Genomic DNA, 67,456 nt, shown 5'->3' on the forward strand with positions numbered 1-67,456 from the left:
GGCGGGCGGGCAGGGTCAGAATCATGCTCCTGGCTCCCGGGCCACGGTGCGGGGGCAGGTCTCAGGAGGGACCTTACGGACACCAGGAAGGCCCTGCGGGTTGGGGGAGCAGGAGGTGGAGAAGAAGGAAGCAAACCAGACATACTGGGAGACTCGGGGTCTGAGAGATATCCCGGGCCCTTGGGCGCCCACACCCAACCAGAAAAGGAGCTGGGTTGGGTGGGCCCCAGCCAGATGGCTCTGCCCATTTCCCAGAGGGGAAAACTGAGGTCATCCCGAGAGACACAGCAAGAGTCAGCGGGGGTGGAGGGGCCTCACTGTGCACACGGGCGGCCCGGGCTGCCATGGTAGGGGTCGGGCACTGGGGCTGGAGGGGAGAGCAGTAACCTGTGTGCCCTAAGCGCCCCTGCCACCCCACCAGCCTGCGCCCTGACCGGCCTGGCTCTCACTGCACCGTGGCTCTTCTCCCCTCCCTTGTTAAGCTTCCACCAGCGGGCACACCGGGCCCAGCCCGGCCCAGCCTGCACGCCACACGCCTCCTTGCTGACCCCTGATCGCCTCTGCAGCCCTTCGGGTCCTGCACTTTGCTGATCAGGACGTCAGGGGTGACCCACCTGCCCCTGCCAGGCCCTTCACTGCAGGGGCCCCAGTGCCTCCGTCTCCCTGCGCCTCCCCAGCGCTCCCAAAGCCGCTTCATCCCTGCCTGGCCAGGGGCATAATCGGCCTCGGGACTCAGGCACCCCAGCTCCAAGCTCTTGAATCTTCCCTGAGTTTTGGTCGGTGGGCGACTGGACCCTGGGTGGAGCTGTCCCCCTCAAACCTGGGCCTTCTGGTCAGAGGGCTTGGGAGGTCCGGGGCCTGCCTGACCTGTCCCTCTCCACTCCTTCCCCAGTGTTGGCCTTGCAATGCTACACCTGTCCTGAGCCCACCAGCGTGCCCAGCTGAGTCACCACCACGACCTGCAATGCCCACAGAACCATGTGCAAGACCACGCTCTGCTCCCTGGAGATGGGGCAGTGGGGCCGGGTAGGGCGGGGCCGGGGTCCCAGGGTCAGAGCTGCCTCCAGGCCAGGCAGCCCGTGGGCAGAGAGCAGCCACCACCTTTGTCAATTCCAGAAAAGGCTTTGGGTCCACGCAGCCGGGCCTCCCTCCCTCCCTCATTCCTCCCTGTCCTTCCTGCAATGGGAACCATCTTCAGCCTGGCTGGGGAGTTGCTGGGGGAGGAGCGGCCTCATCCGGCGGGGCATCTGGAGCAAATCACCACGAGTGCTGTGCAACGGTGGTGGACGTGAGGAGGGGCTGGGTCACGGAGGGACTGAGACGGGGGTGGTGAGACACACACACACACACGCATACATGGTCCTATAAGCACTCAGCACGGGCCCAGGGAACTTGAGGAAGGATGGACCCAGGGGAGGGCAGGAGATGGGCCCTAGGTACCCTGGGACGCCCCCTCTCTGCCCCACCACCCTGCCCTGCCCCGCTCCAGAAGCTTCTCCTAGGCCCCTGGGTGAGTGGGCCCCTGGGATCTGGGAGGGGCGCCCAGCAGCCAGCGTCTCCAGCCAAGTTGAGATGGGGCTGTGTAGCCTTCCTTCTGCACCGCAGGGTGCCCCCAGCCTGCAACCCTGGGTCCAGAGAGCCTCACTGCCATCACCCCCTTTAAGGGAGGAAGGAAGGCAGCAGCCAGGACTCATGGCCAGGTGCCTCCGAGGGCGCCCAGGCCTGTGGGAGAAGAGACCGGTGGTGGCCTAGAAGGCCCCCTGTTCCTCGGACCCTGGCAACTCCACACATCTGCTTCCTGTGGTCAAGACTTGCCATCTGAGCCAGCTCCCAGCGGGCAGGACCCCCGCAGACCCCCTGCCTTGGGCGGACCCTTGGGCTGGGAGGCCAGGAACTTCAAAGGCTGTCTTGGATGCCACATCTGGGGCTGTGACTCTGAGCGGTGAGCTTGTCAAGGGGGAGACACTGCCCTCAGTCATGCATCACACCTCTCACCTGGCTCTTCTCGTGCCTCTCACAAAAATGAGGACAACGGAGGGTCACTTGGCCTTAAAGCCTGGATTGAGACTCAGTAAACACACACACACACACACACACACACACACACACACACACACACACGCAGCCCTACAGGCAAACACGGGAAGGCTGCGTGCCCTTCCTGGCCACTACCCCGCTGCTGCCCCGGCAGCACCCTCCCTGCCAGCCGCCACCTCCGAGGTCTTCTGGCTCCTTCAAAGCCGGGCACAGGCCCTTTCCAGGCAGCCTCCCCGACAGCACACAGGGTCTCCCGATCTGGAGCCCAGACCAGCCTGCTTCTCGGCACGCCCACCCCACCGCTGCTTCACGTCCACCTCCGCTGTGACCTTCACGGGCAGCTTCACAGCTGCCCTCTGGGTCGATGATCCTCTGCCTGGTCTACACATAAAAGAAGGGGGTCAGGGGGCTTCCCTGGGGACACAGTGGTTGACAGTCCGCCTGCCGGTGCAGGGGACACGGGTTCGTGCCCCGGTCCGGGAAGATCCCACATGCCACGGAGCGGCTGGGCCCGTGAGCCATGGCCGCTGAGCCTGTGCTCCGCAACGGGAGAGGCCACGACAGTGAGAGGCCCGCGTACTGCAAAAAAAAAAAAAAAGAAGGGGGTCAGGGTGGCTCAAAAGCAGACCTGGTTGCACGGGAGATTGGGGGGCGGGGACCCACTCAGTCTACGAGGCTTCAGACCAGCCCCGCCCCGGCTCCTCTCACCAAGTCCTTAGTGCAGACCAAGCCCCAGGGGAGGGCCGCCCTGCTGCTGTCTGTGCCACACCTGCCATGTGTGACTTGGTGGTCTGACTTGCATTAACCACAGTCTCTCCCTTTGCAAACAACGCCCCCGCTCTGTTTCCTTGCAACCATCTCTCAGTCCACGTGGCCAGGTCACTTCTGCCCTCACAACTGCCCAGGATCCCTAGTCCCATCATACAGGCAGAAATCCAGTCCAGAGGGATGAGAGGGTCACCCCAAGGCCACACGTGGAGACGGCAGCAAAGCCCAGACCCAGGCCTCCCGGGTGCCAGCCCTGAGCTCCTCCCAGCATGCCATTCTGCCCTGAGACTGGGGTAACTTCCTACCCTGCAGCCGGCCCCCCTCCACCGTCCACACAGCACACACCATTTCATCCACCGCCTTCCCATCCACTTGTTCTTTCATCCACCCCCCTTTCCCACCAGCCAGCCCCCCACTCATGCAGCGCCCATCCACTCATTCCTCCCTCCACCCATCCGCTCTCTCAAACGTCATCTATCCACCCATCTGTCTTTTCAACCATCCATCCATGCATCCTTCCGTCTATCCATCCACTCACCCACCCACCCATTCATCCATCCACACAAGCACTCACTGAGCCCTCAGAGGACAGAGAAACCAGAGAGGCTGGGATACCAGAAAGGACTCTGGGTGAGAAGCACCTGGACTGGGTCTTATAGCACAGGGGAGATTGGAGGCTACGATGGGAGACCAGAGAGGCCGCTCAGTGAGAAGCAGAGCACAGGCAAAGGCACGGAAATGGGAAAGTGTGCGGTGGAGGTGGGCAGTGGAGAAGATCCAGGAGCCTGGGGGTGTGGGCAGAGCCCTCTTGTCTGGGGTCTAGAGCCAAGAGGCTCAGGCTTGGTCTAAAGGCCATTCGTGGGGAAGGGGTCGGCAGTGATGAGGCGGCTGGTCCGGGCACCACCCTCGTCAGCCCAAAGGGGGCCTGGTTGCCCCTCACCAGGCATTCACCTCCTCTGCACCTGGCCTGACACCCCACCTCCGGGCCTCTGCTCTGGTGGGTCCCTGGGTCAGGTATACACCAGGTAGAGGACATCTGGGAGTGCAGGAGATGGACCTTGGCCTGGTTGGGTTTGAGATGGACATCAGTCCAGGCCAGAGCCTGGCAAACAGGCCTACAGTTCCCATGTGGCAGGAACGGGGCAGGCTGCAGGGAGGGGCCAGGGCAGGCTCCAGCGCTGCGGGGTGCTGCCCCCTCAGGGCCTGTGAGTGCATTGGCGGCCACGCATCCTCCTGCCAGCTGCCTCCCAGTTCTGCCCTGTGCCACCCAGATGGGGGCCCAAGGGCTGGCTATAAATCCCAACCGGAGGCCGGCACAGGCTGCCGCCCTCCCGGCTCCTGAGCACAAGGAACGGCCTTTCCCAGGGCCCTGCTGCCGCCGCTGCTCACCTCAGTCTCGACCGTGAGCTTGGGCGAGGGCGGCTGGCTGGCGAGGGGCCCTGTCTCTGGTTCTCGCTTGGCCCACCTCCTCAGTGGGGAGGGGGCCATCGGGGGGCTTTGAGGGGAAGGCTTCCTTAGGTCCCCCACTGGGCTCGCCTTCCCTCACCCTAAACGAGCCTCCTGGTCCTGAGCCTGGCTTCACCCAGGACAGGGGTCACAGCCCGCTCTCCAGGAAGGCAAACCAAAGCTCGGGTAGAGGCTCGCGGTGCTCAGGTCTGCGCTGGTGGCCTGGGCCGGAAGGGGCTCAGTAGGGCAAGCCACTCGCCCAGGGAGGGACAGAAGATGCTCCAGGTGGATCCGTGGGGAATGGCCCAGGGCCTGCACCATCCCTGGCCTCTCCTCCAGCCCCTCCTCCTGTGTCCAGGATGGGTCTCAAGGCCGGGTGATGAGGGTCTGTCCCCATCCCTCTCCCAGGTGAGGCCTTAAGGTGCTTCACCTGTGAGCAGCCCACGGCCCTTCCTCTGGGCGAGACCATTACTAACTGCAAGCCGGAGGACACAGCGTGCGAGACCTCGCAGCTGATGCTGGAGTCAGGTGAGGCTGGGGGCCCGCAGGCTGGCTCTGTGGGGCTGCACCAGCCTTGGGGCCACACTGCAGACCCCAACAGGGTAACTTCCCAGGGCAGCCGTTAGCTTAGGGGTCTCAGGGGAGCACGGGAAGAGGCAGGAAGGGCAAGGTCAAGTGCACGGAGGCTGGGGCGGCTGAAGAAGGCGCTGGGCGGCGGGGCGCAGGCCCTGATGCCTGCCCTCCCCGGCGGAGTTCCGCTTCAACCACAGCCCCGGGGTGACCAGTTCCTGCTCCAGCTCCTGCGAGGCCGCTGATCCAGACAGCATTGGGGCTGCCCACCCCAGCTACTGCTGCTCCCATGACCTCTGTAATTCTATGGGCGTTGCCAGGCTCAGTGCTGGGGCCCTGGCCCCTCGGGGGCCATAATCCTGGGTCACCTCCTTTCCTGAAGAGCCTGGCACTGCTGGCGGTCAGCGCTGCTGGCACGCCTCCATGGCCCAAGCTCACTGGGCCTCAGGCTACTCGTGGGATCCTAGGGGAAAGAACAGTTTCAGGGCACTCTCTGCCCTCCTCCTCCACCAAACTTGTAGAAAATAAGGTGAGGCTGGAGACGACCTCTTTTCTTCTGGACGCTGAGAGCCCACAGACCGCCTTCAGGCAACTGGGCTTGGAACCACGCGTGTTCTGGCCCCTGAGCCTCATTCTCACCCAGGGCCATTTTGACCCATTTCACAGATGGGAAAACAGAGGCTTAGGGGGAGAAATGCATCCTGGGCCAGCCTTCCTGCATGTTAGACCAGGCAGGACCCATTCCTCAGCCCAAGGAAAATCTGACCCCGCTCCCAGAAGTCCCTGAGACCCTGTAGGCGTCTCCCCCGCCCCCCACCCCCAGGATGGGGAGGAAACTGGGGTTGCAATCCAGTTTTCTCCACGGGCGAGTATGCCTGTCCAGCCCAGGGCTGCCGCAGCAGCAAGGAGAGGCTGGGGAAGCGGGCGTGTGGAGCTCAGCCTGCCTACCCAGGCTGGGTCTTCCCGAGTGTGTAGGAGTGGGGCACACCTGGGCCTGCTGCCACCCATACATCTCCACGGGCCTCAGTCACCTCCTGAGACAACGGGCCTACTACACCCTGGGCCCTAGGGACAGCTGAGATTAGAGGAGGCTGTGTGCACGGAACACGAAGGCCATGCCAGCTCACCCCTGGCCCCCAGGGCCAGCTCGGGGGTCCAGGCCGTGTTGCGCCCGCAGCACTCCCAGTGGCCTGGCCTGTCTGCCCAAGGGTGGGCAGCAGAGCGTCCTCGGAGGCTGACCACCCCCCAGGAGCCCAGGGTCCTTAGGTCCCAGGAGGGCCTGTCTCAGGCTCCTGCCCCTCCCTCACGTGGCTCCCAGCTGTCCCTGGTGGTCACTTGCTCCAGCCCCATTATAGGGAGGCAGAGGCGGGAGCCAGAGTGAGCCCAGGGTGTCTCTGCCCACCGTGCCATCGGGCCTCTGGGCTGGGTACTTTCCACGCTCTGCATTGCGGCCAGACTTCTAGACAGCACCTAATGGACCCTGCACTTGGAGGGACCCTCACCCCAAGGAGTGGGAGGCTGAGTCACTCCCACCTCAGCCTCACCAGAGGAGCAACAGGGAGGGTACCTCTGGGCTCTTTAGGGGTGCAGAGCAGGTGAGCAGGTGGGTGGCAGCAGGCACCTGTGGGGCCTCCGCCCTGCGCCGACATGGCCAGCAGACGGCACGCGCCCCTCGGACCCCTCCCCTGGGCACCCAGGTCACGCGTCTGCCGACACCTCCACCGGGAGCTCAGTGAGGTGGTCTGAGCCCAAAGGGGCCCACCAAGCCTCTGCCCAGCGCGTGGGCCTGGAAATGACCACCGGCCCGCACCCGCCACGGGAGATGGGGAGGCCGCGGTGGAGGGGCCTCAGGAGTGGCCAGAGGGTGCCCGGCAGCTGCTCACACCACCTGCGGGCACGCGGGGCCTTAGAGGCGGGGAGCTGGTGCCAGGCCGTGCCCACGCCCCACCTCCAGTCATGGGGAAGCTGGTGGGCCACAGAGGACTGCAAAGGGAGGGGAGACGCCCACCAAGGGTTACCAAGGGCTGCTCAACCCCCCACCCCTGCCCACTGGCAAGGGAAAGGAGCAAGGGTCCCTCTTCCATTACGTTAAAATCGAGAAAAGGAGAGGTGAGGCTGTGGAACGCCACCACTGCCCCACCAGGAGCTCCGGCGCCCCTCCTGCCCCCGCCCCGAGTGTCCTGCAGGCAGGTGGCAGGCGGGGGGGGTCACCTGGGGGCCAGATACCCCACAGACAACACAGGGTTGCGGGGTGCTGGCGCGGACATCCCTGTAGCCATCGGCCTGTGGGAGGTGGGGAGCATGGCCCAGAGGAGAACCAGTGCCCGGCCCGCGTGCGGGCTGAAACAGTCACTTGAATTTCTCAACGAAAGTGGCCACTCCACGGGATCAGAGTGGGACTCGCCCCAAGAGCCAGGCTGCAGATACACTTCCAAAGCCCCAGCCCTGGCCCCAGTCCCTCTAGTCAACAAGGACCCTCCTCCCCTCTGCTGTTGGCCTGTCCTCCAAATGTGGACCGAGAGCCTCCCCTCCCCCTGCCCAGCTGGGGTGCATCTCCCTGAAGTGGACACAGAAGTCCCCATGCCCCTGGGGCAGCCACATGCAACCCAGATGCCCTTGACCACCCTGAACACCCCTTCTCTCTCTGACACATACACACACACACACACAGTGCCAAGTGGGTCAGACCACGCCCAGGCACCCTCATCCTGTCTCCGCAGCCCCGCGTCCTGCTCCAGGGCCCCAGCCAGCCAATTAGGACCGCTGGCTGGACCTGCCCAGGCTCGGGTCATCTGCATGCACCACTTCCTGTCTGTGGCCCCACCCCTGAACTTGTCCTGTCCGGCAACGCTCAGCCCAGACACCTAGTGCGATCCCCCCACCTCCCCTGCCCCCGACCTCTCAGGACCTGTGCAAACACCTCTTACACAAAGAGAAACAGACATTCTGTGTGGGTGCCCAACTGCCCCCCACGTGGCCACTGGCTCAGGACAGGCATGAGGCATGGCCCATCAGTCCCCAAGGCCCTCAGGCTGCCCGGAAAGGTGGACAGGGCCGAGGCCCCAGCCGACCACCCTGGCAGCAAACCGCTGACCTGCTCCCCGCCTCTCCAGCCCCACTGTCCCATCGCTGAATGCCTCTTGCGAACCCAGCTGCTCCCAACTGCCCTTCTTTCCCAGGTCCCAGTGCTGGGCCCTCCTGGGCAGGTGGTCAGAGCACGGACACCACCCACACCTCCATCACTCACCTGCCTTACATCCCAGGGGTCCCACTCCCTGCCCTCTTGGAGCAGCCTGCGGAACAGCCCCTATGCTCCCCCTGGCCCCCACGCATCAAGGCCCACTGACCTCTGACCCCCCTGGCACCCACACCCTGCCCAGTGACCCCAGGAGCCTGGGGGCCCAGACCCAGACTCTGGGGCATGACCTCCCAAGTCCCTGTGGAAAACTGCAGATGAGAGGGCCAGGGCCGGAGGGGCTTGAGGCAGCTCCTTTCTGGCCTCGGCCCCATGTTCTGTGGAATGTGGACAGCATCCCAGCCTGCCAGCGTGGTCCCCAAGCTCACCCAACAAGCCCGACAGACCCCCACGCCAGAAAACACCCCTGGGGGACCAGGGCTTCGGAAATGAGGACTCCCCAGCAAGCTCACGTTTAAGACCCTTTACTCTTGGGCTTTCTTTAAATAAAACAGAAATACTGCAGGTCCCTACAGTGGCTGAGGCAGGTGACACTGTGGGGACACATGAGGGGTGTGGCTGTGCTCCCGGCTCCAGCTGGCCGCGGGTCGTGGACTGGGTGGCAAGGGGGCAGTCCTGGGCCCCAGCTGCTCTGGCCTGCCCCGTGGGCCGGAGGGGGCAGCTGCAGGGGCACAGGTGAGCAGGCACCCTGCCCTGGGCAGCCCCCCACACGGGAAAGCAGTAATCCCACACCCAGAGCCCTGACCTCTGTCCCCAGCCAGCCAGGGACAAGGCCCACCTGCTTTGCCCTCAGCGCTCCTGGAGGCTCCGGGCCAGTGCCTGCTTCTCTCCAGGCCTCCCTTCCCCAGCTGCAAGGCGGGAGACTGGGCAGGAGTGGGAGCCCTCGGCCGGTGGCGCCATCAGGGAGCCCCAAGAGCAGCTGCCAGGACAGAGCCACTCAAGCAAAACCAAGAAGACCCTCTCCAGCCTCAGCCCACTGAGGGAAGCAGCTCTCTGCACAGGAAGGAAGAAAGTCAACAGTGGGGCGGAATGTCAGGCAGGGACAGCCCCAGCAGGAGGGCAGACAACTGAGGTGCTGTAGGCCCAGAGAGGGTAGGACGCCCCTGCAGCGTCACACAGCACAGTCCTATGGGCACTGAAGGGTGAAGATGGGTGAGGGCACCCAGGCAGAATCCCGCACCCCAATCCGTCCTCAGCAGCAGGCCCCAACTAGGACACCCCCAGCTACGGCAGTTCACCACCTCCATCGGAGCCCCTGCGCCATCTGGCCTGCACTGGCCCCAGCACACGCTCCAGGGCCACAAGCTTCTGCGGCAGGACCTGCCCCATCCCAGGAGCCCGGTGGCCAGGCCTCCCTCCTGAGTGCCCTTGGGTCAGCCTGCCTGAGCCCTGGTCTGCCAGACTCTGCCCTGGGCCTCCCCTTCCCTCACTCGCAGCCAGAGGGATCTGCCTTGAAATGCTGCTCTGATCCTTCCCAGCTCCTTGCCATGCCCGAGTCAGGCCCCCAGGCCCCGGCCCCGGCCAGCCCCAGCCCTGCCTCCAGGACTGCTTGGGCCTCACCCCCACGGCAGCTCCGACTCCAAGCTCCGGTGCTCAGGGCAACTCCAGCCAGTCCCCTGCTCCAGGCACTCTCCCCCAACTAGACACACGGACACGGGGCTGCACCTGCTGGGTGGGCCACCCCCAACCCCGCTGCCTGCATGCCAAGGGCCCTGGGCCTCCCAGTTTTCCCATCGTCATCATCCTGAGCGCATCGGAGCTGGTCTGGGTGCCTGTGTCACCCGCACCCTGTGCTCCGCGTGGGATGGGGCGGAGAGGGGCATCAATAATGGGGGCGGGGAGGGCCCTGGGCGTGCGAAGGGGGCTGGGCCGGTCGCAAGCCCACTCCAGCTCAGAGACAGCCCAGCCCGGCCAGCCCGTTCTGCGCTCTCTGCCTCCTGGCAGGCGGGGAAGGGTGGGCAACTGCCCCGAGGTCAAGGCTGGTGGGCAGGGCGGGTAGGCTGTGGCGCTCACTGGTCCTTTACAACACTGCCGAGCCCACTCTCGGCCCGGAGCAGCTGGCTGCTGGCCTCGTTGTAGGCGATCCAGTGTTGCAGGTCGGCTGGCAGCTCAGGGGGCTCCACCTGCAGGGGAAGACGAGGGTGTGACTCCCACAGGCCACCCGCTGCCATGGGGACCAGCAGGGCCGGGGGGGGGGGGGCGGCGGGGACAGCCAGGCTGCTGTCTTCACACGTCTGGACCTCGGCTCACACCGTTCCCCAGCCCCAGCCCCTCCCAGGCGTCCTTCCTCCCCATCCCAGCTCTCGGGGTACCATGCCCCTCATCAGGCCTGTCTCCCCCACTGGGTGGCAACTGAGCCCTCTGCACATTCCCAGATCTGGGGCAAAAACCTCTGAAGCCAGCTGGTTGGAGGGGGCGACGGGAGACCCAGAGCGGCCAGAGGCAGGGCAAGGGATGGAGGAGCAGAAGCGGCGTCAGAGCGGCTCTGCCGGGAGAGCCCAGGACAGGGCCATGCCTGAGGCCCCCTCTCAGCGCGCCAACAGGAGCCGGACGCCACCTCGCAGCTCAGCACCGCGCTCCTGCGCCCTCCTGCTCAGCCGCACCAGCCGCCTCCCTGCAAACTCGGCCACCATTTTGTGACGGGGCAAGGGGCTGGGCCAGGCTGGAGGGGTCCGAGGACTTGCGGGCCTCTCAGGAATGAGGGGGAATGCCCGCTCACCTCAGGGCGTCAGGGAGTCTGGGCAGAGGTGCTCAGAGTCGGGTCACAGGGTAAGTCTGGGCAGAGCCGGGCCTGGCTCCTGGAAGCATCCTCCTCCCGGCCCAGCTGGAATCACCAGATCCAGACTTGGCTGTAGCCCAGCTCTCCCTGCAAGGCCGTGCTGCCCCACACCAGCCTTTCAGCAAGCAGATCTCTGGGCACTGGGCTCAGCCTGTCCCACACTAAACCCAGGACTGCACCCGGGACCCTCCCGACCCACGGGCTCAGGCCGGGTGACTCCTGGCCACCTGTGGCCGAGTGTCCTCGCCATGCCATGGTGTGGGCGCCCCCTGCCTCTCATGTAGGTCTCACCCATCAGCCCCCGCCTGACCACCCTCCCCTGCAGGACAGTGGCCCTGGCTCCCTCTCCTCCACCTTCTGCTCGCAGCTCTCAGCCCGTCGATTTAAAGCCTCGATGGCCATCCCCTCCCAGCCTCCTGATGCATGAAGGGACATGCAGAGCACCTCTGTGGGCGCGGGGTGGGAGGCATCCAGGCCCTTTGGGGGCGTCCCTGACTCAAAGAGACAGAAAACCAGGGGACTGGGCCTGTGGCCCACTGTGCAGCCTCAAGCAGTTCGCATTGCCCCTCTGAGCCTCAGCTTCCCCACCTTCGATATAAAGGAAAGGCTAGCCTCTCGTGACTAACGTGCGGCTGTGTCCCTCCTCTGCTCCTGTCCAGGGCCAGAGAGGGCAGCACCCTGCCTGAGGGCACCTAGGAGCCCAGCGGGCCCTGGCTTTGGCATGGAGGCTCCAAGCATGTTTTTAGGAACGTGCCTGCAGCAGGAGCCTGCCCTGGCAACCAGCACCGCAGCAGCATCCCCAGGGCCCAGGTGCCATGATGCAGCAGCAGGCTGTGCTGGGAGGAGCAGGCCCTGGGGAGGGGCCTTGAGCGCCAGGCAGGTGCTGCAGCCTTCTTTTCTCCAACTGGAAAAGGCAGAAGGGCTTGCAGCTCTATGGGGCTCAGGGCTCACCCCTAACCCAGGTGATGGTGACCCAGCCCCTCAGGTCTAAGCTGGGTGAAAGGGCTCTCAGGTCCTTGAGAACTCCCAGCAACCTCCTCTCACTAACGTCCCAGCCCCCATCTCCCCACCCCACCCCCACCCTGCTTCCATGCTACATTCAGAACCAAGGACCAGTGAGGCCGGCTCCGCACTCCAAGCCACACTTAGACTCTTTGGGAGGCGCCTGGTCTGGCCTTCCCTGTTCTGGAAAAGGCGTAGCGTGGGGCAGGGAGCCTTGAGGGGTTAATAAGGGATGGCAGGAGGGGAGCATGCTGAGTCCGACTACAGAGAGTTGATGAGGGGACCCTGAGAGGTCCCAAGAAGAATGGCATCAGTGAAGAAGGCCCTGGGTCCAAAGAAAAGGGCTGCATTGGTACTCGGCCGGACAGGGGCACCCCAAAACGGGTAGGCGGCAGGCCTTCCCCCGGGGCGGGGGGCAGGGACCAGGAGTCCTCAGGGTCCAGCGGGAGGAGTGCGCTCGGGGCGGGGGACGCTTACCCTGCGCTTGCACAGGTGCTGCACAACGCGCTCCGGCGAGGTGCCCAGCACGTGCTGGCGGGAGCGCAGCAGCGCGCACACGAAGCCGTCGCGCAGGCTGATGAAGCGCGCCTCTAGGTAGAAGGCGCGGTCGTCCCAGCCCAGCAGGCGGGTGCGCACCTCGAACGGCTCGAGCAGACGCAGCGAGCGGCGGTAGCGCGCGCACGAAGCGGCCAGCACGGCGCGCGCCCCGAGCGCGCGCAGAGCCCCGAGCACGCCGCAGCGGGCCAGGTGCGCGGCGCGCGCCACGTCGGCCTCGCGCAGGTAGCGCGCGTTGTTCATGTGCAGCAGCAGGTCCAAGTCCGAGGGCAGCACGCGGCCCGAGTAGCTCTGCTCAGCCAGGAGGTCACGGACGCGGGGCTGCAGCAGGCGCGCGCGCAGTACGGCGCACGGCACGCGGACCAGGTACCAGCCGTCCAGCAGCGCGAAGTAGGCGAGGGCCAGGGTCAGCACCGCCATGAGCAGCCCCAGCATCGCGGCGGCGGGCGCAGCGGTGCTGCGGGGCCCTCGGCGCTGGTGCCGACAGTGCGCGCGGCAATGCAGCCCTGATGCCCCAGCTCTGCCGGCCAGCCTGGGAACCGTTGAGCGCAGCGCGGCCGGAGCGAACCATCTCGCGAGGCTGCCTGAGGGGGGAGACGCGCCGGAGGCCTGCGCGGAGCCCCGCCCCCCGCCCCGGGCCCCCCCTCCCCGCTCTCAGTGGTCCGTCCCACCCCCGCAGCCCGCGCCTCTTTTGCTTTCCCCGGAGCGGGCGGGGCACAGGGCGGCGCTCCGAGCACCACAGCGGCATCTGGCGGTGACTCCCCGCGCTGCAGGCGCAGGAGCGTTCCGGGTCTCCCGCAGCGTTGCCCGCTCTCTGCGAGCGCGAGCCCCTCGCGCCTTTCCCTGGCGCTTGAAGACTTGGAGTGACCCTGGAGATTCCGCCTCTGATCTCCGAGGGTCAGAGTCTCCAGCACTTCCCCGGCCTAGGCTGTGGAATTTGGCAGGACACATGGACATAGGCCGGTCCCTAGCGGCGCTGCTTGGAGGCTGCTGGAAACCGACCCTCCTCTACTCCAGAACCACCAGGGGCTGGCTCCCCACTTTCGCAGGGCGACAGCCCCATATGCGGCGGGTTCAGGGAGTATCTCAGTCTGGCCCCAATACAACTTTTCAGTCTCAGCCTGTAACTTCATTACCCCTCCCGCCACATTCACCCCTTCCTCCCCAAAGGTCCTGATAACCGCAACCTCATTTCCAAGCATTCCCACCCTTTGCACTTTTTAAAGATGGAGCAAATAACGTCCCGGATGGAGAGGGAAGAGTCAGTAAATGTAAATGACTCAGCAATCGATTCAAAGGCCTTGCCTTAGGCACTTGGGACGCCTGGCCTGGCAGACTGCCACGCACAGTAGGTGTCCTCTTCCTCTTTTCTGCGAGGCCAGGAGGGAAGGCCCAGAGAAGGCCCGGCCGGCCGGCCTCCAGGCCTCTCCAACGAAGGCGTTTGCCAGTGGCCCTGGAGGCCGCCTCCTTAGGTCAGTACTGGAGTCCCGGGATGGGTGGGTTTAAGGAGTGATCGCTGAGGTCCCAAGGCTCTGAGAATGCATCTGGCAGCAGCTGGACTGAGGCAACTGGGCTTTCATCCAGTCCACACCCAGCCTGGGCTAGGGTTGCGGGGTTCTTGAAAGCTCCTGAAGAAGGAGATCTAGGGGTAGCCCTGTTCCACAGTCCACGCTGGGGCTGGGCGGGCTCCCATGCCACGTTCACTGTCAGGGCAGAGGCTGAGTTTGTTGCTTTTCTGGCTTTGCTTCTGGGGCCAGCAGCTGGGCAGAGTGGGGTCTGGGTTTTCCTGGGCCTTGGATCTGCTTGGATACTGCCAGGGACAGGGAGCTCGTTTCCTATCAGGGCAGGCCCAGCTGCCCTAGGAAGCCCTGGCGGTAAGAAGGCCCTTCCCGCACACTGCTCGCGCATGTCCCTGTAATGCTCTCCCTGCCCTGGCTTGGCTCTGAGCTGTCTGTCCGGGGGTGAGCTAGCTTCTCAGGGCGAATAGAAGAATGACATGTTCTTGGAGCCCCCCTTTGCTGCTCCTCTGAGAACACATCCTCCTTGTCACCCACCTTGTCCCGTCCCCCCAGGGAGGGCCCCGAAGCTAGAGACCTGGCTCTGGAGATGTCAGTGAAGTTTGGTGAATGAGAATCCAGCCGGGAGCTTATGAGACCCCTGCCCCCAACTTCCTCACAGCCTGTGCTCCCCCCACCGCCCTGCCCACCTGGCTTCCTTCTGAGCTTCTGCTATCCAGGAGGCCACCCAACACCACACACACACACACACACACACACACACACACACACACACACACTGCACATGCTGTTGTCCCTGCTAGGGGACCCTCCCTGCCCCATCTGCCCCTTTCCTGAATCCCGGACTGGGCTAGATCCCCAGAGCCCTGGTCTCACTCCACTTTTACTCACAGATATGATCCGTAGGCAGGGGGTGCTCTCTCCCTGCTGGACCTTGAGGCTGGGAGGCCAGGGCCTGGTCTGTCTCGTCGATTGCCAAAGCCCAGGGCCAGCGGGATGCCCAGTGCACCGAGGGCCCTCAAAACGTGAATGCTGTAAGGACCAGTGCCTTCTCTGCCCCCCTCCCCCCACCATCGGGCCGCTTCAGTCCCACACAATGGACGCAGGCATCTTGTGATGGGTCACTGGCCGTTTATTGGGAGGCTGGAAGGAGTCCTGGGCGCGGAACCTCGATCCCTTCCCTCGGCCCTGGCTTGGAGTATCCAGCAGGGTGGAGGAGCAGAGGAGGGGTACTTCTGGGTCCCCTTGGTTCCTCAAGGACTCTCGTGTCTGGGTAGCACCGGGCGTCACCGCCAGAGGCAGGCCCGCAGCCTAAGTTCTAGCGGCTGCCTGCTTGGATTCGAGGCTCCAGACCCAAGAGGAGCAGGGGCTCAGGATGCCGCCCGGCAAAACAGGAGCAGCGGTGCGAGTGGCCGGAACGCGGCGGGCAGCCCCTGGACCGGGACCCAACCTCGGCCCCGCCCAAGCTCCGCCCATCCCCGCCCCCAGAGTCGCTCCCGGGACCCGCCCGGCCCGGCCCGGCCCGGCCCGGACCCCAGCAGCACCCCGCGTGGGGCACGGATCCTGGCGGCAGCAGCTCTATCGGCCCTTTTGGCCCAGCCCGTCCGCGTTCGAGGGCTCACATGGGTCCGCGCACGCCTTGGTCACCACCACAGTGCCACGAAGGGGTAGCCTGCGGGCGGGACAGAACCAGGGTCGCGAGGGCGCAGACCTGTTTGTCCGCAGTGCGAACTGGGGGACCGGCCCATCGTGGACCTGAAACTCAGTTCCGTAAAAAGGGGGCGGTCTCCCTAACAGAGGGTAGCTCTATCGCAGCCCTGGGGGAGACCGACTCGATTACTTCTGTGCTGGGGTTCTTTTCTGGGCAGACCTGGGCCCCCAGGGCATGTGCTGACGTTCAGGCAGCGGGCCACGGTGGTGGTCCAAGCATTGGGCACAGGCGAACTGCTCACCTGCGGGCTGCCCCAACACCCCACAGCTTTTGTGGGGTGGATGGATGGGGTCCCGGCTCTGCGCCCTGCAGCTGTGGGTGCTTGGGCAAGAACTCTGCATCTCTTCTGACTCAGGAAGGGCCCCCTGGGGTACTCCAGGACTGCACAGCACCTACTGGAGACCCACTCTCCTTCCCGTCTAGCTTGACTCCCTGCTGCAGCTGGAGTCCAGTGGGGAGGGTGGGGACATCCCCGGGGAGCCAGACCAGTCATCAACCTCAGCCCCGGCGGAGAGACGTCCGGCCGAGCCAGAGTCCTCAGGGGAGGAAAGCCCAGGACTTGGTGTGGCTGGGAGCTGGGGCCAGGGCGGGAGATGCCCACTCAGGGGCCCGATTTGGGGTGGGCAGGAGCCCTCTGTGTGACCCCGGGTCAGCTCCTTCACCTCTCTGGGCCTCTTTCTACCGGGGTTGGAATGCAGCCTCACCAGTTCTAACTAACTGTGTGATCTTGGGCAAGTTGCTTCACCTCTCTCTGCCTCGGGTTCCTCCTCTGCACAGCCCTGCCCCCAAGGGGGGAGGAATGAATGAATGACTGCAAGGGAGGTGGCAGAGGAGTGCGGGGCCCGAGGTGAGCGCTATGCCATGTCTGCTTTTGTCGTCACCTATTACTATAGATGCAGACAGACCAGGACAGCATCTCTCCCACGGAAGATGCTCGGCAGGTGGCATCTTAAAAACAAAAACACGTCGGTCTGTCCGGAGGATCACCTCAGCCACCACGGGGTGTCTCGTCCTTACCAAGGAGAGATAGAGGTTTAAAAAAAAGAAAAAGCGGTTTCCTGAAGAGAGTGCGACCAGGTGTGTAAACGCGCAGGATGCTCCTTATTCTTGCACAAGAAGCGTCACCATGAGGGTGAAAATGGGGACCATCCTAGGGCGTGGGGAGAGGGTTCTGCACTTCCTCTTTCTTGCTTTCCCACAGTTTCTGACGATGAAATGGTGTGGGGTGGAGCGGGTGGGGGTCCCAGTCCAGACGCTGCGTTGGGCTGGCTCAGGGACCCTGGGCTGCCCCTGCAGGTGGCCCCCATGCTGTCCTCACCCTTGGAGAGGCAGAGCCCCCGTCAGCCTCCATCCTGCGGGAGGGGGAGACCTGCCCCGCGGTGCTGGGTTGGGAGAGCTCCTGCGCCTCCCGGGGCCCGTCCCTCTTCTGGAGGCTCAAGGCTGCGTGACCTCAGGGACGGCTCAGGAGGCGAGAGGAGGCCCCGGGTTACAGGGCATGGGGACCCACCCGCCATCTCTCTCCTCTCATGTTGACCCAAAGAATTCAAACCACTGGGGCCCAGGGCACCTCACCTCCATGAGCCTTGGCCCCAGGGCGGAGCACCCCTCCACAGGGAGGCGCTAAGGTGTGGGTTGTCATGGGCTCTGAGTGCGGGGACCTCTGGTCTCCTCTTCCCTCCCGACGTCACCAGATGCAACACTGGGCTCCCTGGGATGCCCTGGCCTGGACTCGGGTGAGTGCGACCCCACCCCACCTGCTGCTGTGCCAACCTGGAGGGTCTCTCCAGTACCCGGGTTCTAATCCTGCCTAATCCACCGCCCAGCGCCTGGTGTGGGCTGGAAGCACCGTCCTGTGCAGGCAGGTCTCACCCAGGGCCCGGCCCTCCATGAGCCCTGGTGCCCGAGGGCAGGGGCCAGCTGGGTTTTCAAAAGGACTTTCCCAGGTATGAAAAAGGCCAGGCAGGGGCCGCGTCCCCTGGGGCTCCCCCAGGCCTCACAGTTAGTTACCCCGGAAGGAGCCCCAAGCGTGCGATGGGAGCATCCTAGAGAGGGGAGGGGCCCGCGGTCGGGGTTGGGGAACTGGCTCAGCACTGGAGACCCTCTTGTACAGTTTGAATTTTTTGCTCTGGGTGTGAAGCCCTTACAACAAACAAAATAAGAAATTGAAGAAACAGACAGAGGGGCTGTCCTCAAGCTGAAGGGGGAGGACAGGACAGGGGTTCTGGTGGCCTCATGCAGCAGCAGCAGCCCCTCCCACCCAGAAATGTCTCCATGCCTTGGAGTCTCTGGGTCAGTCCTCACAGCAGAGATGGGTCCCAGTGAGCATCTGAGGCTCAGAGAGGTTGAGCAACATGTGCGAGGCCACACAGCAAGAGCCGGGAGGTCCCAGGGACACGGCCTTCCAGCAATGTCCTCCCTTCTAGGAGTCAGACATTTGCTCCTGCCCTGGCCGGAGCCAAGGGCACAGCCACAGCCACAGACGTGGCCCCAGGTGGCAACCCTTCACAGCCCTGGACCACAACCTTGACCTCAGCCTGCAGGCATGCAAGGACAGGTTCTCTGCAACCAAGCCCGTGGGCCTTTATTAAGGGCCTACTGTGTGTTGGGGTTGCTGCCCCAGGACCCCTATGAACATGGGGAGCTGTTCCCCCCTCCAAGCTTCATCTCTTGGGGCTCCCAGGACCTCACACCTCTGACCCTAATTCTACTCGGAACATTTCCTCTCAGCCTTTTTGGGGCCCTCCTGAGAGCCTGCTTCATGCTGGGTGCGGGGGACACCACGGACAGGACCTGGCTCAGCTCGTGGAGGGGGCAAGCAGGGAAGGCTTCCTGGAGGAAGAGGTGCCTGAGTGAAGGTTAAGGGGTGGGTCGGAATATTGGGAGGGGGTCTGATGGGCCATCTGCACGCTGTTCCACATCACAGAGCGCAGCCTGCCGGCCGGTGGGAGCTGGGCCGGAGTCCTGGAGGGAGCCAGGGAGGGCTGGAAAGGGCAGAGGGGCATCGCCCGACCTGAGTTAGGGTTCAGAAGGGGCCGTGACTGGACCGGGTGTGTGTGAGGAGTGCCCCCCGGGCCCCTGGGCACCACTGCCCAGCATGGGACACAACAGCGTCCTCCTGGATCCTACAGCTGCCCGGGGCCCCAGAATAGCAGCACACCAAGAGCGGTGAGCAGCGTCAGGGTGACGGTGGCCGGCTGCAGGGCGTGGGCCCCGCTGGCGTTGCACAGGTCAGTAGAGCAGCATGTGACATTTTTCTCGCCCACGTAGTAGTTCTCTGAGTCCTCCACACAGTGCGAGCTGCAGCCCTTCCTGATGAGGGTCAGGAGATCAACAGCACCTGGGCGAGGCATGGGGACCACTGGGTGAGGGCCGGGCCCTGGATACTCACCCACCAAGTATAGATGGGAAGCTGGGCATCTATATTTATGTGTGGACAGGAGAACAAGTGGGCAGGTGGACAGAAGGATGAACAGTCCAGCGCAGAGACCTAATCCCAGGCCCTTTGAATCCCTGCCAGTGGAGGGAAGGTGCAGGGCTTCTAGGGGATGGTGCAGGGGCCAGGGCAGGGGCACAGGGAGGCCTGCGGGGACAGCAGGGCCACTTACGGATGCGCTCAGTCCAGCACTGGGTCTCAGAGTGGCTGCAGTTCTGCACATGCTGGCAGTCCTGGTTGCTGACCTCGGCCTGGCAGGAGTAACACTGCAGGGCGGTGCCTGCAAGGTGGGGGTGGGGTGGAGCTCAGAGGCTGCCCAGCCTGCCCTCCCACGCTGCGGGGGTATGGGGGGAACCTCTTTTTCTCATAGGTCACACAGAGTAGAGAGCACTGTCTGGTGCACAAGAGCCACAAACTGGGGGCCCCTCACAGGGAGGGCACCACGCCCACCCCCTTGCTTCTAAGGCCCTGTTACGATGCCCACGCTCCTGAGAGGGACGCACACCAGGCAGGTGAGGGCAGGATGGACAGGACCCTTCACACTCCCTCTCAGCATCCCCCTCCCCCCAACCCGGAGCTGTGAGCCCGTAGGTGCGCCCCTGGCCCCGCCCTGCTCTGTCCCTGGGGGCAGTGGCCCCAGCTGTCATGATGATTAGGTCTCCTCTGGGTAAAACAATGATGAAGCTGGGGTCCACGTCACCCCAGTGCCAACAGGTTCCCCACGGCCAGCTTGTGCTCGGGCACCACACACGCTGGCCAACCCGTGTGTCCTCGGGCACCACCATGATCCCTGCTTTCCAGAAGAGGGTGCTGAGGCTCTGAGGGCTTTACTGATCACCTGGGGCCCTGGCCCGGGAGAGTCCCTACCAGGCCCGAGTCCAGACTGGAGCAGTGCAGGCCCACAGCCTACCCCTGCTGCCCCCATCAGAAGCCGGGGCTGGGCCTGGGCAGAAAGATCTCTTCCCTCCGTCCCTCTGTGGCCCTTCTTCACTTGAGGCCCTTTGCCCCTGTGCCCCCCACCCACTCCACAGGCTCTCTGCGCATCCCTCCAGCAGCCAGGCCAGCCCCACGGCGCTGGAGGAGAGACCCCCCCCCCCGTGCTGCCCGGCCTGCTCCCGCCTCGGGGGACAGCTAGGAGATGACCCGGTATCCTGGCTGCACTAAGAGCTGCCCCAGGGGGAGCTGGGTGGGGTCAAAGCCCCTTCTCCGCGCCCCTGCCCCGTGTCCTTCCGCCCAGACTGCCCCCTCCTTCCTCTCTGCCCCTCTGGCCTTCCTCGATCATCCCCCCCGCCCCCCGCCCCGGCCCTGCTCCCCCCACCCTGCCCTGTGGCCCCCTGCGGTCTCACCTGGCTGCAGGGCCAAGACAGCGGCTAGCAGGGCCAGGAGGACAGCCTTCATGGTGGTGGGTGGGCAGCAGGGAGCAGACCTTGGGCGGCTTTATATGGTTCTGCTGGCTGGGGTGGGGGGGTGGCCGCCCACAGTCAACACCAGTAGCTTCCTGGCTGCAGGGCTCCAGGGCGGGGCAAGTCCCAATCTCCAGCCCCCAAATGGCTGCACCCTCCCACTCCCTTTGGCCTTCTTTCTGCTTCGGGAAGGCAGAGCCTGCCCGGGGCAGGGGCCATTTCTCAGCCGCCTCAGGACGAGGCCCCAGACCACTTCTCCACCACCTCAGAGGGGCGGCAAGGCCAGAGAAAGGAGAGCGTATTCCCCAGATTCACTCACTCTTGTCTTTGAGCCCAGGTTGAGAGCCCCTCTCTCGGCCCCACTGTGCTCTGTGTGGGAGCCATGCTGACCCCTGTGGCTGAGTCCCACTGGGGTGACAGGCCTTGATCAGATGGCACAATCAGCAGGAAGGAAATGCGGGCTGCAGAGAGGGGGCCTGGTGGGGACCTTCTGGGGAGGCTGCCAGGGCGCGCGGGTGTGGAGCACAGCGTACGGGCCGGAGCTGCGGGCCTCACCCTCATGACCTTACTCAATACCCCACCACACCGTGGCACTTTAGCTGCAAGGGAGTCCTGGAAATGCCGTGTCAGTGGCCTCTGCGGGACGAGGAGGTGACAAGAGCTCGGCACTGGGCCAGATATTTTCCATCCAGACCCAGGCCCCCTCTCCACCCTGTTTGTGTCCTGGGTCCCATAAGGATCCTATAAAGGCTTCCACTGGCCAAGACCTGAGGGTGAGATGCTCAGCAGTCAGGCCACCTGTTCTGCCGCACCTGACGCCTGGGCCACCATGGCGTCACCAGCCTTCTCCCATCACAGCAGCTCCAGCCAGCCTCTGGGACTGGCCCTTCCCCTCATTCCTCTGCACCTGGGAGGGCCAGTGGCTCCTGGCTGCTGTTGCCCTGGGGGCCATGAGTGGTCCCTGTTGCCCTCTCAACCTGACCCTCCCTTTGTGCCCAGTCTCCCTGGGACCCCTTGGAGTGTCGACCAGGTGGTGGCAGGCACAGGCTGCACCCACTGCCTGCTGGCCCCAGGGTGTGTCTGGGGGCACGAGCTCCTCCTACAGGGGGAGAGGGCCTCTCATTTCCTCAGGTCTTCCTGGCCCTGTGGATGGCCTCGTGGAGCACATCTCACTCCCCTCCTTGGTTTACCCCCCAGAAAAGGGCCCAGGGCACGTCAGGGGTGGAAAGGATGTTGCCAGACGCAACATCCTTAGGGGAAGGGGCTCCGTGGGCCGCAGGGAAGGCCGAGGGGCAGTGGATGGCTCGCAGTGGGGGGCAGCCCGGGAGCAGGGTGACAGGGCGGTGTGGGCCAGGGGTGCCCTGAGACCCGGCCCTCCCGGGATTCACAGCACTCCTGGGGTCTACCCCGACCCCAGCCCCCCAGCTCCCCCCAGGCCGGGCTCTGTCCCTTGGAGCCTGGGGCCCAGAGAGGGAGGAACTTGCTCAAGGTCACACAGAGGTGAGTGTGTCCCCCGCACCAGTGCACCTTCCTTGCCCATGCTACGTGCCTGGCACTTTCTCTCTGAACATGCCCCCCCCCCCGGCCCCCCGCCCCCTCAGCTCAGCTGCCTCACGTGGGATGTAAAATGTTTGTGCCTTCACTGTTCCCTTGTGGGGCTGCCCGTCTGCGCCCCTCCCCCACCCCAGTTCACGGGGAGCTGCGGTGCCCTGGGCTGGGGCCTTTCTTATCTGTTTTGTGTTCAAGGCACCCAGCACCTAGCACCAGCCTGAAGCACTCATTCTTCAAATATTGACAGTTGCCCGTGTGTTCACTGATGTGATTTGATATGAAGTGGTTGCTGTAAAGCAGTGGTTCTCAGATGGGGGCGTTTCCGTGGCCCAGGGGACGTTTGGTGGGGCCTGAAGACATTTTCAGTTGCCCGAATGGGGGTGCTCCTGGTGTCCAGGGGTGCAGGCCAAGAATGCTGCTCCACACCCTGCCGTGCACAGCACGGCACAACAGAGTCCTTGGCTGACGCAGGCAGGACCCGCCGGGAGCCCCGGTGGTGACGCCGCTTTGCTGGGGTTGGGACCCGCCACTCTCCCTTACGATTTTTCCCTTTGTGGTGGGAATCTCTGCTGTATTTTGGAGGCACGTAATTTGTCTGGTTGCACAGATTCACAGCCAGAGAGGAATTTGCCAGGATGAATCCTACCTGGACTCGGCCATGTCTGACGTAGAGAGGGTCTGGAGGAGACTTTGGGCTTTAGGGGTTAGTGCGGACCCCGTAATGAGTTAAGACTCCTGGGCTTATTGGGATGACGGGAATGCACCGTGCATGTGAGAAGGACGTGAATTTCGAGGGCCAAGGGCGCAGTGCTATAGGCTGAACTGTGTCCTCCCCTAATTCATATGTTAGAGCCCTAACCCCCACCCTGATGGTTTTCAGAGAGGGGGCCTCAGGGTTGGATGAGGTCATGAGGTTGGGGCCCTCACGATGGGATTCGGTGACCTGAGAAGATGTGGCACCAGCTCTCTCTCTACCACGCGAGGATACAGTACGAGGGAGCCACCTGCAAACCAGGAATAGAGTCCCCACCAGAACCTGCCCGCCCAGGAACCCTGATCTCAGACTGCTGCGCTCCAGAGCTGGAAGAGAAAAAATTCTCTTGTTTATGTCACCCAGACTCTGGTATTTTGTTATGGCAGCCCAAGCTGACCGAGATAGATGACCTAATGGACATGACTCAAATATAGAAGACCACGGCTGTGATGCCCTGTGGACAGTTATTAAACTCCGCTCCTAATAACAGTTTGAGCTCTGACCTGGGCCCCAAACTGAGCTCTCATTGGGGTCAAAGCCTGAGCGCCGACCCTGGGCCAGTGCTGAGCCCCATCCCATCACTCATGCACTGGGCATGCAGTGAGCCTCAATGGAGCCTGGATCCTTTGGTGGGATCCAGCTTTCCGGGAAGGCCTGTGGGGGCGTGACTGCCTGCGGTCCCTCCACACAGGAATGGGGTCGAGGTGTGGCTTCGATGTGACTTCCCCTTAGCCCGCTTCCTTTCCTCTGCTCTGCGGCCACCTCCTAGGACTCCAGATTTTCCTGTTCTCTCGTGGCCCTCCACCTGCCCGCCCAAACCGGTTGGGTTCCCTGGAAATCCTGCCTGTTCACATAGCTCAGAGATTTCCCTGATCTTGTCAGTGTGAAGCTGGGGCTGCTAGGACTGGTGGTGGGGCTGGGCACTGGGGGGAGGCAGGCTGTGTAGGGTAGACCCACCTCACAGGGGTTCCTTACCAACGGGCCACTGCCACCTCCTGGGGCTTCCACGTGGTTCCACACTTTCATGGACATCAGTTTTGGATGAATTCATTATTTTATGCAGAATTAATAAAAAAAATAAAGATGGGGTATTACTGCAAAACTGCAACTGAATTCTCTTCCACATTTGTAGACATTTTCCTTTAGAAAAATGCATGTATCACCAGGAGGGTAATTGGTGCACTGCCAGATCCCTGACAGATTGGGGAGAGCGTCCACAGTGCCAGGCTCCCCATTATAGGTTCTCAAAATTAAAGCCGTGTACTGCAACTCCGACTCTGTGAGGGTGTCTCTGTGTGTGAAAACTGCATGTGGGAGCGACCGTGTGGAATGCATGTGTGAGGGTGTGTTCCTGGGTGAACAATGTACGTGGAGGGCGTGTGTAAATGCGTGTCCCACAGCTGAGTGTGCGTGCAGGGCACTGAGACCCCGTCCACCTGATCGGTGCGCCAGCCCCACACCGTCTGTCCTGGGCTCAGGGGTCTCTGTCCCCAGAGAGCCCTGGTTGCAGAGGTGCCCCTCCTGTGTGTTCCCGAGTCCTCAGGGCCTTGGTGCCTCTCAGGACTGAGCCCCTAGCCGGCCCCCCTTCTCCTGTCCACTCCTACCTCCCTGAGTGAAGTCGGGGAGCCAGGAGCTCCGGCCACACCCCCAGCCCCCAAGTAAAGTCCCCTCTGCTGTGAGAAACCCTCGCCCTGGCTCTGGGGGGACCGGACATCTCTCCACCCGAGTGTCTGGAACCTGGGCTGGGTGCCCAGCATGGCGCAGGCCAAGGGCCATGGGCAGAGGGGCCACAGCACTCAGGAGCCCCGTGGGCTGGGAAGACAGTGAGAGCAGGACCTCGCCAGGCCTGGTGGCCCAGGAGGACCTTTCTGAGGCACGTGGGATGCCACTGGAGGGGGCGGTGTGGGGGCATCTGCTCAGCCAGACCCTCTCCAAGGCCTTTGGGCTGTGGACAGTCTGGCTTGGTGGGGGGCCTGACCTTGTGCATTGGGGAGATACTTGGGGGAGGGGGCCCTCCATGCCAGGCTTCATGTGACACCAGGGGATGGTCTTCCTTCTCCTTGTCTCTTCCCGACCCCTTCCTCTCTGCCAGAGTGGACTCAGTCCTGGAGACGAGGCCCAAGGCTCCCAGTGTGATCGTGGGAGCATCGGCCCCAGCAGGTTCTGAGGGGAGCAAGAGATCCGGTTCCCACAAGGTGGCAGCAGAGTGCCATGCGGGGATGAAGACGGCCTTCCTGGGGTCAACCTCACCATCCCCGGAGACCCCGCTGGCTAAGGGCCCTCCAGTCCGCCGGGGGGCAAGGGCAGAAGCCAGGGCCAGGAGGCAACAGCGGGTTCAGGGCGGCCTGGGGGGAGTGAGCAGAGGCCAGACGCTGCCTGGATGTGGAGGGCAGAGCGTGGGGGTGGGGGGACAGAGAGTCAGGGACGACTCCGCGTTTTTGGCCGGAGCGATGGAGACGTGGAGCTGCCACTCACCGCGGTGGGTGGTGTGAAGCTGGAGCCCGGCCAGGGGAGGGATGCGAGCGCAGCTGTAGAAATGCCGGCTCGAGGGTTAGAAGGCTACGTACGTCGGGACGCTGGGTAGGGCACAGGCGGCTAGAGTTTGCGGGAGGGGTCCTGGCAGGAGGCATAAATTTGGGAGCTGCCTGCCTTTGCTGGTGGGCACAGCAGGAGACTGGAGGAGATCCCAGGAGGGGGCGTGGACAGAGAGGAGAGAGCCCAGGGGTGAAGCTGGCCCGTTGGGAATCAGCAGGGGAGGGTGAGGAAGGAGGGCCAGGGGTGGTCGCGTCCTGGGAGCCAAGGGAAGAAGGTGAACGAAGAGGGAGAGAACTATGCAAATCTATCCTAGTTCCCTGTTGCTGCTGCAACACATGACCATAAACTGGGCTTAAAACAACACACAGGGCTTCCCTGGTGGCGCAGTGGTTGAGAGTCCGCCTGCCGATGCAGGGGACACGGGTTCGTGCCCCGGTCCGGGAAGATCCCACATGCCGCGGAGCAGCTGGGCCCGTGGGCCATGGCCGCTGAGCCTGCGCGTCCGGAGCCTGTGTTCCGCAACGGGAGAGGCCACAACAGTGAGAGGCCCCCGTACCGCAAAAAAAACCCCACCCCCCCCCCCACATTTATCATCTTACAGTTCTGGAGGTCAGAAGTCTGACACAAGCCTTACGGAGCTAAAAATCAAGGTGTCCACAGAGCTGTTTCCTTCTGCAGGCTCTTTTCCGTCTCCTGCAGGCCCTGCATTTCTTGGCTGGTGGCCCCTTCCTCCATCTTCTAGGTGCACACTCCATCCTGCGGCTTCTGTCACATCTTTTCTGCATCCTCACATCCTTCTCCGGCTCTGTGCCTCCTTCCTCCCTCTTATGAGGACCCTGTGATGACACCGGGCCCATCCTCATAATCGGGATAATCTCCCATCTCAAAAATCGTAACGCAATTGCATCTGCAAAGTCCCTGATGCCATGTGAGGTGACCCAGTCACCGGTTCTGGGGATTCGAGCTTGGACGTCCTCTGCCCCCCATGCAAAATACATTCACCCCATCCGAAGGTCCCCCAAATCTCAACTCATTACAGCATCAACTCAAGTCTGAATCTCATCCAAGTCTCCCCAGCTCAGAAATTTTAAATCTTATCATCCAAATCATCTAAATTAGGGGTGGATGAGGCCAGAGAGGAGGAAAACAGCGTTGGTCGGTGGACTTCGCAAAGGGAGGGGCTCAAGCACTGCCCTCCTTCATCAGAAACGTCCCCACTCGAGGCCTCCCGGCTGGGGGCGCCGGGCCCACCCTACCCTGCTGCCACCCCTGCCCAGGACAAGAGGCCCCGCCTTTTCGGCCCAGAGATGCACCCATCTCCGAACCCGAGCCTATGGTCACCGCGCGCCCGCCGCTACCCGCGGAGACACAGAAACGCCGAGTCCCCCGGGCCGCCTAGAGCGTCCCGGAAGTGGCTGGGGGAAGGCGGAGCGGCGCGGACCGGCGGGGGGCGGGGCGTTTCCGGCCGGCGGTGGCGGCTCGTGGTCAGCAGGTGAGTGGTGTCCAGGCTTGCGGGGGCGCAGGGCGGGGCCCGGGGCCGAGCTGCTGGTGCGGAGCCTCCCCCGGGCCCCCGAAACCGATCTGGTCTCTCCGCAGCCTCCCTCCGAGCCTGGCCGGGGCTTCCCCCCGAGGAAGGACCAGCCCCCGAGGTCCCTTCGCCAGGAAGGAGCCGGCCTGAGACCTGGCTGCTTTCTTTTCTTTTTGGTTTTTGCCTTTCTGCCCCAGACGTGGCCCCCGGCGTTAGAAACGCTGTCAAAACAAGCCTCTCCCCTAACCCGAGCCGTCCCCCTGCTTCGGGCTGCCCACGGCCCCGCACCTGCGCCCACGAAGGAGGGGTCTGCGTGGGTAACTGCCCGCCTCCCCTCTCTGCAGGGTGCGCACCCCCACGTCCGCCCCTGACCCAGGACCCCTCCCCATTCCCTCTTGCCCCTCAAGACTTAATCCAGCCCTTCTTCGGGCCGGAACACTTGTGTCCGGAGTATTTTTCTGATAGTCGCCCCGCTCCCCACACACGCCCTTGCACACTACTGGCTACTGCCGAGGAAACGTGGTTTCTCACATCCTCCTCCTAAATTCCTCAGGCTCTCTTCTAAGGAAGAGCGTCTCCCCGCCTACAGGAAGGGGCAGAATGCAGGTGGTGCCCCACTCTTCTCTCTCCTGCCCCAACTCTGCCCCTGTGGCCCAAGAGGGTATCAGTGGCAAGGCTTAAAACCGTTTTAATTTTTTGGCCGTGTTGTTTCCTTTTGGTTTAAGAAATTGTTTCAGAAGTAATATCTGAATTTCACTTTTAAAGGAAGTTTTTGTCTCTCCAGCGGGACCGGTGTTTCCATCTCCCTTGTATCAGGCTCAGACGTGAGGAAGCGTCCACAGTGAGCCCGTGTCTGGCGCTGAGCCTCCTCCCGGTGCCACGTCTGGCCCTTCCTCCTGCCTTTTGTGCTTAGAGTCAGTCCCTCGCAAGTGACCGGGGGTCCCCTATTTCCTCCTGGTTTTTATGGTGGTTTTATATTAAATGTTTCCTTAAGGATGGATTATGGCCTTTAGTTCCCTCTGCTCTCCACAGGGCCAAGCAGTGCACAGTCACACTGTCCCCCAGTAAATATTGCGTTAGCCGAAAAGGTCGTTCGGGATTTTCCCTAGCATCTTATGGAAAAACCTGAACAAACTTTATAGCCAACCCAATAGAATGAACTTAGGTCCCAGCAGGCCCAGCACCCACACTTTGCAGACCAAGAGACTGACTCAGAAGGGTTAAAGGACGTACCTTGGGCTGGCTGCTGACATGCCTAGGATTTGTCTTTGGGACTCTTGCTACATCTGAATAAACTTCATTTCTGTTGAGCTGTGGTCTCAAGGGGCTACCTTTTTATGTTGCACACGTGAGTAGTCCTGCGGCCTCACCCATGGCGTGAAGTTGGACAGAGCCGAGTGTGAGGGTTTGGGAGGGAGGTGAGGTGGGAGTTGCTGCCTTTCCACGCTGGGACCTGGCGACGGATGCTGTCAGCTGCCTGTGGTGCTGCCTCGGTGACTGGCAGTCCCTCCCGGGTGCGAGGGAAGCCAGGGGACACAGCTGGCCGGGAGGGAGAAGACAGGACTCGTGGCAGACACGCCACACGGCCCGAGCAGACCAGCCAGGGCTGGTCAGTGTGGGGATAACAGCTCTTCACTCCTCAGGGGCTGGAAGAAGCTGGCATTTTACCAGGTGACGTGTGACAGGGCTGTGATTCTCAGAGGCTGCCCACGTCAGCCAGGACCATCTGCTAAGTCCTACATGTCTGCTCCACGGAGCAGGGAGGGGTGGGGGTGGGGGGCGTTTGGGGAAATTGTCATAAAGGGATGGACATGACCAGCTGGAAGGGACTGTAATGACCCAGATCTTTATGAGGATGAAAGGTAGGTGATGATGAAAGACAAGTTAGACCAGAGCTGTGGGGTTTATATAAGTCACTTTCCTTTATGTTCTCTTACTAGCTTTAACCAAAGACGTGTATGTCAACTTAAACACAAAGTTTACTACTTACAAGGATACGTAACTGATGCAGGAAGACCACCCTGCTCCCAGCGGGGCCAGAAGACAGTTCTCGTATTTTTGTTTCCAGCATGAATTAATAATTTATTCATAGAGTGTTCTCGATCAACAAGTATTCAGGAAGCCCGCTCTGGCCTGGCCCTTTCCAGTGTCCTGTGTGTGTGTAAGGGAGGGAGGGTGCGTGTGAGTGTTTGCACGCTCACGTGTGACTGTGCGTCCAGAGGCATCCTTGGCGTCTGAGCATGTCGCTGTGGGGACCAGTAGCTGAGAGACTGGCAGCCCCTCTGGGAGGAGCCCGAGGCCTACCAAGGCCTGGTTTTCTAGAAGCAGTTTGGGGCCTGCTGTCAAAGAGAGGGTTTGAGGGGACCTTGTTTCAGAAGAGGTTTGCAGGTTCCTCAGCCCCGGAAGTCTAGAGGAATCCCTGCCCCCTGCAGCACCTCCATCCCCTGCCTCGGCCGCCCTCAAAGGAACAAGGGCTTTGTGAAGGTGGATAGGTCAGGTGGGCCGAGAGCAGCTACAGCGGGAAGGTTGGTTCTGGAGGTGGGACGTGGCTCTGAGGTCGCTCAGTGCCTATGGCTTCCTTGCTTCGTCCAGTGGCATCGCCCTTGGCGTTTTTCCCGGGAGGCCAGGTTGCTTCCAAGAGAGCCACTTTCAATTTGGAGCCGTAGCGAGCGACTCAGAGGTCACTGTGGAAGCTGAGAAGTGCCAGTGTGCCCAGCGCGCCAGGCAGCCCCCCTCCGCCGGGCAGGCCTCTTCCCTGCGCCACCTGCCGGCCAGCTCGCGTGTTCATCGCCTCCACGACACCGTCCCCTGCCGCTCCCCAGCACGTCGAAAGTAACGGGCTCCGTAAAGTTATTCTTTCTTCCCCCTTTTGCTTTCCAGCTGCTAAAGCACGATGTGCGTGAGAGAGGCGCCCACGGCTCAGACGGTGAAATCTCGATTTGCCGGAAACCAGTTCCCGGGGCCCCTTTACCCTCCGGTCCGTGCTTGAAGGGAGAAGCTGCCACCGTCCCTGCAGAGAAGGCTGGAGGTTCCAGCCGTGGAAGCCTCGGGTGGCTGACGCTCGTCCCCCCTGCAGAGAGGGCCGGGAAGCTGCCTGAGCCTGGAAGAGGCCTTGGCTTGTGGTGGGCCCGTATCAGTATCAGCAGGACGCCAGTGGGCGAGGGTGTTGGGAGGGGAGGGAGGGTTGGAAAGTCCTCCAGTACTGGCTCAGGTGCGACCCCTGTCGGCCGGGACGAGCCCCCTCCTCATGGCCTCCAAGCCGGCTGCCGGGAGGAGCCTGGGGGAGAAGCGCAAGAGGGTGGTGCTGACCCTGAAGGAGAAGATGGACATCTGCCGGCGCCTGGAGAAGGGAGAGAGCAGGAAGGCGCTGATGCAGGAGTACAACGTGGGCATGTCCACCCTGTACGACATCAGGGCCCACAAGGCCCAGCTGCTCCGCTTCTTTGCCAACTCCGACTCGGACAAGGCCCTGGCGCACCGGCGCACGCTGCACACGCCCAAGCTCGAGCACCTGGACCGCGTGCTGTACGAGTGGTTCCTGGTGAAGCGTGCCGAGGGCGTGCCCGTCTCGGGCCCCATGCTCATTGAAAAGGCCAAGGACTTATACGAGCAGATGCAGCTGACCGAGCCCTGCGTGTTTTCTGGCGGCTGGCTCTGGCGTTTTAAGGCCAGACACGGCATCAAGAAGCTGGACGCGTCCAGCGAGAAACAGGCGGCCGACCACCAGGCTGCAGAGCAGTTCTGCGGCTTCTTCCGGAGCTTAACCGCCGAGCACGGCCTGTCTCCTGAGCAGGTGTACAACGCCGATGAGACCGGCCTCTTCTGGCGCAGCTCGCCCAGTCCCAGCCCGGAGGGCGGGGCGGTGCCCGGCCCCAAGCAGAACAAGGACAGGCTGAGCGTCCTCATGTGCGCCAACGCCACGGGCTCCCACAGGATCAAACCCTTGGTGGTCGGGAAATGCGGTGGCCCCAAGGCGGTCCAGGGCATCCAGCACCTGCCTGTCGCGTACAAGGCCCAAGGTAACGCGTGGGTGGACAAGGAGATTTTTACTGACTGGTTCCATCACATCTTTGTGCCCGCGGTGAAGGAGCACTTCCGAGCTGTGGCTCTGCCCGAAGACAGCAAGGCCATCCTCCTGCTGGACGGCTCCCGCGCCCACCCGCGGGAGGCCGAGTTGGTTTCGGAGAACATTTTCACCATCTTCCTGCCCGCCAGCGTCACCTCCCTGATCCAGCCCATGGACCAGGGCATTCGCAGGGATTTCATGAGGAACTTCGTCACCCCTCGCGGCACGCTGCAGGCCTTCACCCCCCGCTGCAGTGTGCGCGATGCCGTGCTCGACGTGGCCTGTGCCTGGAACGCGGTTCCGGGCGCCGTTTTCAGCCGGGCCTGGAGGAAGCTGTGGCCCGAGGTCACGCTCGTCGAAGGCTCGTCTTCAGAGGAGGAGCCCGAGCGCCTCAGGACGAAGCCTCCCGACCAGACCTTCGTGCACATCCCCGGGCTCGGGGGAGGCGCCCCGGCCCGCCTTGGGAGCGCGGCCACGGGGAGTCCCGAGCTGGCCGAGGAGGGGGTGGGTGACGAGGCGGCCTGGGAACAGGCGGCTGCATCCTTCGACGCTGTGGTGCGCTTTGCGGAGGGGCAGCCCTGCTTCTCGGCACAGGAGGTTGGCCAGCTGCGCGCGCTGCGCTCCGTGTTCGGCAGGCGGCAGCAGGCACAGCGGCGCAGGGCCCTCAGGGCCGCCGTCAAGCTCGAGGCGCCCTGGGAGCACGCTGGGCCTCGCGGCGCCCCGCCTCGCTCCCCTCTGCCCGGCTCGTCCACAGCGGGTGAGGCCTGAGGCAGCAGGGCCCGACCTGCGGTCTCAGGGGTCACGTCCCTCAGGACGGCCCGCCCCGTCGGGGTTTTGCCGTGTGGCCTGTCGTGCCACATGGGCGCCAGGGGGGTCTTCCTGAAGGGCCCACCCAGACCCAAAACGTACCGGAGCCTCCGGTGGCTGGAAGCCAGCCTCATGTTCTCTGGCTGAGCCTTGCTGTGTCCGAGGGTGGAGATGTCTCTCTGTCCAGGTGGGGAAGAGCCGCCTTCAGCCGACCAATGGTGGTACCCGATGCCACTTGACCGGGCTGGCACTTCCTGTGGCCCACCGCTCCCCTCCTCCAGGACTCAGTCTGCTGGTCTGGGGGCCGGCCCTGAGTCGGGCAGGTCACCGAGGGCGGGACTCAATAGAATAAGAGTCGGTGTGGCCCCTGCCTGTGGCTCTACAGGCCACACGTCCCCCTTCAGTCGTGAGCTCACGTAGCAGCACAAGTCTCTCAGAGTTTCTCCATGTTGCCAGCACATCCCGCCTCTCAGGCTCAGACCCCAAGATGCAGCAGGCTGCACGCCTACTTGATGTGGTAGAATTGCTCCGTTAAAGCCAGCAGGAGCGGGCGGCTGGGCCCGTCACCTCAACGTGGGGCCACAGGGCACTGCCAGTGTTTCGAGCATCTTGGCTCCGAGTCCAACCTACAGGCCTCATCCCCCATAATTTCACATTTACAGTCTCTGCATTAATAAACTTTGACCAGATGTTCAGAAATTAGCCTTAGGCGATATAACAAAAACAGTAAAGCACGCAGCTGAGCTGTCTAGCAGGATTTGAACTCCTGTTTTCAGCTGTGGAAAGCTGGCTGTGCTGGTGGTCTCGCAAAGGCCAGTCGCGGGATGGCGCGGCTGTGTTTCCTGTGTTGCAGCTGATTCCCAGCCTCTCTGTCATGTCGCTCGTCAGCACAGCCGTAGGACAGCCCGTTATTGGCCGTGGTCGCCCTCTTCGAATGTACGTGAAATGGGTGTGCTTTTCTGTGCTCTTTTCACTGCTTCGCCTTCAGTTGCATCCCCTTCTTGGGTAGCAGAATCGGCACGTAGTTTTCATTCCTGTGTTTGTTGCGTGCCGAGAGCCCTCCGTGAGAGCCGAGGAGAGCTGAGGGCTTGCTTCGCAGTCGGCTTCTCTGGTGTTTCTACATCTTTCCCAGCAGCGAGGTGGCAGTCACGGCCGGCCCGGCGCTGCTCTAGTGCGGTGGCAGTCACGGCCGGCCCGGCGCTGCTCTGTGGACCGTGCGTTTCCTGCTTTAAATGCGGGTATGAAGATTGTGAAACAAGCACAGATCGTTTTCACAGTGTCGTTGCTGATTCTTTGGGCCAGATTGCCTCCTGCTGTGTTGTCACATCGGTTTCCTTCCCGTGTGTGGGGCGACGTCTGTGCACCGTGTACTTCTGTGCCACTTTTGGACTCCTGTGCGTCCCCTGTGTGGTTGAATTGCAGCTGCTTGAGGTGTTGACAGGGTTAGATGTCAGGGGTGGCAGCGTGGAGATGGACGGACACGCGGAGAAGCTCCCTCCCCACTGTCAGCCCCTCGACCCCAGCCCAGCGGTTCTGGAGTAGCGGGACTGTGCTGGGGGGGGGACGGCCCCCCGTGGGTGCTGTGTCCCCACCAGTCTGTAGACCCCAGGCCAGACTCCTGTCCTGCCCTCACAACCTGCCCCCATCCTGGCTGTGTTGTGGCGATCAATGAGCACTCATCACCGACCAGCTGAGGGAGTCTGTCCTCCTTCCAGGACCAGACACGCCCCCTGTGCTGCGTTGTTCTTCAGGGGCAGGACTCGGCCCTGCCTGCTTCCCTCTCCCCTAACGAGCCGGCACGCCCCCTCCTCATGGCCTCAGTGCTGGAGATCCTGGGCGGTGCGAGGTTTCTCGGGGTGCAGCGTGAGGTGCGCGTGCCCAGGGAGGACCGGAGCCCGGCGGCGCCCAGCCGCCCATGGGTGCCCCCGCCTCTGCCCCGCCCCCGAGTGCCCACCCCTGGGGCTTTGCTCTTCACTCACCATCCAGTTTCTGAGAGGCTCAAGGGGTCAGAATGTTCTGGTCTCAGAATCTTTCCTAAACAGTCTTAGGGGGCCCCACTGGACTGGGTGCGAAATCGGAGCCGGGTGGGAAGGCCGCCTCATCCGCCCGTGCATCGGCCCCTCCGTCTCCTCTCCTGAAGCCCCCGGGGGCAGTGGGGTCTCCGTCCCGCTGGCAGAGCCTCTTCCAGGCCCCCTGCTCACCCTGCAGGGGCAGCGAGCTCAGGCACAGCGCGAGTGGTGCATACTCCTCCCGCCCCAGGCAGGCAGCACCGGTGCCCTGGGATAAGCCCAGGAGTCGTCCCTGTCGGGACTCGGCGGGCCCCTTCCGGTCTGTTTGCCCACCTTGACCTTCCCCCTTCTCGGTGGTCAAAACGACTTGGCAGACCCCGAGCTGGGAGGAAGCTGCCTGTGGCCGCACCGTGTCCTCAGCCTCTCCTTCCCTCCGCGGGAGGAATCGGGGCGTCCCCGGAGCTGGACGGGCAGCAGGTGTCACCCCTGCCTGTGGTGGATAAGGGACCGTTCCTGGGCACTGCCCGCAGCGCCGGGATCCAGGGAGAGGAGACCAGAGTCTGCTGGGAGGCCTGGGACCCCCGACTCAGGACAGGCAGCCTCCGCCGGGGTTGCTCCTTGCCTGAGCCTGGCCAAGCAAAGGCTGGACTCGCAGGTTGTAGATGGAATTCAGGCATCTGCCAGGGGGCTGGGTGGGTCGGTGGTCCTTCACAGTCTCTTTTGCTTTGGATCCGCTGCCTGCAGTGCCTGCTCCCCAGTGCTGGGGGGTCTTCAGGCGCCCCAGGTTAGACCCACGGTGTGGGAGGTCCTGGAGGTCCTCCAGTTGGGGAAGGCTGAGCCTGCGTAGGGGTCTGGGGTGAACTGCCCCGCCTCACCAGTGTTTCCTGCGGGGGGGTGGCGGTGCGGGGGGAGGCAGTGAGGCCCTGCCCTGGGCGTGTCCATGTGGTAGCACTCACACCTCTGGTGAGCCAGGTGGTGGGGTGGGGGGTTGGAGGGGGGGTGGGTGGACGGCAGATGAATGAAGAAAGGAAGGCAGGCAGTCGCAGCCTCTGCTTGGACCTTTTTTGGCCAGGATTACCCAGGTCGGAAGGCAGAGCCCTTTGGAGGCAGCTCGGGGCCACCGTAGCCAGATGTTTCTGGAGGGATGGAGGTCGGCGGCAGGGACACACGCTGCTTCTGTTCCTGGGAGGCTGTGGCACAGCGGCAGCAGAATTTTGGTCAAACAGGACCTGCCTGGGCAGCCCCAGGAAGGAGGCATCCACAGGCACCAGCTTCAGTGGGTTTTCTTGGTTCGTAAACGTGCTTCTGTTTCATCCATGCGTAGCGTTGCTCAGCGCCTGCTGTGTGCTGGGCATTGGGCTCAGCTTGAGGCCAGAGGGTGGTCAGACAAAGTCCCTGTCCTGCTTCCAGGGAACACAGGTCTCCCGAGAAGGGCTGCTGGGGCGGCCGCCCTGTCCGGCAGTTGCGTTCCCGGGTCGCAGCCGCTATGTCTGTGAGGACGCGGGGCAGGTTGCTGAGGGGAGCCCAGGTTGTGTGTGAGGGTGCTTCACCTGCGTGGCAGGCCCGGGAGGCCTGGATTGCTGCCCCTTCCACCTACCACTCAGCTCCGGAAGCAGGGCTGTCACTCACCCCCAGCCCCAGAGCTGTGCGCAGAGGTTCTTCCCGGGGAGGAGCGGGCCGTGGGACTGAGCTCCTGGCCCCTCTGCTAAGGAGCTGACTTGGTTTGCTGCAGAGTGTGGAGAAGTGCAAGTCTGAGGCTGCTCTCAGAAACCGGATGTCGTGGAGAAAGGCCAGTGGGAGGAGGTTGATAGATGTACTGGTGATGCAGGCTAAACTGTAGGCTGTCTGTGGGTCAGGGAAAAAATCTCAAGCACTGAGCTCAGTATCGATTCCTTCAAAGGAGCCAAATTTGACTGGATTGGTCTGAGAAGCAGCGTACACCCAGGGCGTTGTTAAAAACAACAGAGCAGCCGGCCAGCTGTGAGTGGAACTTAACAGCTGGCTGTGGGCAGGGGCCACACAGAGCTTTGGCAAAACCACTGCCATGGGGTGGTAGGTGGGCGGAGTGGGGGCCTGCTGGAGGCCGCACCCCTGAGAAGGAGCATGGGGGCTCCGTCAGGGGCTGCAGGGGAGCCACTGAGGTGACCCAGCCAGCCAAACATGAAACAAACAGATCACAAGTCCCAGTTTGGGGTGACCAGTACCCGGAGCTGGTGGATATATGTCCTAAAAGGATCCGTTTCCAACCAAACATTATGAACATGCAAAGAAACAGGAAAATACGGCCACATACCATATTGTTACCAAAAAGCAGGCAAAGGACACTGCCTCAGGGAGTGAGATGTTGGATTTAACAGGAAAAGACTTCCAATTGGCCTTTACAAATGTGGTCAGAGAACAAAAGGAAACCATTATTAAAGAAGTAAAGGGGGAAAAAAGAAAGGAAGGTATCAAGTAGAGAGTATCTATAAAAAGATTATAAACAAAAAGTTATTTTAAAAAACCTGGAGGGACTTCCCTGGCGGTCCAGTGGTTAGGACTCCACGCTTCCACTGCAGGGAGCACGGGTTCGATCCTTGGTCGGGGAGCTAAGATCCCACATGCCGCGGGGCGTGGTCAAAAAACAAACACACCCTGCTTCTGTGACCATCTTATTTTTATTTTTTTGCAGTACGCGGGCCTCTTACTGTTGTGGCCTCTACCGTTGCGGAGCACAGGCTCTGGACGCGCAGGCTCTGGACGCACAGGCTCAGCGGCCATGGCTCACGGGCCCAGCCACTCCGCGGCATATGGGATCTTCCCGGACCGGGGCACGAACCCGTGTCCCCTGCATCAGCAGGCGGACTCCCAACCACTGCGCCACCAGGGAAGCCCTTCTGTGACCATCTTAAAGGAAACTCAGCTATCTTAATTAAGAATAGACAGATGACACCTTAATACAAGTATTAAAAAAAAAAAACAAAAAAACATTCCTCTTTAAAAAAAAAAACACCCATGGAAATTCCAGAGTCGAAAAGTACAACAGATGAAAAATTCACTGGAAGGGCTGTACAGTAGATGTGAACTAACAGAAGAATTAGCGATCTTGATAGCGCTCGAGATTGATAGATGATGCCATTCAAAGAACAGGATGGAAAGAACGAAGAAGATGGATGGTCTCAGAGCCACGTGGGACAGTCTCACCCACTGCCCAGAAAGGAAGGCCGAGGCGGGAGTAGAAGCCTGGTCCTCCGTCGTGGTTGGAGGTCGTGGCTCTGGGCCCTCAGCCCTCCCGAGCCACCGCTGCTGCCTGCCGCCTCTCCTACCCAACCGGGCCTACGGGGGGCACAGGCCTTCGCGGGTGGACGTTGGGCCTGTCCCCGTGACGGCCCCATTTCACGGAGGGGTCCTGAGGCCTGCCCCAGACCGCAGACTTCCCGCTGTGTGACGCCCGGTCAGTGTGGTCACCGCTGTGGACTTTGGGCAGGAGGGGATTCTTGGGCAGTGCCGGAAGGGTGGGCTGGATACCCCAGGCTCAGTGGGGGAATGGCCACATCCCTCTGACACGTGAGCAGGCACAAAAAGCCCATCGCTACCGCAAAAAAAAAAAAAAAAAAAAAAAAAAAGGCAAGAAACAATCAGGCAAAAATAATTGGGCTTCCCTGGTGGCGCAGTGGTTGGGAGTCCGCCTGCCGATGCAGGGGACACGGGTTCGTGCCCCGGTCCGGGAGGATCCCACATGCCGCGGAGCGGCTGGGCCCGTGAGCCATGGCCACTGAGCCTGCACGTCCGGAGCCCGTGCTCTGCAACGGGAGAGGCCACAGCAGTGAGAGGCCCGCGTACCGCAGAAAAAAAAAAAAAAAAAAAAGCCCATTGCGCTGGCCAGGGCCCAGGAACTGGGCTCTGGAAGCGAGTCTTGCTTCTTGTCGTGAGCAGCCCCAGTGAGAAGAGGAGCCAGAGGCCCAGTGGGGTGGGGGCCCCAGCGTAGCTCCTGGGGTCTGGGTTTCACTGGCTGCCCCCAGCCCCTGGCAGAAGCCAGGCTGTGAGGTGTGGTTGTCACCCCTCTGACACAGCCTCTCCAGGGACGGTCTTCCAGCCTGGGGCCAAGGAGTGTGTGGATGTGGAAACTGCAGGGGGTTGTGGCACCCTCACAGACCCTTCCAGACCAAGGGCCTGGTCACACGCTGAGCCCTTTGTTCTGTCTTCAAGGTCTGCACAGTGCCCTCTGCTGGGCTCATGAGGGAGTGTAGGTGGCCCCAGCCTAGAGGCTTGAAGGAGCTGGAAGGTTCCTGATCAGCCAGGACTCAGGGATCTGCTGTGCTTGGCCTGGGTGAACCCTGACCCTGGTCGCACGCTGAGCCCTGGCCCTGGTCCCACGCTGAGCTCTAATCCTGGTCCCACGCTGAGCCCTGGCCCTGGTCCCACGCTGAGCCCTGACCCTGGTCCCACGCTGAGCCCTGGCCCTGGTCCCACGCTGAGCCCTGACCCTGGTCCCGCACTGAGCCCTGGCCCTGGTCCTGGTCCCACGCTGAGCCCTGACCCTGGTCCCACGCTGAGCCCTCAGCCTGGCCCCCATGTTCCCTTAGCTCATAAGGAGGGCAAAACCAGGGAGCCTGGAGCCCTGTGTAGGTTTCACTCCTCTCCTGGGGGAAGGCAAGAGCCTTTGCCGACCTCCTCCCTCCTCCCCCACATGTGACTCAGTGCTCTCTGTGGTCACAACGCTCCCCCTCCTCCGCCTCTGCCCCAACTCCAGGTGCACTGCGGTCCCAGGTCCTGGGTGACAGTCTCCCGGGGGTGGAGAGTGACTGTGAAGCTGACTCACTGCACGGCGGGGGAGGTGCGAGTGTCAGAGCTGGGCTCGCCCAAATGCAGACCCCAGCTGGTCCAGGCGGCTCCTGGGGGAGCATCAGGGCTGCGCCAGGCCCTGGTCATCTGGTGGGCAGGCGCACACAGGGACCAGAGCCGAGACCCTTCCAGCCAGCCCCATTCGCAGAGACCATGGGGCTTGGGGGCCCAGCAGCCAGCTGCCCTGCCTCTGCCCCTCCCTCTCCAGGGACCTGGGCTCTGGCCCCTCCCAGTCACGAGCTGGGGCCAGTGGCCTCTGGCTGCAGAAGTCAGGCTGTAGGCTTTGCCGTGGGGAGGGCCCCAGAGAGCCCGCGGGGGGCATCCTGCAGGGGCGGGGAACCTCCTTCTCTGTCCAGCCTGGCCCTGTGCTCACTCAGATGCAGGTCCCACCTCCACAGGCCCGCAGACAGACACCAGTGTAGCCCAGGGGCTGGGAGTCACAGGCTGAGAGAGCTTCCCAGGGGGACAGTGGGAGGCCAGAAGAGGCCTGTGAGAGCAAAAGGCCAGTGTCCTGGAGGAGGTGGGACCTTCCTGTTGGGGGCCCCTCTGCCAGGCTGTGGTGTCCGGACTGCAGTGGGGAACCTCTGAAGGTGGGGATTGGGGGACAGAGGTGTGAGGAGTGAGGGGCTGGGGAGCGGGTGATGGGCAGGGCCTGCGCCCTTGTTCCCCAAGGCTTCGGTGTGAGCTCAGGCCTCCAGACACCGAGACACTGGCCACCACGAGAGTGGGCGGGGCCTCACTGCAGTGGAGAAGACGGACACCGGCTTTTATGTCTGGACCTGGAAGGAGTGGGAGCCTGTGCCCGGCCTTCCCGCATCCCTGCAGTTCCCCAACAAGGCCTGGAGGTGGCCCTGCTCCCCACTTCCAGATCAGGACCCCACGGAGCAAGGGTGAGGTGGCCCTGGGTCCAGGTCCCGACCCTGTATCCTCCAGGCTCGCCTCCACCTCTCCGCCACAAGCAGCGTACCCGCAGCCTGGCCAACAGCTAGTGGGAGGCTGAGGCCCCACTGGCAGCAGACGGAGAAACGGAACAGGAGGGTGAGAGAGGGCGGGGGGTAGGGGGCAGCCGGAAGAGGGGTCTAAGGAGGGATCTGTTAGCTTAGGAAGCAGCTTGGGCCCCAGGATGCTCCTCTGAGAAGGGGGCTCAGCTGCGGTTTCCAGCGAGTGGGCATCTGTTCCCTCATTTTATTAATAACGCAGAACAGTGGTGTCACTGGGCTCTCCGTGAGCCAGCCACTCCACTGACCGATTCTTCCTAATTGCGAAAAAGGAGTCTAGGTGTCCTCGGGAGGCTCTGCAGCGGATTCCACGAGGCCTTGAGTTGCCGCCGTCCACTAGACGCGGGCGTCTGGGCTGCCCCGCCATCCTAGAAGGGGGGCCCAGCCAGCAGGCGCGGTGACCTCGGCATTGAGGCTCAGGCCTGGTGGTCCTGGGCCTCCAGAGAGATACTGCTGGGCACCAGGCTGGCAAAGCAGCCTGGGCCGGGGGTGGGCAGCTGCGGCTACGCCCCAGCTGGAGACCTGGATGAGACCATGGGGCGGCAGCTAAGGGTGAGAGCTTGCGGCGCCAGCCGGCCCAGTTCAGTGCCCGTCTCCTTGCCTCCTGCGGCCCTGCTGTCAGCTCCACTCCAAGCAGCATTGGTCCTCGTTCAGCGGTTTGTCACTGAGAGGACTGAAGGTCGGACGTCAGAACACAAAATGGGTATTTCCGCAAACGCTTCGAAGTTCACCACCCGCCTCAGCTCTGGTTCTCACAGGAAGGGACTTTCTTCTTTAGTGACAGAAAGGTCCTCCCAGCTTGTTTGCAAGAACAGGGGCTGGAAGCCACGCTCTGTTGAGGGCAAGCACAGTGCTCCCCGCGCCCTGCCCCGGGTCTGCGCGCGGCCCACGCTGCGGGTGCATCTGATCTGTCCAACAAAGCGGAATCTTCCAGACACTTGACGACAGGGCCTCGCCCGACCACTGGGTCACAGCTGTCATCCCACGATTCAGACACCTCTTGGAGACTCTCCTGGGGGGCTGGAGATGGGGCCACCTGGACAGAGAGCCGCCCACTGCCCCCAGAGGGCAAAGTTGTCCTTACAGGAAGCAACGGTCTGGAGCTGGACGGTGAGCTCCTTTTCTCCAATTAGGAAGGTGGGCTCAAGTGCGTGGCCACAACGAGCACGACTGGAACTTGAGCCCAGGTCTGCCTCCCTCAAGGCCCTCTTCATCAGTGAAGCGCACCGCCAGCCAGAGGGCAGGCGGGTCAGGGTGGTCGTGTGGACGGTGAAGGTGGTGATGGTGATGTTGATGGCTGTGCTGGGAATGACGGTGGGATGCGGTGGTTACGGAGGGTGGAGAGGAGATGGCGGGACACGGTGACAGTGGTGATGGTTGTATGTATTGTGCGCAGTGGAGGTGGTGGCTTTGACGGTGGTGACAGGAGTGATGGGGGGTGGAGAGGACGGTGGGGCTGGGGACGGTTGATGGTGGAGGTCACGGTTATGATGGGGGGTGTAGCAGAGGTGACAGTAATAGTGGATGAGGACGAGGATGCTGGCGATGGGGGTGCTATGGTCTGGGTGTTCGTTTAACTGCTGAAATCCTAACCCCTAAGGTGATGGTACTTGGAGGTGGGGCTTTGAGAGGTGGTCAGGTTATGAGGGTGGAGCCTTGCTTTGGGTTAATGCCCTTAAAAAAGAGACCCCAGAGAGCCCCCTCGCCCCTTCCGTCACCTGAGGACACAGTGAGGTCTGCAGTCCACAACCAAGAAGAGGGCTTTCACCAGAACCCTACCACCCTGGCACCCTGACCTTGGATTTCCTGCCTCCAGAACGGTGCGAAGTCAGTTTCTGTTGTTCGCGAGTCCCCCCGTCGGTGGTATTCTGTTCGGAGCAGCCCGGGTGGAGGCAGGCAGGGATGAAGGTGGCGTGGTGGCAAGGGTGCTGGTGCTGAAAGTGGGGCAGTGAGGAGCTCGTGGTGATGGTGGTCATGGTGGTTTTAACGGTGGTGGTGATGTTGGGGATGGTGGGTGCTGTGGATTGGATTGTGTTCCCCTGCCCAGGGTCATGTGACGAAGCCCTAACCCCCGCAGGACAGTGTTTGGAGATAGGGCGTTGAGGAGGTAATTATGGTGAGAGGAGGTCATGAGAGTGGGGCGCTAAGCTGATAGGACTAATGCCTGTATCCGAAGAGGGTGATCGCTCTCAGTTTCTCTCTTTCTCGCAAGCCAAGAAAAGGCCCTGTGAGAACACTTCAAGAAGACAGCCATCTACTAGCCAAGAGAGCTCTCTCCAGAAACCTAATGGGCTGCCACCCGTATATTGGACCTCCCAGCCTCCAGAACTCTGAGAAATAAATGTCTGTTGTTTAAGCCACCCGGTCTGTGGTATTTTGTTGCAGGGTTCTGAGCTGACTGAGACAGTGGGGATGGTGAGGGTGATGGTGGTGAGGGTGATGGTGTGACAGTGGTGATGGTGGTGATGGTGACGATGGTGGTGATGACGGTGTGACAGTGGTGATGGTGACGGTGGTGATGACGGTGTGACAGTGGTGATGGTGACGATGGTGGTGATGACGGTGTGACAGTGGTGATGGTGACGATGGTGGTGATGACGGTGTGACAGTGGTGATGGTGACGATGGTGGTGATGACGGTGTGACAGTGGTGATGGTGACGATGGTGGTGATGACGGTGTGACAGTGGTGATGGTGATGATGGTGGTGATGATGGTGGTGGAGGGGGTGGCGGTGGCCATGGAGGAAGTGGTGTGACAACGATTACACAACTTGCAAGTGGGACACTCAGAATTCAGAGCCTGGACCGTGGGCCGTGGGTGTCACTTGAGTGCCTCTTGCTGAGGGTGGCATGGGGGAACACAGGTGGCACGTGACCCTGCAGGCCTGCCTGGGACGGCCCTCCAGGATACCACCTCCCGCCTCCCCAGGCTCACTCTCGTCTCGCCAGGGGAGACACCTAGATCCTGTGGGCTCCTGACGCGGCATTTTATGGTTATTTAGAAAAATGCGGCGCCTGCCCAGTTCGACGAATGTGGCTTCCTTGTGTAAATGGAGGGCCCATTTCCACTTGGCTGCCCCCGGCAGGGGCTGGGGTAGCAGGAGATGGACGGCTCCCCAAGCTGCCCCTGCCCATGGAAGTGGGTGGTAGGCGGTAAGTTGCTGGGTGACAGGCCGGCTCAGATAGGTCCTGGGACCGAGCTGGGCTGGGAGGAGGGCCTGGGAGGGAGGGCAGTGTGTGGGAGTCCTGACTCTGCAGGGGAGAGGCCAGTGTCTAGGGGTGTCTCAACTCCTCCCCGAGGCTCCCCAGTCTCTTCCCCAACCCGGTGTGAGGGAGCCAAGCCCCCGAGCCCCACCTGTTGTGGGTACACAGGGCCCTGGGGACAGCCTGGTTCTGGGATGGGCAGTGCCGTCAGGGCGGAGAGCGCGGAGCAGCCCCCAGTCGGTCTCAGTGTCCCCCACCCTCTCCAGGAGGAGGGGTGTTTGGGGCCGTTACCGGAGTGGACCTGCGGGCCTGCGGATGCCTGCTGGGGGCTGGGCCGGGGGTCTGTGGAAAGGCCCCCGTTTCTCAGCGCAGGGCCCTGAAACCTCACCCCGACCTCCGGGCTGGGGCTCAGACCTCTGCCCCCAGAGGCCGCATCCAGGCCTCCCCGCCAGCTCTCCTCTCTGCCCCGTGGTTTGCCCCGCAGCCCTAGAGGCGGTGCACACCGGAGGGCCTGGCGTCCTTCTGGGTGGACAAGGACAGGGCTGACAAAGACCACCGTCTGCAGGAGGGCTGAGGGGCCGGGCCAGTGGGCACCAGGCCTGGATTCAGAGACCGGACAGAGGGAGAGAACGAGGGAGGGGTGGTGGGAGAGCACCAGGCGGGGACCCAGGCAGGAGGGGAGCAGAGGGCAGGGGCGGCCGTGGGTCTGGGCAAGTGGGCCATGGCGGGGAGGGCCCTGGAGCCCACCCCTGCCTCCGCCCGAAACCTGAGGGGTCCCAGAGGCTCCTCACCTCCAGCTGAGGTGCCAAGGGCGGCACCTCCAGGGAGGACACCTGTCCACAGGGCAGTCGTGGGCCAGCACCAGCACGGGGCGGGGCGAGCCTGCTTCCAGAGGTGGTGGGCAGCGCCGACCCCCAGGACGGCTGGCTCTACCCTTCCTCGCTCTGAGGCCCAACCCGGCCTGAGCCTGCGGCCCCCCAGCCCTGGTGCCGGGCCTTCTCTTAGGGGCCCGTCCCCTGACGTGCTGCCCCGCCCCCGCCCCCGCCCCAGGGCCTGACGCCCAGTCTGCGTGGCCAGGGAGGAGTGAGGGTGTGTTTAGAAGAATCCATGAAGTGGAGTGAGGGCAGGGACACCCATGGCAGTCTGGGCTGTGCACCCAGCTCCTCGGCCATCTCAGGCGATTCCTGACTCTTGGGACGTCACAGTCTCCCGAGCCAGCCCGTGGTTAACAGCCGGCTGGAGCTCAGCCAGGGGAGGGAGGCGGGGACAGGAGGAGGCGGGCGCTGTGCCGGGATGGTGGAAGGAGCCTAGTGGTCTGTGCGGGCCTCCGGGGTCTGCACTGGCTTGTGGGGATCAGACAGGCACCCCGAAACCGGGAAGAGGCACAGTGCCAGCGTGTGGTAGGGCTGGCGAATGTCCGAGACGTCATCACCCTCCCTGAGCTCCCCCAGCCACCTGGCATGGCGGCCCCCCCACCCTAGGGAGCGCTTCCAGAGGTTGCTGCCACCCCCTGGTCAGGCAGCTGCCTGGACACGGATCTTAGGACCAAGGATGCAGAAGAGGGGACATGGGTTGGGAACAAGGCATGCGGGTCAGGGGTCCTGCTGACCCGCCCCCCACCCTGAACCTCCAAGGGGCAACCCTCCCCCATCAGCTGAAGAAACTGAGGCTCAGAGGGTGTCCGGAGCAGCCCGACCCTGGACTTCGACAGTGGCCGATGGCAGTGGACAGTCAGACAGGATCGGCCTCAGGGCAGGAGTCTCGGTCATTTGCTCACCAGCTGGTTCCTCAAGCACATTCCCCACCCTCTCTGCACCTCAGCTTCCTCATCTGTAAAGTGGGTGACAAAGATGGTTTGCCCAGCCTGTTCCAAGGCACAGGGAAATGCTCGGAACACAGTGGGGCCCCTTCTCCCACACGCCTTCTGTGTCGATCCTCTTTCCAGAGAGACCCCAGAACCAAGAAGGGGACCCTGGCAGGTGGGACCGGCTGCATAACTGGCGGGGTCCGTGGCAGAACAGGAGCACAGGCCCTTCGTTCAGTTAGTAAGAACTACGCGGCAGCAACGGCAGAGCACAGAGCCGGAGGGAGCTGACAGTGCCCCAGGGACAGATAGATGCCCATCGAGGCACCCTGTGGGGCAGCCTGGGGATATGTCGAGCTGAGACCTGGGGCCAGGACGCTGAGGCCCGGCAGACCCTGGGCCCCTGAGGGCCAAAGATCATCGTGGCCCATGCCTGGCATCTGAGAGGCCGACAGCAGACAGGGAGGTGCCCACCTTCAAGGGGGGGGGGGCGGGGGGAGTGGGGGAAGATGCCAGCCTGGGGTCGCCCAGGAGCCTGCAGCTGGGCAGGGCACCCGGGTTGGCGGCTGTGGGATCAGGAGCCCAGGAGGGAGGCCTCAGCAGGGCCAGGTGGCCTGTGGGCGTGGATGAGATGGCCAGGTGGGGCAGGCAGCTTGAAGGGCTGGGGTTCAGGCCCTAGCCCCCAGGGCGGGGAGGGAGAGGCAGCAGAGGGAATGGAGGAGGGACCACGGGCCAGGGAGGAGCTGGGACAGAGCTTGCCTTCGCTGCCGCAGCCTGCTGCCTGCACCTGCGTGGGGAAGCTCCTTGCGCCGTCACACGAGCTATTCTCAGCCTCTCTCCTTTTATGGCTCCGGAAGTGAGCGGTGGAGGCTGGCGCACTGTGCTCGCTCTGAGATGGAAATGGAAACACAGAGAACAGAAGGACAGCAGCAACCACCCCCTCCCTGGCACGGGCATCCTCAACACCCATCTCCGGGGGCGTCCAGCCGAGCCAGCTGGCGGAGAACCACTCATCCTGGCTGAGGGGCCAGCAACCCTTGGGGCTCCTGCTGCACGATCTGGGCCCGCTGGGCGTCCAGGGAGGCGGTGGCGGCCGCATGCAGCCTGGCTGGAGCCCAGTGGGGTGGAGAGGAGGGGGCGGCCGCCCAGCTCCAGCCCCCCAGGCAAGCTGCCGAGCCCTCACGCGGCCGGGGCCACCGGCGGACACTGGGACTGTGGCTCTCCCCTCATCCCTGACCCAAACCAGCCCATCGGCCTCCCCTGCACCCACGTCACCCCGCTCACCCTCAGGCTGTCCCTGCCTGGCAGGGCCCCTCTGGGCTGCTGGCACACTTGGGGTATGGGGGCACCTCTGGCCGGACGGAGACTCTTCAGGGCAGGAAGCAGGGGTCTGTCCGCTCCATGTGCCCAGAGCAAGCTCAGGACCTGGCAGTCAGCGAGCAGATCAGGAGGAACCCAAGCACACACACTCTGACACACTCTGACACACACACACGCGCTCTCAAACTCTCACACTCACAACACACTCATAAACTGGCACACGCAGGAAGACGCCGTGCTCAGGGGCTCCAAGGGGGGCACGTAAGAGGGAGGACAAGGCTCACAGAAGACGGGGTTAACACCACACTGGGAGGCTGGGAAGCCTTCCTGGAGGTGGTGACCCTGGCTCAGAGGTAGACCCCACGTAAGCCGTGCTGAGCTTCTATGCTTAGGTTTCAAAACTGGGCAGGCCTTTGTGAGCTAAACAAGGGGCGGTGGGTGGCAGGCTGGCCGGGGCACTCCTGTGGCGGGAATGGGGCACTCAGAGGTCCGCCCTTCCCTCCTCACCACCCGCCGCCGCCATCCACCCCCGCTGTGTGATGAGGATGGCAGGAACACAGGGGTTAAGTGACTTGCAGGAGGTGACACAGCAAATGCCTTGGGGAGAAGCGGGGGCGGTGGGGGGAAGGGCAGGTGCCTGACTCCCGTCCCGGCTCTGTGGACACGCAGACCCGGGCAGGGCACCTGCTCCAGATGCCATGTGGGTGACCGCTCGGCGAGCAGCATGCACCGAGGTGTCCTCGGCCTCAGCCCTGTCCAGTGTTCCTGCCTCTCACACCTGCCTCCTGGCTCCACCCCGAGCCTCCGCCGGCGGATCCACACGGCCTCCTCCCCTCGTCTCACCTCGCTGATGCCCCAGCAGGCACCCTGGAAGCTGCAGCTGCTCCTTGAAAAGCCTGAGCCTCTGAGCAGAGGCACGGCCTGCTGGTGCCCGCAGTGCCAAGGGTGGTGGCTCTGCAGGCAGCATGCCGAGGGCCACACGCAGCCCAGCGTCCTCCAGGGACTGTGTGGGGTCACGGTGATGGCCCTATTGCATGGGGCGACCTGCACTTCCCTGTTACCTCACCTTGCTCAGCACCTGCCAAGTCGGCTTCCGGAACTGTTGTCTGATTGGCTGATTCACCTCACGGCTGAGCAGGGCAGAGCGGTGGTTGTACCCACTCTACGGGCGAGGAAACTGAGGCCAGGGAGGGGTGGGGCAGAGGGGACTCACCCACAGTCACGCAGGAGGTGAGCCGTGCTCACGACGCCTCCGGGAGCTGGCGGGCCCATCCCCACATCCTCGCACCAGCCTTTCCTGGCTTTGGCTTCCCGGCTGAGGGGCTCAGACCAGCCCCAGACCCTCTCGGGGCCTTGGTTTCCCTTCTACCATGGCTGGGGGTGGTGAGGAATGAAGGTCCTTTGAGGATGGGCTTCCCACCCCTGTGCCTATGGCCCCGCAGCTCGGCCCCCTGGCCTGGAGGATGCAAGGAGCAGCTGGGTCGGGCACCGCCGTGCCAGGATCATCGGAAAAATACAAAACTTTCCTTGAAGACCGGACCGGGAGGCGCTAAGGCAGGAGGGAGGAGGGAGGACGGTCTGGAGTGTGGAGGCCCGGAATGAACAGGCTGCCTGTTCCGGGGACAGGACGCAGCGCACACCCTGCCAAACCGGGAGAGAGGAGGAAGTCCGGGAGGAGGGGCAAGGACGGGAAAAACAATGTCCCTGCGGCTGGGGCGCTCCAAGTCCTCCCTGTGGCCCAGCGCCGCTGCTTCCCATGGCCCCGAGGCGGGCCCTGCCCCCTCCCTGGGCAGCTCCCGTCTCAGGTCAGCGAGTGCCCTGCCCTGCCCTGCCGGGTCTCCAGAGACCCCTCCCCGCTCTGCCCTGGCCTCCCGGGGTCTCTCAGGGCCTGCTCTGCTGCAGCAGACATCTCGGGCAGGTGTGGCAGAGGGACCCCAGCTGTGTCACCTGCCGGCTCAGGGCCTGGGGAGGGCCCCCACCTTGCAGAACCTCTGTGAGATGAGGGAGAACATCTCCCGAGACAGGAGCCCGCCAGCCCTGGCGTCTCTCCCTCTCGCTGCCCCTCCATTTCCCACCTGGACGCTCTCTTTCCCGACCTCAGCTCTAACCCCTGTGTCCGGGCCCTCGGCCGTCCCTGTCTCTCCCTCCCCGCGGTCCGGGCCCGCTGCAGGTAGTCTCAGAGGAGGGTGGTAGCTGGACGCCGGCCATGGCGGGGGAGGCCCGCGGGGGGCCTGGCATCCTCCCAGCTGCCTAGGCTCAGACCCCTTCGGCCAGTTGCTCCCCCAGAGCCTCTGCTCGCCCCTCATCACCGGGGCCTGCGCAGACGTCCCTGGCCCCAGTGCTGCCTTGGGGGGCAGAGCAAGGAAGTAGCACTGCAGCCCCTCCCGAGGGGCCACAGGGAGGGGGTCCTGACCACGTCCCACCTCCCAGATCCCAGAAGTGACACTCTGATGGGAGGCTGTCGGCAGGACAAGGTGGGGGAAGTCCTCGGGCGGGGACCAGGTGAGGCAAGAGGGCCAGCACTCGGCCTCGCTGGACCTCAGGCCCTGGCACTGTCACCCAATTTTACAGGTGGAAAGTTGAGGCTCAGGTGGGCAATGGCCAAATGCTTCCCAACCAGAAAGGGAGGGAGAAGGGCCCATAGCTTTGTCCGTTCCACGGCTCATCCCGAATGTGTGCTCTGTTCCAGGCTCCGGCGACTCAGCTGTGAGGTACAGACACGGGCCCTGGTGCCAGAGTCGCAGCCAGTGAGAGGGAAGCAGCACCGAGGGAGGCCTGGCTTTGGGCCGAAGGAAGGAGTGGCCTGCTGCGGGGAGCCGGGGCAGGCGAGCGGCCACAAGCAGCTGTGGCCAAGGTGGGCGGATCCTGCAGCACCGGGACGCCCGGGCCGGACAACCCGCTGGCAGGCTCCCGGCGGGCAGGGGGAGATGGGATGAGGCCACGCGACCCAGGACGGTCCCCTTGGGCGCAGGACGGGCAGTGGGTACATGTGGAGGGTGGGCACTTGGACCCCAGGCCAAAGCCAGGCAGGAAGGGTCAGGTTAGAGTGAGGGGCGGACAGCCGCCCTGGCTCAGCTTCTCCTCTGCGAGCAGCTGCCACAGCGGCTCCTGGGCAGGTGGCCGGGAGAGCGCGAGTGCGGGAGATGCGGGAGCTCCGCCCCAAGGTGCTCCTGCGAGCGCTGGGTGCTCACGTGAGGCTGGGAGTCGCAGTACTGTGGCCGGGGCCCTGCTCGAGGGCAGGCCAGCTCTGGCCCCCAGGAGGGCCGGGGAGGGAGCTCGGGTTGCATGGCCTGTCCTGCCCTGCTGAGGGGTACCTCCAGCACCTCTGGGGGCCCAGGGACCGGCACCGAGGGGTCTGCAGAGGCCGGTGTGTGAGCCGCATCGGGGAGGACTTCGTCACAGGGCAGCCCTGGGAGGGCAGCAGCTGTTAGGAGGGCGGGGGCTGTCCGGGGCAAGAGGAGACACTCAGGGCTCTGTTTGGGGTGGGTTTCCTGAGGCTGTGGACTTGCGGGGAGACCCCCCTCGAAATAAGCATCTTAGCATCATAAGCGCATCACCTGGGGTCTGGGAGCCCGGGGCCCTAGGGGCAGAGGGGCGGAGCCCCAGAGGGGCTGGAATGGGGGCTGCGTGGCTCCCAGCGCTGGGCAGACCCTCCTGTGGTCACCCTGCCTGCCCACCCTCCCCTGCAAAGCCCCCATCTTCTAAGGCAGGCGAGGCCTTGGGAGCTGGCAGGCCTGAGGAGCAACGGACCAGCCTGGCTCTGAGAGCTGGGGAAGCCCAGGCCCCCCACCTCCAGGCCCAGGCCTGGCTCCCCGCTCCACCTGCCACACTCGGCCTGCGGCCCTGAGTCGTCCTGCTCTGGGTGAGGCTGCCCGCGGGAGGGGGGCACGGAGGGGCAGGGCGGGGGCAGCCCCCACCTCAGGCACGGGAGCTGGCCAGGCCCCTTCGCGGAGGCAGAAGAGTGGAGCCTGAGGCTGCAGTGTGGGGTGTGCTGAGGGCTTCTGGTTTGCGGAGGCGGAAGAGTGGAGCCTGAGGCTGCAGTGTGGGGTGTGCTGAGGGCTTCTGGTGCGAAAGCTGACAGCAATTAGGTGTTCTCGGAGCAGCGGCTGTGGCCTGTCACCTGTCACGGCGGCCTTGCGAATGCAGCCTCTGGGCCGTGCCACCCCACACACACACATCAGGCTGGGCTGGCCACGCAGACGGGCCACCAAGGGTCTGGGTCAAGACCAGCCCTGCCTGCTGGGCTGCCCTAAGAGCCCCTCTCCTGCCTGCCTCCCCCCACAAAGGGGATGCCTCCCCTTCTAGTCTCCTGCCTGGGCCGCCCAGCTGGTCAGGGCTCCTGGGTCTGGGTGCCGGCCCCCGGGGGTCACATGGCCTTTGTCAACCGTGGGAGGAAGTGGAGGGGTGGCTCCTGGTCACTCGAGTGATGGCTCTGGCACTCCCACCGCACACGTGTGCACGCGCGTGTGCACACACAATGCAGGTGTGCGAGCGCGGTCCCTGCCCAGCTGGCTCATCGCGTGCCTTTCCAGAGCAGGGCCCTCGGATGCAGGCCTGGGCTCACCCAGACACGGTCGCGGGCTTGCGGCTCCACTCAGGCCCCGCAGTGACCAGCCCGCTCGCCGCGGCACAGGCATCTTACACACAGGCTCGCACACTCGGGCCTGCAGCCATCTCCTGCTCCGGGGTTCCTGTTCTCACAGCTTCTGGCCCGACTCCCCCTCCCTGCTGCGTGCTGCCCCTCCACCCTCCCCTCTCTGCTCACCCACTTGCCTTTAATTAGAAATGCCAGGAGAGCGATTTTGGGGGAGTTTCTGCCAGCGACATTCCCCCCGCCAAGGGTGGAAGCTCAGAGAGGGAAAGGAGGTGGCAGATTGCCTCTGGGGGGCGGCAGGGGGTGGCAGGGAAGGGGCCTCCAAGGGGGGCAGGGAGTGGGGACTCCAGAGCGGGGGTACCCGCGTGCCCTTGAGTGTGCTAACGAGACCCGGGGGCCGGCGGGCCTGGTGTGAGGGGCTGGGCGTGGACGGGGATGACTGGACGGGGGGAGGATGGGTGGGTGGGGAGCTATGAGTATCTCTGTGGGGGAGGGGGGATGAGTGTGCAGTGTGCGTGTGAGAGCGGAAGACCGGCAGCAGGGCTAGGGGATCTTGACTGGCCTTGGTTGTGTGTGGCACATGGTATGTGCTACCTGTGCGCATGGAGCAGCAGAGGACCTGGACCCACACCCATCGTGACGGGGACCCAGGGGGAGGGCCCCTCCCCACCACTGTTGCCAGGGAGGCAGAAGGGAGCCTCCCTCCTGCGGGAGTCTCAGCTTCCGGAGCCCCATTCCTTTTATGGTGTTTTGCTTCTCTACCTCTTCTGACTGCATCAGGCCACCAGCACCCTCTCCCCCCTGCAGAGGTCTTGGAGCTTCTGACCGGTTGGGCTGTGGCCTGGGGTTCAGGGCCTACACCCTGCGGTGGGTGGAGGGCCCCTCCGTCTCCTCCACACGCCCCCGCCCCCACGCCCCGAGAGCAGCTGCCAGGTTTCCTGGGAGGCAGTAAGTGGAGAAGTCTTGGGCCTCAGCAAAGACCTGGGAGAGGGGGGCACGGGGCAGTCCTGTCCAGCTACGCCACCTAGGCGACACACACCCATACCAAGTCCAGGGGCCCTGGGAGAGCCAAGGCCTGGGTGCCTGTCCCTCACCCGGGGCGCAGGACCAGCCCAGGGCCTGGACGCGAGGGCGCCCGGGGCGGGGATAGACGGAAGCTCAAGGCCACGTCCCGGAGCTCACACCTGACACCCGGGAGCGTGTGTGCACAGGAAAACTCCCGGAGGTCTTCAGCCCAAGCGAAAGAGGGTCTCAATATGGGGTCGTTGCCACGTCTCACCTGTGGCTGAACATCCTGCAGCCCCGGACTGGACAGGATCAGGTCTGCGGCCGGCGGCCCCGGAGAGCAGAGTCCAGCGCCCCCGTCCCCCGCCCCAGTCAGGACACAGCAGACACAGGAGGAAGCCGACCCTGAGGCCCGGGGGAGGGGCTTCCTCCTTACCTCCGGCTGGGGGCGGCGGGGCGCTCACCGGGCCTCCCTGCCCGGCGCTGGCTGGCGGGGGGGCGTCGCCGGCCTGTTCCCAGTACAGTCTCTGGGTCCCACGGGCTGAATGGGTCAGGGAGGGAGCGGTGCGAGCGAGCGCATTAGTCACGCCGCCGCCGCCGCCGCCGCCGCCGCCGCCGCCGCCGCCGCCGCCGCCGCCGCCGCCGCCGCCGCCGCCGCCGCCGCGTGTGCAGGGGGTGGGTCCTCCCTCCGCCGGGAGCGCGCGTGGGCGCGGGGAGGCGGGCCGGCAGGCTGGGGGCGCGGGCGGGGAGCCTGCGCCCGGGCCAATGGGAGCCGTGGCTCGGTGACGGGGCCGCCCACGGCCCGCGCTGGCGGCATAAAGAGCCGGCGGCCGAGGCTGAGCGCAGAGCTCGGGTGCCGGGTCCTCCGGGTCCGCGGCCGCCGAGAGCAGCCGGGGCCAGCCGCCGCGCCGCGGGACCCTCCGCCACGCGCAGCTCCGCGTAGCCGGCGCCCAGCAGCTCCCCGTCGGCCCCAAGAGGACTTTGCAGCCTCTACCCCACCCCGCCTGTCCGAGCACCGCCGCCACCTGCGAACAGATGGAGCTGGACCAAAGGACGACCGGCGGCCTCCACGCCTACCCCGCGCCCCGCGGCGGGCCTGTGGCCAAGCCCAACGTGATCCTGCAGATCGGGAAGTGCCGGGCGGAGATGCTGGAGCACGTGCGGAGGACCCACCGGCACCTGCTGACCGAGGTGTCCAAGCAGGTGGAGCGGGAGCTGAAGGGGCTGCACCGCTCGGTGGGCAAGTTGGAGAGCAACCTGGACGGGTACGTGCCCACGGGCGACTCACAGCGCTGGAGGAAGTCCATCAAGGCCTGCCTGTGCCGCTGCCAGGAGACCATCGCCAACCTGGAGCGCTGGGTCAAGCGGGAGATGCACGTGTGGCGGGAGGTCTTCTACCGGCTGGAGAGGTGGGCCGACCGCCTGGAGTCCATGGGCGGCAAGTACCCGGTTGGCGGCAACCCCTCCCGCCACACCACCTCCGTAGGTGTCGGGGGCCCCGAGAGCTACGGCCACGAGGCTGACACCTACGACTACACGGTCAGCCCCTATGCCATCACCCCACCACCGGCCGCAGGTGAGCTGCCCGGACAAGAGGCGGTGGAGGCCCAGCAGTACCCACCCTGGGGGCTGGGAGAGGACGGGCAGCCAAGCCCTGGCGTGGACACGCAGATCTTCGAGGACCCGCGGGAGTTCCTCAGCCACCTGGAGGAGTACCTGCGCCAGGTGGGCGGCTCCGAGGAGTACTGGCTGTCACAGATCCAGAACCACATGAATGGGCCGGCCAAGAAGTGGTGGGAGTTCAAGCAGGGCTCAGTGAAGAACTGGGTGGAATTCAAGAAGGAGTTCCTGCAGTACAGCGAGGGCGCGCTGTCGCGAGAGGCTGTGCAGCGCGAGCTGGACCTGCCGCAGAAGCAGGGAGAGCCGCTGGACCAGTTCCTGTGGCGCAAGCGGGACCTGTACCAGACGCTGTACGTGGATGCCGAGGAAGAGGAGATCATCCAGTACGTGGTGGGCACCCTGCAGCCCAAGCTCAAGCGCTTCCTGCGGCCCCCGCTGCCCAAGACCCTGGAGCAGCTCATCCAGAAGGGCATGGAGGTGCAGGACGGCCTGGAGCAGGCGGTCGAGCCCGCCAGCCCCCGCCTGCCCACCGAGGAGGAGAGCGAGGCCCTCACGCCAGCCCTCACCAGCGAGTCTGTAGCCAGTGACCGGACCCAGCCCGAATAGAGGGCGCCGGCCCCCCGCCTGCCCGCCGTGGCCTTTGCCCACCGGGACTTCTGAGTGGGCTGATCCCTGCAGGGGGAGCCCTTGTCCTCATGCAGCTGGACACCCCACCTCAGCCTCCTAGCCTGACCCTAACAGACACGTGTGATTCAGATGTGGGCAGCGTCCCCCAAACAGCAGAGGGGCTTCCCTTCCCTGCGGGGCCCTGCCCCTCGCCCTCCCTCGGTCTGTCTTCCCCAGCATGGGCCGGCCTGGGCCAGCGGCCCCACCCTCCATACTCTCAGGCCAGGACAGCTTCCTCGTCCTGTTCAACGTCCCGGCCCTCTGGGCACTCAGAAACCCAGCATCCAGATGGCACGGGCCTGCAGGCACCAAGCTCAAGGGACACCCCGGGACAGAAGCTCTGGGCTTCTGGGAAGCCACCTCTCCTGGCAGTCGCCTCGTAGCCGACTGGCACCCCTGCCATGGCCCAGGGCAGCTGGCCAGCCTCGGGCAGTGTGGCTCCCTCCCCCTGGAAGAGAGCCGAAGCCAATAAAGGCAGCAGCAGCAGTGGCAGCAGCAGACCTGGCGTCCTGGTGCCTCCTGGCCCCTCAGGTGAGCCCCTGCCCCATGGTACCACCACCAGGGGGCACCGTAGAGCCGGGAGGGTCCCGGGCCAAGCCCACTTTCCAGGCGAGCCCACGAGGCTCAGGGTCATCCGCAAGTTACCAGATGGGGTGGGGGTGACATGGTGGGGAGGCGGAGAAGGAGCAGAGACCTGGGGGAGCCGGGAGAGGGAGCTGGGGTGGGAGCAGGGCTGGGGGAGTTTGCCGAGCCAGCTCTCACACCGACCGTGTTTTCTCTCCCGCCTCAGCACCACTGATTCATGCCAGCCTGGGGAGGGACCGAGCCCCGCTCGATGACTCACCCGTGGCAGGCGGAAGGTCCCACAGGGCCTGAGTCCTCAAAACCGGCTGAGGCAGCAGCCGGCCCTCGGAGCCAGGAGAGTGACAACAGGTAATGCAGGAGACCCCGTCCCTCGGCTGTCCTCACACGGGGCCCTCAAGCTCCTCTCCAGCCCCCAGGTCCCAGGCCGCCCTCCCACCCTCGCAATCCTCTGGGTGAGCTGAGAAGCAGCCCTGGGAGAGCAGCACTGTGACGTCTGCCGCATGCCCCTCCTGTGCAGCCCCTCCCGGCCTTGGCCTGTTCCTGAGTCCCTGACCATCCGTCTTCCTTCCTTTCAGGTCTCGAGGCTCCTGCGGAGCCTTTGCTGCTGTGCCTGGCAGTGCCTCCTCTCCTCTCCCCCTGCAAGCTGCCTGCACGAGAGGAGAAGTCTGAGGCCGGCGAGAGGCTGGTGGTGAAGACGTGCCAGCGTGAGGGCTGGGGCCTGCCGCTATGCCCGCCCCGCTGGCCGCCCGCCCGCCCACCCGCCCCCAGGGCCGCCACCCCGGGTCCGGCCTCGCTCCAGCCCAGGAACCGCTGCCCACTGCGCGGCCATCCTCTCCTGCCAGAGCTTGCCACGAGGCCTGGGGCTGAGACCAGAGCCGCTGCCTCTGCCTGGCGGCCCCAAGCCCAGCCCCAGGAGACCCGGCGGCCTTTGCTCCTGAGGCTCATGTGGGCTCTCTACCAGGCCCTGCCGTTGCCCAGGCCTGGACCCCCGCCTCCCCCAGGGCACCAACACCCTGGTGCTGGCCGGCCGCTCGTGTCTGCGGCCCGAGCAGGCCTGGTTGGGGGTTCCCCTTTCTGCCTGTCCACTGGGGGGTCCCAACTTCGGGGGAATGACACTTACAGGTAACTCTGCCAGCTCCCCCAGATTTTATTTTTGCACATAAGCCATAACCCATACTCCGAGGCTGGTGCAGGCAGCAGGGAGGCCCCAGGGTCAAGAGGGTGTGGCCAACTCCCCGTCCCCCCAACGGATCAAGCCCTGAATGTCAGGCCAGGCTGTGTGCACCCTTGCCACCTTACACGAAGACAGACTCTTTTTGTAAGATTTTGTTAATAAAACACTGAAACTTCCTGGCGTCTGTGTGCTGCTGTTTCTCTGCCGGCTGGGGCTGGCTGGAGGGGGGCTGCAGAGGGAAGCAGCTCAGGGCGGCCAGCTCCTAGAACCCAGTGAGTACAGACTGAAGGGTCTCTGGGGACCTGAGACAGCCAGCGGTGGGAGTGACTGGGAAGGGCCACTGTTCATGCTGCGCTGAGGACAGGCCCCCCGAACCCTCTGTACACTCTCCCACCCACTGCCCGCCGGGGTGGGCGTGGCGGGGGTGCTGGGCACTCGTCTGCTGCCAGGACTCAGCCCGCACAGAGGCCTGTGGGCCCAGGGGGCCTTCTTAGGCCCTGGATCCCTGGTGGGTGGGGAAAGATCCCTGCTGGGAGGGGACCCTGGCAAGTCCTGGCTGCAGGGTCATAAGCTTGGTCTCTCTGAGCCTCACATTCCCCGTCTGCAAAACGGGTGAGCCATCAGTAATATAATCCATGCTGGGGCCCAAGACCTTAGAAATGAGAGCCGTCCTCGCTGCGGGGGTGGTCTCGACCTCACCTGCCTTCATGGGGGATGCCAGGTCCCTGAGAGAGATGGAGACATGGCCTGGAGCGGGCTCGGACCCAATACCAGCCACTTGAATGAGAAGCAGGCCTGGGGAGGTAGACACTGAGAGCTTTGCTCCGAGCAGTTGGCTCACTTGACCGTGGGGTGGCGGGGCCAGTCCAGAGTCCGCAGGGCAGGTGGGACTCTCAGGCACGGGCTGGGCTGCCGTCCACAGGTGGGATGTCTCCCTTGGTGAAGGCTCAGCTCTGCTTTTCAGGCCCTTCAACTGATTGACCCAGGCCCACCCAGGTTCTCACCGACCATCTAGCGTCAATCACACCCACAAAAGACCTTCAGAGCCACGCGTAGGTTAGGATCTGATGGAATGCCTGGGGGCGGTGCCTAGCCAGGCTGACGGGTAAAAGTCCCCTCTCAGCCACCGTGGTCATCCACAGGTACTTGTCCTCTGCCCTCAGAAGGGGCTGCTTTGCTAGGTGGGGTGCCCGGCCAGGCGGTGCCAGCTCAGCCCCCCGCCCTCCGCACGGGTGGGGCTGCCCCTGCTGAGAGGACGCAGCTGGGACGCACAGGGGACCTGGGGAGGCAGGAAATCATCAGGAGCCGAGAACCACCCGCTGGCAGGAAAGTCGTCACCCTCCACGCAGAGGGCGGCCCGAGTGTGATGCTCCCCGGTGGAAGGCCGCCTCTTCCCTGTTCTCCTTTATTCCTTTTAAATAATGAAAGTGCTGACAAGACGGGGAAGGAAACTGACAGGAACAGGAGGCTGGGCACCATGGTGATTCCTGAGAGGCAGTAATTTCTCCGGGAGAACTACTACTGCTCACATCGAAAGCTGGGAGCTGTAGATGCCTTTTCCTTTTAATAAAAAGTTCCTGTCTGTAATTGGATGATCATGGAACAGGCAATCTGAGAAGCAGCTCTGTGTCTCTGTGTCCCAAGAAAAGAGGTGGGAGGGCGGGGTGGGGTGTGGTGGCGGCGGTCGGGGGCCAGACCCCCAGCAGACATCATGAAGCCCACAGCCCAAGCCCCGGGACATGCCCGTCCTGCCCATCCACATATCACAGACCCGGTCTCCTCTCCGTGGAGGGCCGGGAAGCTGAGGCCTGGGAGGCAGAGCTGGGACTGGGGCTGGGGGTGCCAGGAAGCCCTGAGAGGCTAACCCTGCACACCCAGGGGGCTTCTGAGCCAGGTGGGCTTGGGCTTAAGTCCCAGGGCCACTCTTTCTATAAAATCAAGTCTGCCTACATAGCTGATGTGAGGGTTCAAGGGCACGGTGCCGACCAGAGCAGGCACTCAGGATGTCACGTGCGGCTGCCCCCGAGGCTCAGCCCAGGCCGTCAGCAGGGCCCCGTGCCCCCGGTGGGCTTTTACGGCCCGTCAGTTTGGGTCTTATTGTGTGTGACTTGGTTGGCCACCAAGGGGCGTCACAGACTCTCTGTGCCTGCGGGTGGGGGGCGCATAGCCAGTAGCTGGCCCACCTGAGGGTTCCAGAGGCCCACCTCACTGGGTCCAAGGTGTGATGTGTGCTCCAGCCTCCCCTGGGCCTCCCACCGGCCCTCTCCCTTCTCTCTGCCTCAGTGAGCCCACACCCAGCCGTCTGGGCCTGAGACAGGAGGCAGGAGGCTGGGGACACCTAAAGCCACTCCCCACGGTGAGACCTCAGGGGCCCCCAGGTGTGCCGGCCCAGGGGACCGGGGCAGGTCTGGCTTGGGCAGTGGAGCTCAGGGGCCTAGGGCACAGCTGTCTCTCTGGATGGGCCCTGCCTCCTCCTGGGATGTCTGTGGTTTCCCCACCCCCAGGAAGCTGCCCTCCTCCAGGCCAAGGGTTTCCCCTACTGCCAACGCCGGGGTGCAGCATCAACTCTGCCAGCAGAGAGGTGGCACAGAGGAGCTGCTGGGGCTCCCCGATGACGGGCTCCGCCCATGACGGGGTCGCCCACGACGGGCCCCTTTCCACAGCCCCACCTTCCCAATGCCGAAACTGAGGCTTGGGGAGATGCAGGGACCTGCCCAGGATCCTCTGCCCTCCACGCCTCCTGGAACATGCTCAGAATACTGACTTCCTTGAAGGCCTATTCCGGAACCCACATGTGCCTGACTCTGAGATCCAAGCTGGTTCTACCACCGGGGCTGCTGCTTTAAAGCCTGCTTCTCTTCCTGCTGGGGACAAAGAAAGAGGCAGGCACTGAGTCTGCAGTGGCTCTGCTGAGGGTCAGAGGACAGTCTACTGGAGGACAATGTGCTTCCCGGTCCCCAACGACCCCTGGCTCTGGTCACCCACGGACCCCTCCCCTGGGCCACTCACGACCCCTGCTTCTGACCAGTCGCTGACCCCGGCCCGGCCTGCCCACCGGCCCAAATTACAAGGCTCCCCTCGTGCCTCTTCCTCACTTCCGGTCCCCACCCACCCGCCCAGGGGCCCCCGCAGACCCGCCAGCACCGCTCAGGGGCTCTCCCACGCTGCCTGCCGAGCTCCCAGCTGGCGCCCCACTTCTGCAGCAGCCGGGGCGGGTGGCATACATTAGCCTGTTTCCTCCAGGAAGGAGGCCAGGCAGCCCCAGCGCCCAGCCCTCGGGTCTGGGGGGACCCAGATGTGAGGGCAGCAGCTGGAGGGGGCTCCTCTGGCCCTCAGCTACCATTCCTCTCTGTGATGGAGCCTCAGAGCTGGAATGGCCTCTCCTATGGATGGGGAAACCGAGGCCCAAGAGAAGCAGGAGTCCCCAGGTGCACCAAACGGCTTCCTCTGCACCTCTGCTGGCCTCGGGCTGGCCCGTGGGCCAGGGGCAAGGCCAAGGGAGCCAGCGTTCCTTCCTCGGGCGCCATCCTCTGGGTCCCACCTGCCTTCTGTCAGTCACCCTGAACCGGCGTCACTCTTCTGCCCATCCAAACTAGCTGTGCTCTCAGCTACTCCGAACACCTAGGAGGACCCCGCAGCCCCAGTGCTGACGCTGGGCCCAGCTCAGGGAACCTCGGGAGAGCAGCCTGGCCTGGGGGCAGGAGCTGAAGCCAGACCCCAGGGCTGCGGAGTAGCTGGCGGCGTGGCCTTTGTGGAAGTGCAAAGCCGTGGGCCCGGCCGGGGTGCTCTCTCCAAGCCCCCCGCCCTGGCTGGCCAGTCCTGCTCTTCTCTCTGCACCCACCTGTCCACCTGAAGCTGCGGCTCTGCCCCCAGCCTGGGTCTCCCCGTCTCATGATGGCCCCGTTGCGGCTGGGACCCTAGGAAGGTCCTGGCCTCCCCGCAGCCCACGGCCCCAGGCTCCCCCCGCACCCCCGCTCAGCCCCGTTCCCAGGCAAGCTGGCCGAGGCTCCGTGTCTCCTCTGTACCTGCCACAGAGAACTAGTGATCCACCAGCTTCGGGCATCATGGAACCTGTCCCAGAGCGGCACACCTCCTGCCTCTCCCCAGGAGGCCAGATCGCCATCTCTGCGAACTTCACATTCCGTGTTCAGTTATCCCAACCTGGCATCTTCCAGGCCAGAGAATTAGTTTTCCTTTCTTATACAACGTTTTGTTTCTTCCTGGGATTTCGAATAGCTTCTCTCATTCTATCTACCATCACCACACACTCGCTTCCCCCTCAGAGATGCCACCGTATGACACTTCTCACTGGGGTCTACTTGTGCATTTAGTTTGCATTGCTCTGTTTCCCGGAACCCCCTTCCTGGGATAAAAAGATCTTTAGAGAATAAAATCGCTACCAGGAAGGTCCTGAGCCCAGCTCTCCAAATGTCTCCCAGGGCTTCTGGATGAAGCCCCAGTTCCAAGCCAGCCCCCAGGCCCCACAGTGGAAGGTGACACCTACTCCCCGGCCCCCCTTTTGCAGCGGTCCCCAGCCCCCTTTGTCCCCTCCTTCTACACCCACCCCTCTGCCTCTGCCTCCTCTGTCTCCTGTCCTCTGGTTCCTCCCCATCCCGCCAGGCACTGTCCTCCCAGAATCCCTTAGAAGCAAACCTCCTCCACCATTCTCTCCTAAAGGCCCCTGCCCGCTGCCTGGCTCTCATTAGCTGTTTCCTGCCGCCCACCTCTGGCCATCAGGCACTGCAGCAGAGTGCCTCCTTCCTCTGACTGCGCTCCGTGAAGGAGCCCTGGACCTCGGGCACGGCCCCATCTCAGGGCCCTCCAAGCACAGCCTCTTGAGCTCAGCACCAGAAAGGCCCAGGGCTGCCAGGTGTCTGTCCCCTCCCATGTCCATGGCTAAGCCCCAAGCTTGGCTCTGACCCATGAAGCAGCCTCGAAGGCAGCTGGGGCTCAGCTGGAAAGGGCAGGGGTGGGGGCCAGCCGCTGCCCTGACTCCGAGCCATAGCCCCGTACAGAGCACGCCAAGCCTGGCTCAGGGCACCCACGGGAGGAAAGTCTTGCTTAGAGGCTGCTCCGCAAAGAAAGAAGCTTCCCGAGGACGGAGTGAGCTCCCCACGCTGAGGGTCACCAAACGGCTCAGACCAGGGACCTCGGAGGCCCCCTCCGACACCACGCTTGCCTGCCTTTCTGACTGTCCCACTGGGAGCTGCCCACAGTACTCCTGCCTCCACCCCTTCTGCAGGGAATGGCCTCTGTCTGCCAAACTCCTACTCATCCTCCAAAGCCCTGCTCTCCTTCTCTCCTCCACGGAGACCTCCCTGCCCCCCACCCTGGATGTCACCTCTTGGGTCCTCCCCATCCCATCCCTCCTTGTCCCGGAGGTCCCTCCCTGAGCACAGAGGCCCCCGTGCCAGCCCTGCACCCCTTCCTGGCCCTTGCGCACGGCGGGGGTCTGCCCCTCCTCTCCTCGGAGGGCCCTGGGCTCCGTGCTCCTGCTGCTGGATTGTCTGGCATCTTCCATGCCAGGAGTCTGGGCTGTGAAGGAGGCTATTTTTAGCCTCTGTTATCCCCGTAATTATCTTGTCTTTATTTTGCCCTGGTGCTTTTGGTACATTTCTGCTGGAAAATGTTAGTTTGTCTCTGTGCACTCAGGAGAAATGGGGACGAGGGGCACCTGCCCTGGAGGGAGGGTGTCAGGCATGGTGGTCAGAGAACCTCCTCTGATCACACTGTTCTGTCCGCTGTGGCTCCACTTAACAAAGGCCAGGAGGGGGCCTTACAGGAGGTTCTGACACCTCCCAATCAGAGGGCACTGGGGGTCCCAGACGATGAGCCACTCTTGTGCTCCCATAGCCTCAGAAACAACCTGGCGGGGGAGGTGCACTGGAACCATTTGTGCAGTGAATTCTCCCCAGTGAGGATTCGGACCTGGTTTGGGGGGCAGAAACACTGCTCTCCTCTGGTCCCTGGATGAAGCAAGAGCGTGTGGTCCTCTCAGACCCCTACATCTCCTGGAGCCCCGTCCTTGGTAGGAAGGACCCCATGTTCCTGCTGCTCCTTGAAGCCTGTGAGGCGACCTTACCTGGGGTTTGCTCGTTTTAGCAAGTGTAGGAAAACCCGTTGCTCTGCGGGGCTTCCCCAGCAGGAACAGATGGGGCGTGGGCGCCCACACTGCAGACTGGGGCCGGGATTCTAAGTCCTTCCTTGCGCTGGAGGTACCTATGGGAAGGGAACATGGAATGAAGCGTCTCAGCCGGTGGTGGGGGGCAGGTGACACACCCAAAGATCTGGGGCCAGCACCCGCCCAGGATTCCAGCTCCCGATCCCCAGACCACAATGCATCCCCTCAGACCTGCCTCCTGAAGTTGTCTGGTAGCCCTGCTCCTGAGGTACCCCTGGCACCCTCCTTCGGGCCCCCTTGGCAGGTCTGCAAGGCCCTTCACCTGCTCCACCCCATCCCCCCCGCCGCCCTGTGCAGACCCCATGCACTGCCTGGCGGCTTCGCTTGGTCACGCCCTCCCCTAGCCCACTGCTCCCACCACAGCTCCAATCCTTCCATCTTCTGCAGGCAGACGCCTGGGCTGCCTCCTCTAGGAAGCCTGCCATCATGCACGCTCTCATCCAGGTGAGCCCAGCAAATAAGTCACCTCTGACAAGCCACTCACATCACAGCCCTGCTCCGGTCCTGCCGGTCTTCCCACTGCAGGGACAGCAGAGGTCTCCCAGGCTGGCACTCCAGGCCCCCAAGACCAGCTAATCCCTCCTCCCCTCAGGATACTCCTCCCACACACCCGGCCTGGCCACCCCCACAACGGACTCAGTCACGTTGCATGAGCTGGTCCTCTTCCAGCAGTGCCGTTCTGCGGCCAGCACTGGCCAGTGGGTTTGTGTGAGTGACGGACAGAGGTGCCCTCAGCCCAGGGCTGGGCCATCCCTCCAAGATTATTTCCCCTTGAGTGCTCATTTTTTAAAGTTGTTGTTCTTTATTTAGTGTTTCTCTGCATTTCCACTCTTCTCCCCTCCCCCACCATCTAGGTGTTGCTATGGGAACCAGGCTGTGGTACCCACAGCATCTGTGATGGACAGATTTCGGGGCACCTGTGTGTGTGCATGTGTGTCTGTGGGTGTGCATGTGTGTGCGTCTGGAGCGTGTGTGTGTGCATCTGTGTGTGTGTCTGTAAATGCGTGTGTGGTGGTATGGTGGGCGGGGCTTGAGAAAGGTCCCCGAGGTTTCCTGATTGGGGTCAGGAGGTCCAGAGGGGGGACGGGGCTATTAGACCCCACATTCCTGTGATTCTCCCGCATCCCCACCAAGGGCACACCCCGTCATGGCCACCCTCCCTTTCCTCATGGTTGCGTCGTCCTTGTCACCATCCTGTGGCCCCAGGTGACATGAGCCTGGTCATCCCTGTCCAGGAAGGCCACGGCAGCAGCGTTGCCCTGTCCCCACTGCCCTCGCTGAGGTCCCGTTCCTTTGGCCTCTGGGGGGAGTTGGGTGGCTCTGGCTGAACCAGCCCTCTCCCTGTTGCGGCTTTGGGATGGTGCTGGGCCTGTCTCCCCTGCAGGCCGCGGTCAGTATCAGACTCAGTGCCCAGTGCGGGGACACTGGCCCGGCTCCCCACAGACTCGCTGGGGACCAGTGCCTGCTGTCGCCTTGGCTCTCCTCCTCCCTCGTCCGTCTCCCCATCCCTGCCACGGCAGCACTGGCCGGGAGGGGAGGGGGCCTCTGTCAAACGGCCAGAGCCCTCTCGGGACACAGGCCACCGGACCCAGGGGAGCTGAGGGGAGAGGGGCTCCCAGCCAGGGTGGGGGTGGGGGAAGCGGGGGTCGGTGCCTGCACTGCTGACAGCAGCCCCCGCCTGTCATCTGGCCTCCCGCCCACCTGGGAGCTCCGTGCCTGGAGTCCCGATGAGCTGCGTGGGTGGGAGAGGACAGCCGGCTGGGCAGGGCGGGGCTGGGCCTTGCTGAGCTGCTGCCTCACTCCTCCCTTTACCCCGCCTCCCACCCCGCCCACCCAGCCAGTGGATGGGGTGCTTGGGGGTGGAATGCAGGCCTCAGGGGCTGGTGGGGCTGCTGCAGAGCCAGCCAGTAGACGGGGTCTCATCCCACGACAGGGCTGTGCCTCCCTGTTCTGTGCCTTCAGCCATGTTCCCCCCACCAGCTCTGCACACCTGACAAGGGGCCATCCTGATCGCATCTGCCTGGAGGATGGAATACTTCCTACACTGTGTAATATTTTGGATATATTGGGTTAAATAAAAAGTGATTAAAATTAATTCATCTCTTTATTTTTTTTGGTGACTACTAGAAAATTTGAAGTCACAGTTTCGGCGCACTCTGTCTCTGTTTCTCTGCCTCGCCCAGAGTGCAGAGGACAAGGGCCTCCACTGGGGGGCGCTGAGCTTCCTTCGAAAGCTGGGGGTGGGTGGCGAGCAGGGTCGTCCAGGGGAGACCTCAGGGCAGTGGGGGGCACCGGGTTTGCTGATCCTGACGGCCCTGGGGGAGGGCTGAGTACTGGGGGGTCCCTGGAGTTCTGGCTTCCCCACCTGTCAACCTGGGGACCCCAGAGGGCTCCATGCTCTGGGAAAGGCCCTGCCCAGGCTCCAAGGCGGCCAGGATCTCCGCGGGGTGCCGTTCCAGAGCCCGAGGCCCTGAGCAGTCATTGCCAGTGAGTGACTGAGGACACCTGGGGGTGCCAGGCTGCAGCCAGGTCACCCCCTCTCCTGGCTTCCAGCGCCTGAGGCCAGTTCCACACGGTCTGGCAGAGGTGTCCCTCCCAGATCAGACTGGGCTGTGGGGCTGGAAGGGAGTCTGGCAGCCTGGTGCCACCTCGCCGACCTGCACAGGGTGTGCCCAACCCTGGCTCTGCGCGCAGGCCCGTCCTGTCACACCTGGCCCTCCCTCTCCGCGCTCAGGGCTCAGCTGCCCCTGGGGTCAGTCTCCCTGACCCAGGGGCTCCCAGCCATGGGGAGGGGTTTCTGGCCCCAAATGTGCAGGGACTCCCCTCATAGGCACTTCAGCTCCCGGAGCTTGGGTTAAAGATGCAGATCCCAGAGCCTAGCCCGAGGCCAGCTCTACCAGAATCTTTTTGGGGTAGAAGGGTGGCATCTGACTTTCAGGCCCTGTGGGGGTTGCCCTGTCCCTTCCACATGGAGGAAACCACATGACGCCATGCGCTCGGCCTGGGCACCCTGATGGACAGTCTTCGCCAGTCTCTCCCCTGGGCTGGTTGTGGCCCTTTTGTTCTTGCCCCAGGGCTTGGCCCAGAAGATCAGCAGGGGCTCAGCCAGGGACGCCTGTAGCCTCCGCCTGGATGGTGACCCCTTGGTCCAAAGAGGCACCCCTGTACCTGGACAGGAGGGGTCTGGGAGGGGTCTCTGCGCCCAGCCCACCGAGTGGACCCTTGCTCATGACCTCCTCTGTCCCCAGGCTTTGGACACTAGGGCTGGTGTGAGGGCTCTGCCACCTGCCCTGTGGGAAACTTCCTAACCCAGATGCCTGTCCCCAAGATGCCAGCTGTTCAGAGCACCCAGCCTCAGGCTACCACGTCCCCAGTGCCCGGGCCCCAGCCCCACCCTCTGTCCGCACTTCACCACTTCACCAGAGAGGGTGGACCACTGTCCCGGGTGGCCTCTGCCTTCCATTGACTCAGAGCTACTTACATGTCAGCCGGTTGTAGAAAACCACCATCACACAGATAATCCTGGTCCACGGGACACACGTGACTCTTGCTGCATCTCTTTGTCAGTTCATTTCAGCATTTCTTCCTCCCTGTTTATGTGTGTTCCCTGGATTTTCCTTTGAACTGGTTGAAACATTTTCCTGGGTCCCTCACTGGTGAAGGAAATAATGCCTTTGACACGTGTGCATTTCATCGATGGCCAGAAAACCAGAGCATGGGCTTCCTTTCACCCACAGAGACCTGGCCCTATTTAAACTCAAGCTTCCCGGGTACCCCAACCTCAGGTGCCTCAGGCCTCCCTGGGGGGGGTCGCCCCTCTTCTCCTGGAGAGAATAAGTTAGGGTTGTTCCCAGGATGCAAGGCTGGCTCAATATTTGAAAATCAAGCAATGTAATCCATTATGTTAGCAAACTAAAAAAGAAAAATCACATGATCGTATCAATTGATACTGAAAAAATAGTTGAGAAAATCCAACAGTCAAGTCATGATAAAAATGCTCAGAAAAACCAGGAAGAGAGGGGAATGCTCTCAACTTGATAAAGAGCATCAAAAAAAAAAAAAAAAACCTGACAGCCAACCTCATGCCATTGGGGTGGAAGGCTGAATGTTTTCCTCCTGTGATCAGGAATAAGGCAGGGATGTCTCTCTCTCCACTCTCATTCAACACAGTAGTGGAAGTTCTAGCCACTGGAATAAGGCAAGAAAAATAAATAAAAGGCATACAGATTGAAAGGAAGAAACCGAATTGTTCCTGTTTGCAGATGACATGATTGTCTGTGTACAACATTCCAAGAAATCAACAGAAAAATCTCCTAAAGCTAGTAAGTGAGTTCAGCAAGGTTGCCGGATGCAAGACCAATGCACAAAAGTCAACTGTATATTTCTATGTATTAGCAACAAACCTCCCTCCCTGCATCATTCATGTGCCTGGAGAGAGAGTAAGGTCCCCCTGCCTTGGAGGTAACCAACCGATGGCTGGTGGAAGGGACTCCTTTCGAGGAGGGCGGGGGATTGGCCACGAAAATCCTCTTCAGGCCTAGGTTTAGGGAAGCTGAGGCAGCTTCTCCCAAAGTGAGCTGGTCCTTTCCAAGGCTGATAGGTGGGGACAATCCAGCCTCAAAGAGGTGGCCAAGGAAAAGGTGAAGGAATCAAGTGACTGTCCAACCCTGGGAGATGGAGGCTGTGGGAGCCTGCCCCCAGAGGAAATACCCACCACATTCCCTCACACAGCTGTCACCTCACACGGTCACCGGTCACCAAGGTGGTCCTTGAAGGAGAAACAACGCCTGTCATCAGCTCTGACTCAGGCAAGGACTTGTGGGTTATGCGTGTGAAGCAAAAAGATCACTGCCCTAATATACTGCTAATGATCCTGATGCCCTACCTGTGGCGTCTGGGACGTCCACTTGGCTTGTGCTGTGGCTGAGGTTGAGGGGGGCTGAGGATGTGACCCCAGAGTCCACACCCCTGGTGGGTGCCCAGCCCATGGAAGTCCTCACACAGGGCACCGTCACTGACCCCGTGCTGGGGGCTCAGAGGTGACTTGAAGGGCTCACGGTCAAATGGGGGGACGGGCCACACTGGCAAACTCAGTGTGGGGAAGGTGCTCCAGCAGCCACTTGGGAGCAGGTGAGGACAGAGTCAGGCAGTGAAGTGGGAGAAGAGGGGGTTTCTAAGGAATCATCACAAATAATAACATCTACCTCCCCTGCTGCCTGCCCGACATCTGTGCCCCTGTCCTTCCTCCCTGAAGCCCTGACTCTGTTTCAGGCGGCCATGTGGCCCTTCACAGAGCCCCTCCCCAGAATCTCTAGCCACGTGGCCCATTTCTTGCCAACGAGGAGTAAAAAGTCCCTGGGGAGGGCTTACAGAAAGCTCTTGTTTTCATCTGACACAGACCCTTTCACCCTTTTGGCTGCCTGGAGTGGTGATGTGATAGTTGGAGGCAAAGCAGCAATACTGGAGGTAAGAGGTATTAAAAAATATATATATATATTTTTTCTTTCGTGATACGCAGGCCTCTCACTGCTGTGCCCTCTCCCGTTGCGGAGCACAGGCTCCGGACGCGCAGGCTCAGCGGCCATGGCTCATGGGCCCAGCCGCTCCGCGGCATGTGGGATCTTCCTGGACCGGGGCACGAACCCACGTCCCCTGCATCGGCAGGTGGACTCCCAACCACAGCGCCACCAGGGAAGCGCTTTTTTTTTCATTTTAAGAAGGTAGAAGGAGGCAGGGTCTTTGTTGGGGCACAGAGCTTCCAAACCAGCCCTGGGCTGCCCACTCCAGACTTCTGATTATATGAGAAGAATGTCC

General features: G+C 63.2%; 4 protein-coding genes across 4 annotated transcripts; 2 read left to right on the forward strand and 2 right to left on the reverse strand.

Annotated features, from left to right (window-relative positions):
* Positions 1–7,727: 7,727 nt before the first annotated feature.
* THEM6 (thioesterase superfamily member 6) lies at positions 7,728–13,004 on the reverse strand. Its single transcript, XM_022555488.3, has 2 exons — positions 12,276–13,004; positions 7,728–10,140 (listed from the first exon to the last, which is right to left on the reverse strand). Exons 1-2 carry the CDS (start codon positions 12,786–12,788, stop codon positions 10,027–10,029), a joined length of 627 nt encoding a protein of 208 aa, XP_022411196.1. The 5' UTR covers positions 12,789–13,004; the 3' UTR covers positions 7,728–10,026.
* Positions 13,005–15,325: 2,321 nt separating this feature from the next.
* On the reverse strand, positions 15,326–22,001 carry PSCA (prostate stem cell antigen). Its single transcript, XM_022555499.2, has 3 exons — positions 20,361–22,001; positions 19,187–19,294; positions 15,326–18,918 (listed from the first exon to the last, which is right to left on the reverse strand). Exons 1-3 carry the CDS (start codon positions 20,410–20,412, stop codon positions 18,704–18,706), a joined length of 375 nt encoding a protein of 124 aa, XP_022411207.1. The 5' UTR covers positions 20,413–22,001; the 3' UTR covers positions 15,326–18,703.
* A 4,693-nt stretch (positions 22,002–26,694) lies between these two features.
* JRK (Jrk helix-turn-helix protein) lies at positions 26,695–41,845 on the forward strand. The gene is made up of 2 exons (XM_022555428.3): positions 26,695–26,749; positions 29,666–41,845. The coding sequence occupies exon 2, from the start codon at positions 30,033–30,035 to the stop codon at positions 31,617–31,619; it is 1,587 nt and encodes a 528-aa protein (XP_022411136.2). The 5' UTR covers positions 26,695–26,749; positions 29,666–30,032; the 3' UTR covers positions 31,620–41,845.
* Positions 41,846–52,226: 10,381 nt separating this feature from the next.
* Positions 52,227–55,636, forward strand: ARC (activity regulated cytoskeleton associated protein). Its single transcript, XM_022555453.3, has 3 exons — positions 52,227–54,233; positions 54,493–54,635; positions 54,863–55,636. Exon 1 carries the CDS (start codon positions 52,452–52,454, stop codon positions 53,640–53,642), a length of 1,191 nt encoding a protein of 396 aa, XP_022411161.1. The 5' UTR covers positions 52,227–52,451; the 3' UTR covers positions 53,643–54,233; positions 54,493–54,635; positions 54,863–55,636.
* The last annotated feature ends 11,820 nt before the right edge of the window (positions 55,637–67,456 follow it).

This window comes from Delphinapterus leucas, chromosome 17 (assembly GCF_059928025.1).
Source record: "Delphinapterus leucas isolate spDelLeu-1000000601 "Yukka" chromosome 17, BTC_Dleu_Yukka2, whole genome shotgun sequence".
NCBI lineage: Eukaryota > Metazoa > Chordata > Mammalia > Artiodactyla > Monodontidae > Delphinapterus > Delphinapterus leucas.

What these genes read in the sequence shown, in the direction of transcription:
- THEM6 (XM_022555488.3), bottom strand. Translation starts at nt 12,788, where the DNA reads ATGCTGGGGCTGCTCATGGCGGTGCTGACCCTGGCCCTCGCCTACTTC. An exon ending in AGCACCTGTGCAAGCGCAGG is followed by an intron (nt 10,141 to 12,275) that starts GTAAGCGTCCCC and finishes CTTCCCCTGCAG; the next exon opens with GTGGAGCCCCCTGAGCTGCC.
- PSCA (XM_022555499.2), bottom strand. Translation starts at nt 20,412, where the DNA reads ATGAAGGCTGTCCTCCTGGCCCTGCTAGCCGCTGTCTTGGCCCTGCAG. An exon ending in TGTCTTGGCCCTGCAGCCAG is followed by an intron (nt 19,295 to 20,360) that starts GTGAGACCGCAG and finishes CCCACCTTGCAG; the next exon opens with GCACCGCCCTGCAGTGTTAC. An exon ending in GTGCTGGACTGAGCGCATCC is followed by an intron (nt 18,919 to 19,186) that starts GTAAGTGGCCCT and finishes TGCCTCGCCCAG; the next exon opens with GTGCTGTTGATCTCCTGACC.
- JRK (XM_022555428.3), top strand. Translation starts at nt 30,033, where the DNA reads ATGGCCTCCAAGCCGGCTGCCGGGAGGAGCCTGGGGGAGAAGCGCAAG.
- ARC (XM_022555453.3), top strand. Translation starts at nt 52,452, where the DNA reads ATGGAGCTGGACCAAAGGACGACCGGCGGCCTCCACGCCTACCCCGCG.